Below are 63,136 nucleotides of genomic sequence, written 5' to 3' on the forward strand. Positions count from 1 at the left end.
CCACCCCACGTCCTCAACGCCCCTGCCCCAGGGCCGGGAAGGCCAGCAGCAGCAGCGAGCGCTGCGGGTGCCCGCGCTCCTCTCCTCCAGCGGCTGCTCGCCGGCGGAGTAACGGCACTTTCCTCCCTCTCTCTCAGAAGAGAAAGAGGCTGCTGCAAGTTGCAGTCCGCTGCAGTTAAAGAATTTGCTGGTGGTCAAAAATGAGAGCTGGGAAGAGAGCTCAGGCCCTTGGCTCTGGCGTTTCACCCTGTTCTGCCTCCCCCAGCCTTGCCATACTTAGATGCAAAATTATCAGCAGAAGAGTTTATAAAGCGCCAAAACAGTTTCTCTTACGTTGGCTAGACGATTTGTATAAATAGTGCCTCTTTAAAGAATCTCCTGCCAGCTCAACCCTCCCTTTTATCTCCCTGTGATTTATTTTATGCTATTTTTATGGGATTTTAAAACAATCTCTAATGAAGAGCAGAAGAGTCCTTGGCAGGGGTGGGTGCATGGCAGGCACCGAGCTCCGGCAGGATCCCGTGTTTGCTGCCACCTGCCAGGTGCCTGGTAACAGCCACGCAGAAAGGCTTTTAAAAAGAAATGGAGAGGTAATTTCCGCCCGTGTTACATGGGAGGTGAATGCTCAAAACCGCTGTCGCTTGACGGGTGATGTCTCTATATCGCTGTGCAACAAGTCGGAGAAGCACCTCTGGGAACAAAATATTCCAAAAAGCTGCATTTCCCAGGTGTGGCAAAGCCACTTGAAAGAGCAGAAGAAACCATCTCAGTCCTGTTCATTCTGCAAAATAAACAGGCTATCGCCATGCCAGGTAGGCTCAGATGAACAGGGAGAAATTCTGATTTACAGGAGACTGGGCAGGGACAGCCCTTGGCTGGGACGCGTGAGACGGCAGCGCTGCGATGGCACTGGCTGCGGGGGAACGGCCAGCCCGGTCCTTCGCTTTGCTAAATCGTCACTGCCGCGCAAGGGACCGACCGGGCTTTGCTCAGCTCTCTGCCACATCGGTACGGGGACCTGGGACGGCCACAAGCATCAGGGTATCTCGCCCCAGCTGCAGTTTTCCTCCCCTTCTGTCCTGGTTTCAGCTGGGACAGAGTTAATTTTCTTCCTAGTAGCAGGCACAGTGCTGTGGTTTGGATTTAGTAGGAGAAGAATGCTGATAACACGCTGATGGTTGAGTTGTTGCTCAGCACTGCTTACGCCAGTCAAGGACTTTTCAGCTTCCCCTGCTCTGCCAGGGGCACAAGAAGCTGGGAGGGGGCACAGCCAGGAGAGTTGATCCCAACTGCCCCAAGGGCTGTTCCATACCATACGGCGTCATGGGCAGTATAGAAACTGGGGGGGTTGGCCGGGGAGCAGCGATCGCTGCTGGGAACTGGCTGGGCATCGGTCGGCGGGTGGTGAGCAATTGCATTGGGCAGCACTTGCTTTGGATATTATTATTATTATTATTATTATTTTATTGTTACTATTATCATTACTATTTTACTTTATTTCAATTATTAAACTGTTCTTATCTCACCCCAGGAGTGTTTCTCTCTCCTCCGATTCTCTCCCCCATCCCACAGGGCAGGGGCAGTGAGCGACGGCTGCGTGGTGCTGAGCTGGGGCTGGGGCTGAACCCCGACACCTTCTGCCAGGTTTGTCGGAGCGTGCTGGGTGCCGGCGGAGCAGCTCTCCTGCAAACCTGCCCCACACAGAGAGCGAGGTGAAGCTCCTGCCACAGCAGCGAACGCTTCGGTGCCGGCGTCACCCAGGCTTTGCCAGGCCTGGGAGAGGTGCCAGCCGAGGAAGCAGGCAGGTTCAGGAGGATGCAGTGAGTGTTCACAGCCTCTCCGGCAGCGCAGGACCAGCACCGCGCACACGCGCCCTGCCTCACCAAACCCAGACCGAACACCAAACCTCCGTAGCCGGAGTCTGGGGGTGTCTAACGCAGGGGTAGGGGCTCTGCAGCAGCTCCCATGGTGTGTCCTCAGCTGCTGAGACCACATCGCAACGCAACAGCAAAGGCAGCGCTGCGCTTTCTGCCCGGCTTCTCCGGCATGACGTGACGTGGTGGGACAAGGACCAGCCCACTGCTGTGCGATGTGTCGCAGCGCCAAAAGTCATCTGGTGTTAATGGGGAATGGAGAGGGGGGCCAAGACTCTGGAACAGTTCTGGCTACTGCACAAATGGGGGTCAGCCGTTCGCAGCAGCCTGCAAATCCTTTTGGCCCGTAACTAAAGGGTCAGTGAAAAGAACACAGCATGACACAGTTCACTCATGGCCCCGGGAACTCTGAGAGAAAGGAACAGCCTTGAGCAGGGAGAGCTGGATAACCGGGGGAATCGCTGCTCCCACGGGCTGGGAAAGATCATTGCTGTGTGGTGAGCGGATTTGGCATCAAATGGGTCCCGTGCCAGTTGCTCTGCCCCACTGCGGCTTCACCCACTCCACAGCCATGCCCAAAGAAAACTGTAAAAAAACTCCAATTATAATGCAATTAATTTTGAAACACACAGAAATATCATTCATCCAAGCCCCTCTCCCTGCGTGCCTGCCCTGTCTGTACTTTAGGGCGTTCCAGGGGCTGACACCCAGGAGCTGTTTCAGAGCTGCAGCCGCTGCGTCCCCGCTGTCTGGTGGGCAAACCCACCGAGCCAGACTGGTTTGACAGCCCAGGCTCCCTCCTACACAGGCGCTGCGCTCCCTAACGAGCTGAGCAAGAAGAGCAAACAGATACACTCACTCCCAGGTTTCAGGAGGTTTAAAATCCGAAGCCACATAATCCAGCTGAACGAAACACAGGGAGCTCCCACACGGGGAGCATAAGTATCGTTCCAACTCTTGCTGTTTTCTGAGTCCAGGTTTCCCTTCTGGAGCAGCATCTCCCCCGGCCCAGGCGCATGGCAGTGAGAGCGGCTGGCCGTGCCCGCAGAGAGCAGTGGGGCAGCGGCTGCGGCGAGCACGCTCCTGGGGAAGGGATGCCATCCCCATACATGGAGACGGCTGCCATGGAAGAGCTTTACCGGCCCCTTGGACTTAAAAGGAGAGAAGCTCTTCCCACAGCGCGGCACAGGCTGGCAGCCTGCTCGGGAGATGTGCAAACCCGCTTGGCAGGAAACATCTCACGGCAGCCTCCCCGCTCACCCGGGGAGCGTTTGGGTGATGTTTGCTGCGATCGGCAGGTTGTCGGCGTGCCGCTCATCCCCACTGCGCTGCCCTGTGAAGCCCTGGGAGCGATGCTGTTGCTGCACTCCCACTCGCAGCGTCAAACGGCGGCGAGGAGGGACGGGCCGTCTCTGCAGGAGGTGCCCAGGTTGCCACGGATGCTCCTTGAGAAATCGGGCAAAGCCACAGTTTGCTGTCTCCCAGGAATTAAAAACCCAAGAGAACACCTGCGATGCAGGTTATCCCAGCATTGCCGTGGTCCTCATGGCATTAACGCTGTTTATCACCACCCTGACCTCTCCCACTGCCAGACCCCTGGCTAAAGCTGCCCCGGAGGGCTGCGGCCATGCGTGCCGTGGGCTACGCGTGCCGTGGGCTACGCGTGCCGGCGGCGCAGGGGTGCAGAGCAGCGATGCAGAGGGCCAGGGGTCAGCAGGAGCAGAGGCCGGGGGGCTCCCACGCTGCCGCGTGGCCGTCCACGGCTGGACACCGGCTGCCACGGGCATGGTGCATCTTGCAGCACCATCTGCTGTGCTAACCGAGTCCGGCGTTTTACACTCTCTAGCTTCACCACTCTGCTTTAAATAACATTCAGGACCAGCCAAGACTGAGACGATGCACTGCTGTTGCACTGGAGAGCAGTCAGCAGCAGACACACATTTATTTGCACCCTTTTCTGGCTTTTCAATACGCTGCGGGTGAGTCATCAGGAGAAATCCCCCGATTTCCAGCACAGTTCAAGCTCAGGGAATGGGATGTGGAAGGGAAGAAGAGCTTTCCAGACCTGTCCTCCACTGACAATTTGCTTTTGACAGTGGTTGAAATCATCTTTGGAACAAAATCTGGATTCTAAGGATGGTGAACTTTGTCTTTCAGCAAAGCTGTACGCGTGCTGGGGGCAGAGTTTTCTTCAGGTTTTCCCATCTGTGGGAAATACTGATGGCATTTTTTTAACATCACCGTTCCACCCTACCCAAGGGGGCAGGTGAAATGATGCCAAGTGGGAAGTTTCAGAAGGAAACCAAAAGGACCCTGCTCCTGTCCAGCACTTCCCAGCTCACAGCGCGCTCTGTCAACACCAGACTGACCCTTCGCTTTCCGTGGATGGGGAAACCGAGGCACAGAGCAGTGACATGACATTGGTCACCAACACCAGGCTCCAGGCTTTTATTCCAGCTCGGTATTCACCAGACCACAATCACTCTCTGTTAAACCAGATGTGACTCTGCTTCACATTCACCTCCTCTCTGCTTTGCTCTCATTTCCTTTCAAGGCAGGGAAGAGCCAGGACAGCACTCACCGCTCACCACCTCTTGGTTTATGAGCTGCTGCTTTTTTTTTCCTGTAAGCTAAACACTGAATTTTAAAGTCCCGGAAAATAAGCCCTCCTCCACACCTCCTGGCACAAGAGCAGGAGCTGCCGGAAAGTAAGGAAAGAGGACGGAGAGCGCGGTGTGTCGATGCCTCAAAGCGACGAGGCCCAGCTGCGGCCGGGGCGCACGGGCGCCGTGCGAGCACAGGCTCCGGGGGGCAGCCGGCAGCCCCGGGCGGGGTGTGCGGGCAGGGCTGCCTGCAAGGAGGCTGCCTTTTTCTCTTTACAGCCCTGCCAGAACAAAGGCGGCTCTTGCTGCTGTTGACTCACACGATAAGATCATTGTTGTGGGATTTTTTCTTTTTCCTGCATCTGTGTGTCACTTAGAAATAAAGTTTTTTCTAGAAAATCTCTTCTCCTCCCCTCCACCCGCAATGTGAAAAGGGAATCTGTGCTCAAAGCCACAGCTGAGATTGCAGATAGACCCTTCCCTTCCTGATCCTTATCTCACCAGGATGTAGGAGGATCCTTGGGGAATAGCTGGAAGCCTTTCGCTGGAGCCATCCAAGAAACTAGCAAGCTGACTACAGCCTTTAAACAGCAAATACATCAAGTGCTCGGGGACCAGCATCCGAAACGCTGTTTAACCCCACCGAGCTACGGCATCCCTGGACTCTGCCACATGGGAGCCGCCCCGGCAGCCCAACCTGCCCCGGGCTCCTCCTCCAGCCGCCTTCTCTGCCGAGCTCTGCGGGCACCGCCGCGTCAGCTAAATAACATGATCTAAAAATACACCTTTGAATCCTAATCTAAACCAAAGCCTTAAATTGCTGGCCCACAAACTTATTCCAGCGGCAACCGGCTCGCAGGCGGGTAGTTCTGTGTGGCAGCAAACCCATGGCTGAGTTTCTCTTGGGCTGCGGGCGCTCCAGGGCTGGAGCAGGGCACGGGGAGCCGGCTGGGTGCCACGCAGCAGGACTGGGAGCAAAAGGTAGCGGGAAACAACGAGGGGTCTGGTCCTTTCCTCCACCTCAGGCTGGGTCACAGCAGCACTTCTGGATGCCGCTCTGAGCTACCTCTGGGAGCTCCCACCGGCAACGCAGCTGCGGGGACAGACAGAGCCGCCCTGGGTGACCGGAGACGGCCATGGATCCATGGGTGCTGAAGCTCCCAGTGATAGCCATGAACCCAGGGGCTGACAAAGACCGTATCCTCCACCCCAGCATCCTCCTCCCACTTGTCTAGAGCAGACTGCCGAGATATCCGGCAGTCTCTGCCTTTGTGCGACGGCTGATGCCCACCTGACACCATGGAGGAACGGAAGATGCATCCTGGACCCCCGTGCAGCTGAGCCTGATCCTTCTTACTCACAGTCCCTCCTGCTGCCAGCTTTATCGGCCTGCACAAGGCAGCCTGCTTCAAATCGCAACTGGTTTTATGAAAAAATATTACCGTATGTGGCAGCAAAGGCATCCAAATGCTCCAGCCACACGGACGCAACTAGCAGGATTATACATTATGGCAGTATACATTTATACGTATACAGACGCGCACAGGCAGAGAGTATAGGCATCGGCAGAGGTAAGGGGAGGATTGTCAGCGCCGATGTACAGAGCTCTGCTGCCTGAGCTCAGCCATGTGTTTCTCTAAGCCTCTCAGCAGGAGCGCAATGCGTGCTTACGGGAGAGCAATTTGGTAGGGAAGTAAAGGAGGGAGCCCTTTGGTCAGGAGCTGGGGTTGGATGCTCGTAAGTACACAGTGAGAAGGGGAGGGCAGAGCTGGTTTCCACGCCAAAATGCTCCCTGATCCCATGCCCCGGCCCCATTTGGCTCCTCTGTGCAGGGAGTGTTTAATCACTTTGCAAGCCGTAAAAGCCTCCAGCCCGGTGTTTCCTGGCACTGGGGCTGAAGGAGGGTGGTGGGAGAGGAGCCAAGTGCCCACGGAAGGAGGATGCGGGGCTTGAGGAGGGACGCAGCACCCGCGGCCCCCCGGGCCGTCCCTGGGCTGGGGGCGAAGCCACGCTCACACAGGGCAGGGCCGGGCGGAAGGGTGCAGGCTCGTCCTCCTTTGGTGACAGAGGAGTCGCAGCAGCCCGGCAACCTGGTTCTTTCATATTTAGGCCAGGAAACAGATGCTGCCTAGCAGAGGAAGCATCTGAAGAAAATAAGTGCACCTCGTGCCTTCCCCGGCAGGAATCTGGTGGGAACAGGGGGTGCTGGGTGGGAACGCCCCAATTTGGCCCCAGTCGGGGCAGGTGCAGCTCAGCTGGGTCTGATGGCATCGCCCTCGGCTGCGTCAGTGGGGATGGGGGCTCAAAGGGCTTTTTTCCTTCAGGTCTTTTATTTCTCCTTAGAAGCACGGGGAGCCGGGGCGACGAGAGCACAGATCAGTCCTGTACCCGTTGGGCAGGCGATGGTCCCCTCCCCTCGCAGGAACAGCTGCAGCAGCCCCTTCTGCAGTCTGGCCTGGGGGTCAGGAAACGAGCTGACGAAGCATTTCTCACCTCACCTGCAGCCCAGGAAACGTGGGCTCGGTGCACCGTGCAGTCTGGGTACGAAGCGACACCCCTTCCCTCTGCTCAGCAGCAGGTTTCCAGCCCCAGGGCACAGTCCTACGCAGGCACATGGACACGGGTTTATTGAAGACAGGCGTTTTTCTGAACACTTCTCCGGTCCACAGCTGCTAAAAAGGACAGACAAAAAGAAACCCAACAGCCTGTTCCTGGGTAGGACCAGCACGTTGTGGGCGTCTTTAGACAGAGACAGTGGCCCCGTGGGAAGGCACCTGCCTTCTACAAAAAAGCTACAGGACGATCTAACGCTGTTAAATTTTATGGGCTGGTACAAACAAAACCTTGCGCAAAGGCTGTTCGTTTTCCTTCCGTTCCAAAGCACCCTTCCACAAGCGGGTGCTGCTGGCCCGTTGAGCTGGGTCAGGGTATTTTGGGACCGTGAAGCCCCCTCCTGCCAGCAGCCAGCCTCTGAGCCCCCCGCCCAGGCCTGGGTCCTCTCGACTGCGCTGCGCTGCTCCCTGCGCAACCAGCAACCTGGCAGCCGGGGCCCGGCTCCTCGTTACATCCTGTGGTACCTTAGCGCCTAGAGAGGTTTGTCCTGGGGCGGCACGCCAGAGCGCTTCTTCACAAAGAATGTAAATCTCATATAGAATCATCGAATCGTTGAGGTTGGAAAAGCCCTTTAAGATCATCCAGTCCAACCATTAACCTACACTACCAAGTCCACACTAAGCCAATCAAGGGTAGACCAGACTGAACCATGTCCCCAAGTGCCACCTCTGCCCGTTTTTTGAACACTTCCAGGGATGGGGACTCCCTCACCTCTCTGGGCAGCCTGTTCCAATGCTTGACCACCCTTTCCGTGAAGAAATTTTTCCTAATATCCAACCTAAACCTCCCCTGGCGCAGCCTGAGCCCATTTCCTCTTGTCCTATCGCTAACTACATAGGAGAAGATTTGAGAAGAGTTTCCTGAAATAGAGCTGAAAAGACAAAGCAAATACTCTTAAAGGAAGAGCCGAGGCAGAAGCAGTGCCAAAGGCCAACATCAGCCCCCGCGTCAGAGCCCACCACGCTGCGGGCTGTGGCCGGGAGCCCGGCGCTGGCTGTGGGGCTGGCCCAGCTCATCCCATCCCATCCTGGCCCAGCCCGGCTCATCCTGGCCCGGCTCATCCCATCCCATCCCATCCCATCCCATCCCATCCCATCCCATCCCATCCCGGCCCGGCTCATCCCCCGGCTGCGGAGCTCGGTGGGCAGCCCGGGGCAGGGCGCCGGGGCCCGGGGAAGCGGTGCCCCGGGAGGGTGAGGAAGACTCCGCTTCTTGTCCCTGCCGGGGCACCGGGCGAGCGGGACCGCGGGGAAGCGCTGCCACCTCCCGGCAGAGCCCCGGCGCCTCCGGCAGCGCCCGGCCCCGCTTTTGGGAACGGGGCAGAACACCCGTGCTTTTACGAACGGAGCAAAACACCCGTGCTTCTGGGAACGGGGCAAAGCACCCGTGCTTTTACGAACGGAGCAAAACACCCGTGCTTTTATGAACGGAGCAAAGCACCCGTGCTTTTTATTAACGGAGCAAAGCACCCGTGCTTCTGGGAACGGAGCAAAGCACCCGTGCTTTTACGAACGGAGCAAAACACCCGTGCTTCTGGGAACGGAGCAAAACACCCGTGCTTTTATGAACGGAGCAGAACACCCGTGCTTTTTATTAACAGAGCAAAACACCCCTAAGTGTGAGCAACACCAGGCTCTCCCCTGCACCCAGCGCTCCCCCGCCGAGCTACCCCTCTGTGCCAAACATCTCACACCTTTTGCATGGGAAACGCAAAGTTTCTCAGTTTTGGGAGCCAGCCAGGAACCTGAGCGTTGCACTGTCCAGAGCTTAACTAGCCGAACACAGACGTACACACACACAGTTGTTGCTCCAGAACGCGCCATCCGAGAAACGCGTCCTGGTGTCTGTGCCATCTTCACCCTGCTCCCGTTGCTCCCACGCTGTCCCAGGTGTTGCATCCAGCGTGGACAGAGGGAGGAGCAGGGCACAGCTCAGATGGTGCTCTCTCCCAGCTGCTCCGCTGTGTGCCCCATGCTAGAAATAACCGACTCCGACTTCTGGAGCAGGATGTAAGTCCTCAGAATGAAACTGTATGTTTCTTTGAACTTCTGTATTTTTAAGGCATAGACAACAGGGTTCATGGCTGAGTTGGCGTGAGACAGCAGGATGCCCAGGTACATCAGGGGCTGCGGGATGGCGCAGGAGGGGCAGAAGTACAAAATGCAGTTCAGGATGCCCAGAGGCAGCCAAGACACTGCAAACAAGAGGAGGATGAGGGCCAGATATTTGGCCATTTTGTATTCCTTCCCACAAACTGTTCCTCCTCCTGGAGGACTCACTGAGCTCAGGCTTAGTTTTATCCACATGATGTAGAAAATCTCAGTGTAGAGGGCACACATGATGAGCAAGGGAAGGAGAATCCAGGTGAAGAAGCTGAAATACACCACGTAATCCATTCTCATCACAGCCAGATAGTGACACTCGATGTAGCCAGCTGCAGAGCTGCCCGTGTGCCGGTTCCATCCCAGCATGGGGACCAGCCCCACCAGCATGGACACAAGCCAGCAGAGTCCCAGAATCACACAAATCCTTTTCTTTGTGATGGCTGCCTTGTACCTGGGTGGGCAGGAAGCATCAGCCATGTTAGACGCAGTTCTTCAGAAAAAAGAACTACAATATTCAGGAACTTGGGCTTTTAAGCACTCATTTCTGGTTGGCCTCAGTTGAGTTAAGCACAGTTCTGTGCAGTTGGTCCTTAGCAGCTTCTGACATTTAAAATGTATTTTGAAACTACAGGGGAACCTCCAAGTGGTCACCGATCCCTTTCAAATGAGAACCCACAGATGCCAGGTCAAAACCTTTCCTCAGAAATCCTGGTTCATTTTGACCTGCATCAGTGGAGCAGTATGGTTGTCTCCCAGGGGAAAACCTAAAGACCACCGCCTTATTCAGACTTCAAGCACATACACATTTATGAGCAACCCTTCCCTGACTCTCTGTAGCTTAAGGTTTTCAGGCATTGCTGAATTTCCAGGAGTGCCCAGACTGCTGGTGCTCCACTGCCTACACTTGGGGAACCTCTGCCTTTGTGCGAGTTTCTCTCGGAGAACTGACGATGCCCAGGAAGCCCTATGATGCTGCAAACAAGGGAGAAGGAAACTCTAAGGGAGGAGAGAAATGGGGAAAAGACGATGAGAAGGGACCTTTGCCCAGACTCACCTGGTCGGCAGCTTCACTCGCAGGTACCTGTCGACTGCGATGGCCAGGAGAGACAGGATCGAGGCATGAGAAAGGATCATCATCAGGCAGCACACGAGCAGGCAGGAGTAGAAATGGATGACGACTCCCAGGCTCACCATAACAGCCAGCGGCGTGACAAGGATCCCCATGGCAATGTCAGTGAGTGCCAGCGAAACGATGTAAAAGAAGGTGGTCTTCTGAAGAGCTGGGTTCAGCTTCACTGCCCAGATCACCAAAGCATTGCCCACCACTGCAAATATCCCAATAACAAACTCCATCGTGATATAGATCACATCCAGGCTGCCTAATGACATTTTGGACATCTGAGGCTGTTTACATCCAAAATTAAGAAATGCCGCACTGAATTCTTTTTTTTTCCCTCCAACAGCCAGGTCAGAAGGCAGCTTCCCCCCGATCTACCTTAAATTAAGTCCCTCATTCAGAATTTTGCACACTTTCTGATCTGCATACACAACTCACTCTTTGAAGATGAGCAGAGTAAATTGTCCATGAAGATCCATTTATCAGACCTTCTATAACGCACCCTGTAACAGCCGCCTTTCCGTCTCCTCAAGGTTTCAGCACATTTAGGTGTGTTTTTGTAGAAGAGTCAACTTTATATAGTGGCAGCATCATGGTATGAGCAAACCGCAGGGGCTACCTGTTGGATGTGGTAATTTTGCTAGTCTGCATTAGCCCCAAATGCACAACCTCCCCCCACGCTCTGTGCTGCCTAGCAGGGTGAATCAGCCACTGCACAGCTATAGTGCACTGCAGCGAGATGCTCCACCCTGAGCTTCTTTAAAGCCTGCTCAGTCTATACATGCAGCGCAGGTGAAGCATCAGAGAAGACAGGGCCAAGGCACCTTGAGTGACCTAGTCCCTTCCCCTGCCACAAAGGTGGCGTGCGGAGGGCAAATGTGAAGACACACAGCTGGATTTTGGATGAGCAAAAGGCGAACGGAGGGAGAAACGTTTCCTTTTGACTCTGTTACACAAGCTGCTCCCATAAGGTCCCATGCAGTACCAAGTTCTTGTTCTCAGGAGCTGCGTTTACAGCAGGCACAGGCAGCAGAGGAGGGTGGGCCCCGTTAAAGCCCCCATAACTCAGCGCTGCAGCAGCTCTCTCTACCAGACCCAGCTGGCTGCAGCCACAGGAGTAGATGACAGAAAAAGGAAGCTGGCAGCTGAGGTTGAGGGAGGAGAGGACACGGCAAGCGCAGGAAGTGGGGAGCACTCTTACCCACGCGTGACTCACAGCCAGGACACAGACATTTCCCCTGTCTGCTCAAAGCTGCACCGTGCCAGCTGCCCGCTCCTTCCCAGAGAAGTAACTCATTCAGCTTGCTAAAGCCTAGCGTACATCCCAGCTGTGACCCTGCACATGCCTCTCCTGGGATTTATCTCCTGCACCCACAGATATCCTGTGTCAGATTTGATTAGAAAACCAGCAAAGCCTAGCTCAGTTGCAGACTGGGACTGTCTATAGACAGCTCACCATTTTCCCAGCAGTAATTCTGCCAAAATGCCTTCCAGTCAGGGAGCAAGAAGCACTTACACCGATTTCTAGGAAGTGGAATTTGTCCAACTCTTTTAACAGCAGACAATAAAGAAGTCTCACTTATTTCTGGTTCTGTCTCCTCCCAGGGCTGATTTCACTTCTCCATCTGCAGTTTTGCCAGAAAGTTGGGTGGAAGAGACGGAGGACTCAGTGTCTGGGAAACCGAGTATTACCCATGTTTGTGCAAGGCTTCGTTACACTAATAGGGCTCCATCCACCTAATTGTTCGCTTGCTCTTTGCTCTCCTTCCTGGAGAGCGTGCATTTCTGTCTGCCGAAGAGCCAGGCTACCCTGCGACTCCCAGGCTGACATGAGCTCACAGGTTTGCGCCTCTTCTCAGTTTCATCTGAAACGGGAGCAGCTCCTCACTGCAGACCCACGACAAGGAGCAAGGCACCGCGCGCTGCCGGGCTCACCTGCAGCAAACAGATCGCACCTTTCACGCCCTCTCCCCGCTACTCCCCATCACCTCCCACACCTTTCCTCAGTCTGTCTTCCATAAACGAAGCATAGGAAAGTATGCCACTCTCTGACCATGGCTTGGCTGGTCGTCATACTGATTTCTAGCAGAAATGAGGGGCCTCGCTGAAAATGTCACCTGCATTATGAGCGTTCTTGTCAGACTAAGAAAGCTCCAAGTAAAGAGCGTTTTTTTGGCCACCTCGGGGCCTTAACTGAAATGGTATACCCTGAATTAAATCAAGTATATTTAATAAAAACCCCTTCTAGTGTCCCCTGAACAGTCTCATTTCCGATAGTGCTGCAGCATGATTATCTAGCCTGATAAGCAGACAGCTTTGCACAGTCAATTCTGGTTACAGTTCTCCCACTTATAAAACCGTGGCTTGGAAGAGGAAGCAAAGTATTTGTTTATAGCTTGCCAGTCAGCGGGCTCGTGGAAGCTTTTCCATTTTTTCCTTCAAGAAGGGATGCTGTGAGCTTCAGGAGATGTGTTCAGAGGCGGGAACGTTTCCTGGATGCTAAGGCACTCACAGCTCTGTGGAAGGGCAACAGCTGATTTGCTGCCTGAATGCTGAGGACGTGAAATACTGGAAGAGGTTTGCATGCCGGAGAGTCGCTGGAACAACTGAGCACCAGACACCGAGGACGAGTCCCACACACGGTCATCGACGCCCATGCTCCCTTCTGCAGCTCAAGCCAGGGTGGGAGCGACTCCAGCAACTCGCCATGCCAAACGAGAGCCTGGTGCTGAGCAGCCTGGATGGGATTTACATCGGTACCGAGTGCTTGGTTGCTTTGTTTGCCACCTTGGGTAACATCCTGGTCATCTGGGTGGTGAAGCTGAACTTGACGTTTCAGAACACGACTCTGTACTTCATCGTTTCCCTGGCACTGGCTGATATCGCGGTGGGGATCCTCGTCATGCCCCTGGCCGTCGTGGTGAGTCTGGGCATCAGCGTCCACTTCTACAGCTGCCTATTTATGTGCTGCCTGATGGTGGTTTTCACTAACGCTTCCATCCTCTCCCTCCTGGCCATCGCCATCGACAGGTACCTGCGAGTGAAGCTGCCAACCAGGTGAGCCCTGGACCACCACGGGCCCCTCTGCTCGCCCCGCTCCTGCCAGCTTTCCCCCACCCAGCCTCTGCCCCACGGGTGCCACCTCCTCTCTCCTCCTTAACTTGGCCCTTTTCTGACAAATATTTACTCTAAGCGCATGCTTGCGCATGGAGAAAATACCTGTGCCCAAAGCCCACCCGAGACAAGCTATCTAGCGCAGGGACCACCTCTGCAGTTAATAATGCAGCGTGGACAGAGCCCAGGGGTGTTCGTGCAGGGCTCCGTGCTATTCTGAACAGAATTTGGCCACAGGATGAGTCTGTGGTCAAACAGCCAAATTCTTCAGCTGTTCTGTTAATTGTGCAGGGTGCTGAGAGTACTATAGATATCTCTGGGTTTCTGAGGCTACTCTTTTAAATAAAATTCCTTTCAGAGTTTGCTGAAAATACAAAAGAAGTAACAGACTTATTAGGAGCTAACTTAAGAAGTCATTCACTTTTCATATTTGAATGGAAAAGTACACAAGCTAGAAATGCAAAGCATAACCTCAAGCATGAAAGAAGTCATATTTTTTATGGGAAAAGGACCTATAAAATTGAAGCGTGAAAGACCAGTTTGGTCCTATAAATGGCATAAACCAAATGTAAAGAGTAAGGTACACCCAAGAAGCTGAGAAATAAGATAGGACTGTTAATAGTAGAAAAGCAGTATCTAGGCAAGAGGAGCACTAAGATCATAGCGAAAGGAGAAACACAATAGCTGAAACCACCCAGTTACGAAGAGGGGAAGTTAAGCATCATTCTTCTTATGGGTGCTGCAAAGTAACTGTTACAAATGAAGAGTTAGGGCCTGTGTCAAAATAAGATTTGGTGTGTCCACCCCCCAAAAAAAGTTAATGCTCCATTTTGTGACAAGGAACCTGTCGTATTTGAACATGCAAGTTTTTGAAACCATCCTTAACTATTTCAAACACTTCTGTTTAACATGACCTGGGTTTTCTTCCCCAACAGATATAAAATAATCACTACAGAGAGAAGAGTGTGGTGGGCACTGGGTTTGTGCTGGTCTGTGTCCCTGCTGGTAGGATTAGTCCCCATGTTTGGATGGAACAAGAAAGAATCAAGCAGCTCTGACTTCCTCAGGTGTCAATTTGCCTCTGTGATGAGGATGGATTACATGGTATATTTTGGCTTCTTCACATGCACCCTTGTCCCTCTGCTCATCATGTGTGCTATGTACATTGAAATCTTTTACATCATCCGGAGAAAGCTAAGACAAGGTACAGCCAATGTGAGAGGGGCAGGAGTGTTTTATGGACAGGAGTTCAAGACAGCCAAATCTCTAGCACTTGTTCTCTTCCTGTTTGCAATATCCTGGTTGCCTCTGTGCATTATAAACTGCATTTCCTATTTTTATCCTGAGTGTGAGATCCCCCGTTATTTGATGTACTTGGCAATCCTGTTATCCCATGCCAATTCTGCTATGAACCCCATTGTCTATGCTTGCAAGATAAAGAAGTTCAAAACCACGTACCTTTTAATTTTAAGGACCTATATCCTGTGCAAAAAACCAGACCCAGTTCTTACAGAGCAAACAACAGACCAACAGTCATAAGTGAGGAGTGAATGTTGGCATGCCAGTATATACCAGACCGTTGACAAACACTTTGCTTTGTTAAGAAACTGATGGGAAAATGTGTGCTCTGTTTTGTCTACTCCTGCTCTCGCACAAACTGTTTTATGATAAGGGCCGGCTCCTCTCACTCAACCTGATGCACATTTGACATTAAGCCCAAAAGGATCATTTATGATCTTCCACATTATTGTACCCCACAGAATTCTGCTTGGTGGTCGCTGTACCAAGGCAAGCATCTTCATTTAACAGGACCTTCCAGTTTTTATTTATTGGCTTGAGCGTTATTTGGTAGACCAGCGACCCGAAGCACTGTTAACAAGGCAGACTTGTTGCTCCTAGTTCCCCAGCTTGGATCCATGGCCAGCTGGTTAAAACCAGTGCTTGTTCATGTCTAGTTTTAACTCAAGACTGAGAAGTCATTTTGTTATCATTTTGATTTCTCTTTCTGCCCAGCTATAGGCCCTTTGCTTACACACAGCCAGACTTGCCCCGACTGTTTTTTTTTTTGACAGTAGCACCTGTCCAATAAGACTATAGCATCTCCTGCGACACCTCCACCGCGGATGGCCTGCAACGTGAAACTACCCTCACCCGCTGCTGATGCTCCTGCTGCTGACCATCTCGGCTGAAAGGCCAGGAGCTGCACTGACTTTGGTGGCCCTCCTCTTCTTTGGGGGAGATCCTGTCAGCGCGAGACTTTCATTGCTTTTAAATCAAGACAGTGCTCACCCCAGAAGCATGCAAAATTGACCTCATAGGGCACCAGAACCGCCAAACACACTGAAGCCATTCATTAATGAGATATGCTGGGGACAGAGGAGCGTGCCAGGAAGAGATGACTGTCAAAAAATAAACTAATGATATCTTTAAGTTCTTCCCTTCTCCCCCAGCTAGTTACCAAGGATAGAACCGACTATCTCTAAACCAAAGATGCATTTTCCTAATTTGTTACTAAAACCTATTAATTTTGGGGATTCTTCCTGCACGGCGTATTCCCATGCTTAATTCTCCCTACAATCACAAACTGCTTTCCTAACACCTGATTTAAATGTAATTTGCTGCAAGTCTCCTCTGTAAACCTGAAGAACAGTTGCTCTTTTTGTAGCAACCTGTAACAGACCTGAAGACTACTCTAAAGGTGTATGTAAATATACCTTTATCTGTAGATGTCTTTGTATTAAATTGTTTCAAGATACAGAAGAGATACTTAAGAGAAATTTTGTCCACTGTTGTTTTTTTTTACATAAGGATTGGTTGGGTCCACTGAAAAATGGGATAAATGAATTCTTTGTTGTTGGCAATACAGCAGCTCGCAATCCAGGCATGTCCTCGCTGACTATTCTTACACCCTTTGTCTTCTCTATCAATTTAGACTAAATTTGAGTCTGGTCAGCTTGTGATGTGTCAGTGTTGTCACATTTTCATGAATAATAATAAAAATTGGATGGATTTTATATTAATTCAGCCTGCTCATCTCCCACGACAATCAAAAAAGCAGCCTGCGTGAAATCTCCACGCCATTTTAGTCAGTGTCCTGACTAGGACAGCACAGAAATTGCAGTACGTATTACACAACAGCACACACAGCCTGTTTTTAGGGAACATGGGCGAAGTTAAAAGTAGGTCACTAAAGGCCAGGCTCTTTTTTCACCACCTTTAAATAATAAAAGTGGTCTAGAAAAAGCAGAAAAGAGAGCACATCATTCTGTTAGTTATCTCAGAAAGCGTTGGCGTCTGCTCCTTTAGCTGAGATCAGACATCTCAATTTATTATCTGATGTAACCCTTGTCACAGGCCAAAGCTTGTCCCTGTTACACAGTTCAGCTCTATTAATAGACAGGCCAGAGAAGGAAGTCACTGCATAAGCACATCAGAATTTTGCTACATGATCTGTCATTATCGGTTGATAGAACTGATTGCTTTCAGCAGAAAAATAGGTCCCACCTAAAGAGCAGAAAATTATTCGTAAGAATGACGCACAGCAAACTGCCTATGCATTTCTGAGAAATTGAGAAAAGAGGGAGCAGCACCACACCAAATTCCTAGCAGGCTGCCTGACAAACTCCAAGAGAACGAGGCGTAAGGACAGGGAGAAAGAACAGAAACAGAGAGGACCGAGAGCAGCGGAAGCCGTCCTGCCTTCTGAAAGCAAGCTGCAAAGGAGAGCGGGCTCAGCAAGCTGGCTGACCCTGCTCAGCCCCCCGAGAGGGAACCCCAGGCAAGAGCTCACCTTTTAGCGACGGAACAAGGCGCTCGCACAGCTGGGCCCAGCCTCTCTGCAAAAGGCAGCCAGAGGAGCAGCTGCCCCGCTGCGGGAGAGGGCTCTTCAGCTGGCTTCTGCCGGCGGTGGTGCTGGTGGAAAGCCTTCGTGCAGGCGTAGTAGGGCCCTGGTTCTCACTTCCAGCAGTTACTCTGGGAATAGTTGTGGCTTTGGCCCCAGCCAGATATCAAACAGGCTGAATGCTGCTTAAACTAGATGTGAAGATGCGTGAAGGCACATGCCAGCAGTCCACGTGTAGACAAATATCACTCAGGGAGAGCAAAGGATTTAGCTCTCCTGTGAGAGCTGACTCATCGCTGGCCGAGGGAAATGCAGCCTGACAGTCGCATCAACATCATCGCCATAGCTCTAGTAATCCATCCTTTTAACATTGCAACCAGATGTCCATTCCAAAATGCCAGGGAATATCATAGGCCACTACTGTCCGTGCATCCTTCAAAGCACCATGTAACCCATGAGCCGTTTGCACCCACCCTCCCGGGGCCAGACAATTTGTGCTGGACTTTCCCATACCAGACAAATTCCTTGCACATTCCTGCTGTGAAAGCTTGTCTTTAGGGAGCCCGCAAGTGCAAACACCTCTAGCAGAAACCTACCGAAACACTGAAAATGGGAGAGCCAGAATAGCAAAACAGAGGACACAAATCCCTCCTCTATTCTGATTAGCAGATACAGTTGTCCCAAATTCCTCTGTCTATAAACCAAAGAGTTGGCTGCTGGCTACCATTAAAAGCTGTGTATGACTATACAGAGCTCTTGGCATGGGAAAGGGAGAGACAGGCGGATGCTCTGGGATGAGCCTGGGACTCATTAGCAGCCATGCAACAAACAGGTTCTCCGCCACCCTCCATCTCCAAAGGCTGTACCACACGGGGCTCTCTAGGTAAGCACGCAAAATTAGCGCACTGCGGTTGGCAACATTTCACAAAGTACAAGAAATGGTTGTATGAAAACCCCAACATCCTAGCTGGTCTCGGGGCAGTGAGTCACATTTTCTTGCACTTTTAAATGCAGGATCTAACAGTATCTAAAGCAAGAAGGCAGCATTCTTGTTGGTATGGTGAAGTAACATTTGTGCAAGCCAGATAAATTTTCAGACATTCTTATTTCTCAGTTGCTGTCAGGCAGCAGACTAACATTGCTATTAATTTTAAACAAAAAAATAATTGTGAACCAACTACAATCATCCCTCACGAACCTCTCAGCAGCTGCACATTTTGAGGAGTAATATGGTATTTTCTCTATTAAATCGCACTTGAAACTGCCATGACTGGGATGAGAGCAGATTCAGCAAAACAAAGACCGCAAGTTCTACTCCTAGCCCTGTAAAACAGTCAGCAGCCTTACCCACAACATCTCTCAAGCCAGACTCCAGAACGTAACAGTGTTTGTGCACCTGCTTTTCAGTGGTCCCCTGGACTTCCACCAGCTCTTGCAGTCACGAAGGCAGGACAACCCAAGGGAGCTGGCAGAGGCAGAGCCACTGCTCTGCTAACTGCTCGTTGGGAAGACATCAAACGCACCACATCTAAGCGGAGCTACATCCAGCGGCCCGCCTGCGGCTCCGTGCTGCCACCAGGCAGCGTGTCCAGCCTCGCTCGTCTGAAGCCTCTCAGACGTCCAGCTTGCTGTCTTCAGCTGCAGCGCACAGGAGGCTGCAGGAGCCGAGGCACTTGTCCTGCCTAAGAGATTCCTCTACAGAGGTGTTCACAACAGCACGCACGCGATCACCTGCATTCTCAGAAAAGGGAAGTACCTGCCGGAATCTGACACTCTCTGGTGACCAGAAACAAGGAGGCTTCTGAAGCCAGAGGGCGGAGGCAGCAGGAAACTTAGCTGCAGTTGAGCCTTGCAGGAGAAGCAGTGTACAACAGATGGACATCGCTGTCCTTCCTCGGACACCGGGCCTCCCAAACGTGGGCGCAGGAACATGCAGGGAAGCTTCTCTGTGGCTGCTGAAGCTGAGTCACTAGCAGCAACTTTATTCCCCAGTTTATGAAAAGGGGATGATTTTTAACTTTTTACAATGTATTTCAAACACTCTGGGTAGCAACACATGAATTAACATTTCCAGAAATTTTGACTGTTACACTGTGATTGAAGCAGACATTTGCATACAAACATTTCGTTATCATCACTTCAATAAGCAGAAAATAACTAATCAGAGCACCTGGCAATCAAAAAACAAGAAAAATGCTACAGTCAGTGACAGAAGAGGGAAACTTAAGGGCACAGACATGAATAGATGCAGAGTAACATTTCTGGTTTTCAGTTCTCTTTGGTAGTTCAAAGCAATAGTAAACACACAAATGGAAACTTTACAAATGCATTGTAAGGACTCACTGAGATTCCTACAGGTGAGGAAATATGGTATAAGAAGCAATTTGTCCACAACTGTTGGCAAGCAGTTTGGAATAGGAACCATTAGTTTCCCCCTTATAACTATAAAATGAGCTGATGTTACATACAGCAGCGCTGGCATTTCTCAGAGTGCTACAGGCCTTGATATAAAGTTCTGGTAGCATTTGATGTGCAGAAAGTGCAAGCATCTTCATTTCACTTCATTGTCACACACCCACTGGTGTCCGACTCCGCTGGAAGACCACACTGGTGTAGGCAACCTCATTCTGGGGATTTGAAAGAAGCCGCAAACATTAGAAAGCATGCAGGCATCACATCTGAGCACAAACTTCTGGTGTTTCATTTGTCCTCAACGCTACACACCACAAGCAGTCACGGTCTGTCCCTGCACATGGGAAATTAGTAAACGCTATGCTGGATCAGACCAGTTGTTAGTCTAGCTCAGGATCCTGGGTCAGCTCTGCATTGGGGCTTCCAAAGAACCAATATCATGAAGGAAAACTGCAGAAATGCTTGCGCTTTAAAAAGATTTTCCCCTAACCTGCCTAATTAGCCGTTTAATTTAGCCCCAGAAGCCTTGAAATATGTGGGGAATATGGCATTTGAGCCCTATGAAAACCGAGGAGGAGTATCTTTCCTCCTACTGTCCAGGTACCTCCTCAGGTAACTCCCTGCAACTACAAGCACGGGCTGAAGCCTTGGATGCACAAAAGAAAGCGCTTTTCCTTAGTCAAAGGAACTGTCAACGAACACTTGACTCTTGCAAGAGCAAACCCCTCTTCTCACCCCCCAAATTAATATTTACTATTCTATCAAGAATCTGAAGTCTCTGCATAAAGTATTAGAATAGTTGTGACCTTTACCTCGGTGTTCTTAGCAGATTCCTCGCTCACTGTCTGGGAGGGAACTTGCTCTTGTAAATTTTGGTGGGATCTCTTACACTCTAGGAAGGAGAGAGATACCGGTCTCAGCTGTCTCAGCTGTCTACTCCATCTGCTGTCTGCTAATTGGAGACAGCAGCACAAGAGAGGAGCAAGAGTGTGGTGACAGAGCGGCACCAGAGTGCATGGCTTCGATGGAGCTCGTAAACTCGGTCACAGACCTTCACTGCAAAGCGAGCAGTTCGGCAGCCCAGGCAGGAGGGTAGCCCAAGTCCCTGCCCACCTGCTGGAAGTGGCTACGATGAAAGCGACTGACGAGTTTGGCGAGAACGCTGTGTGGCCAGCATTAGGATGAAAAAAGACAAACCAAAGCAAACACAACCAAGAGAAACCACCACAACTTATCGGTGCTACAGTTACTTCTGTGAAAACAGCCCCTGGGATGAATCATGAGGAGTTACTGCCAGGAATGACCTGTTCATCAATACATTAATTATTCAAGGGAGACATAATTTGAGCCTTTCAAAGTAATCTCTGTAGAAGTTACTTTGAACACCTAGTGCTGCCAGATGCAGCCCAAAGAGCGTGGAAACTTCGCACCATCCATGTTTAGATGTGCAGCACAAGATGTTAAGCACTTCTCTGCCACCAGATCTGGATCGTCGTGCTGCCGTTACTCCCGCTACTGTGCCACTTACTTCTTATGAAGAGGTAGACAACTGCAAAAACCAGAACAGTTGACAGGATGCCAGAGATAAAGGCTAGCAACAGGTAGAGCATTTCATGGCTGTTGATAAACAGAAAACAGTGTCAGAATCCCTAGTTTTAACAGAGGTGTTAAGAATCAGTAGTGCTCAAATTCACCAAACTTCATGAAATGTAATACATCACTTATCCCAAGCTCCATGAGATTAAAAGGTGAGTATCTGCATTAAGCATCGCTATGAATTAAATATCTAGTGCACAGACTAGGAAATTCTAAGCAACCTTTTAAAATCTCAAGACGTAAAATGCATTACATGTAACTCCCCCCTTACAGGAGTCGTCTGCAGTCTCAGGGAACTCTGTGTTTCAAGTCAGAAAATAAAGGTAGAGCATTTACTTATCAATCCAGCATTTGACTTCTGGAGCTTTTAAGTTGGTCGCAGAGGTATATACAGTAGTAGTATGTACAGTAGTAGTATGTACAGTGACAGTAGTGGAAGTGGGTTGTGCTGTTGTAACTGGAACTGAATAGGAAAAAAAAAAATATCAAAAACTGGTTTTAAAACATGTTAATTTCTCCAGTAATATTACAAGCAACAAGAACTACATGGAGGCATGAGCCTATTCAAGTAAGTATTATCGTAAGTATAACATTTCTCTATCAGAGGGATGAAAGTAGAAACACCAGACAGAAAAATGTAGTTATTCATACTATTACTGTCCCACAGCAGCCTTTGGCAGCCATGCAGTTCTTTCCCAAACACATACATCTGCTGCTAAGCTACCCCTCCGGCAGCCCTTTTTGAGTCAGGACAGTATCAGCTTAGTCAAGAATACTGCATCTAAGAAAATTCCGTAAAGAAGAAAATACCTGTCTTTGATTTTGAGGAACCACCTCCCATTCTCTCCAAACACTAATGAACAGTAAGAGAAGCTAAAAAAAGGGGGGGGGGGAATAGTTATATTTATATACATGTAGATACACACACACGACAGCAAAACCAACCTGTCACCCTCTTCTAACTCACAGACTTCAGTTTTTCTCAATTTTCAGACATCTTACACAAGCTAGCACAAAGCCACAGCAGCAAACCCAGCAACTACTCAGCATGAATCCTACTTCTCAGTGTCTTGTTCCTCCACTTGCATGTTCGCTACTCTTATATGAACATGCTGCCTTCTTTTGAAAGGATTGAGTGTATTTAATAAAAAAGCACCCACAGCATTATTTCTGCAGCAGCTAGAACTGAGTGAACTGTATGAACATTTCCATAATCAGAAGCAGCTTTGAAAAAAAGCCTCTAAGTTTTTCTTTCTCAAGTTACGTTGACTTTTTCCACCCAAGCAGGAACGATAACTTTCTTCTCAAATTTGGTGGTGGAATCGTAAAGATAGGGAAATACCTACAAAATTCCTACCCTGGTGTTTCTCACTATATGGCTTGCAAACCGCACAGTGCGAACAACATGTATTGCCAACAACGACGCAAAAGTAAACATCCTGTTCTCCGTCGCCATCATCTTTTTCTACTGCATGCCCGTCATTGCCCACGTTCCAGGAGTCAAACAGTTAACACCTCCCAGTTTCCTACACAAAGTCTAAAAGCGCGTTGTGTTGGCAGTAATAAAAGTAAGGACAGCTCCATCTTACCTCGCACCATAGAACTGCTGCCCACCTGCTGGCAGAAAACTCCTGAAGCGTTTGCAGAGCAGTTTAACTGCTTGCTTTGCAAAACAGATCTCTGTCAAAATAGTTAAAGCTCAAGTGTCATTCAGATGTGGGTTACACAAATGTGGAAGTTGAGCAACTTCAGTTTTTTGTTATTCAAAAACCCAGGAAACTATGAAAAACACCTGCACTCTCAGGAACTGTTCATCTAAAAAAGTCAGTCAGCTTCAGCTTAAGTTAACTTACTTTTAAGTAAGGTTCTTACCTCTAAAGAACACCTTGTTTTGCTGAACTGTTGCACTGAAAAGTGAAGAAAACTGTGCTATTTTACTAACTCCACTAAAAATAAGCATTTCCCTACTGTAATACCAATCCATACAAAAGAGGCACGTAAGCACACCCTACTCTGCTTACTGATTTACTAAATAAATTACTTCTCAACACAGAAAGGACGAGATCACATACAGGTAACTGCTTTGGTCAGCTGGGACATTTGAGATAATCACAAAATCCTTCAGGGAAAAAGTTTCCTATAAAAAGAAAATGAACAGGCTTATACTGTGTATTATCATAATACACGTAAAACTGTTTTCCTTGTTACACAAGAGAAAAACCCAACTTTTTGTTTCTATGAAAATCCAGAAAAAAACCACCCTCTAGAATAAACTTACCCATTTCACCGTTTTAAACTTAATACTGGCGAGTTCAGTTGAAGCTATGTTTTTTGGTAGCTTTTGATACATTTCCTGCCAGCTACATCCTCTTTTACACAGGACAGGAAGACGCTTTTCATCACTATTTGAAGCTTTGTTATGAACGTGTTTTTTTCAGCTCATTTTTAAAACAAGGACATTCATTCAGGGTACCACCAAGCACTGGACTAGGCGAAGGGGAGCACTGGCCCTCATTTTGATTTTAGAACATGTTTACAATTACAGTAGGTATATATATAGGTCATCACCACACAGAATTCTAAACCAAAAATTGGTCACTGTATTGGCACAGAACTTCTCACTGGGAAGTTTGGCCTTATCTCCGGAAGCATTTGTGACCCAACAAGGAACCAAACAGAATCACACATGCTGTGGTTGCAAATCCCTAACTATCAATTAACTGTAGTAGTTTATGTGACCCATGTAGCTACTTCAAACACAAAAAAGAATTTACTGTTGCTACTGCTAGTGAAAGACAGCAGAGTGGCTGGTTTGGTTATTTGTTTAATGATACTTCAGAATGACACATTTTCCAACAGTAAGTAATGAGACGCATCAGTGGAATCAGATGTGGTTACACCGCTGCCTGTGCACTCTTTGATAACGCCTTCAGGTCCAAAATGCACTTCACAATACTCTCCTTCTGCTGCAAAAGAACAGAAAACAGCATTCAGAGGAAATGCTTTATGAAAAATATATTAAACAAGCCAAATCTGCATTCTAATGTATTTTAGATACTCCTTTCGGAACCCATAAAATGAGTTACAGATTAAAAGGGATACAGTTATAGTTCATGAAGTCAGAGATTCAAATCCAAACAGTGACCTGCATTAAAGCATTTGCATGCAGCGCTAGGAACACGTTTCCTTTCTTTGTTCTCAGCTTCATTCCTTAAAAGAAAGGACATCTAGAGCCCACCTGCAGATCTTAAGCTGCCATAGTCTTACACAGAGAATCCTGCAAGTGAGTTCCCTGACCTGTTAGCTATACATCTTATCACAAACTTAGCTCTACGCCGCAACAACAACCACCACACATGATTCTAGCTTAAATCACCAGCAACACAAGCATCTGGTACGTAGTAACTGGGCTTGTTAGCTCTTACTCAGCAGTAGGAACGCATTGCAGCCACGTTTGGAAGTCACCCAAAGATGACCTATCATCTTCTGGCTTGAGCGAGAATCACCGGACAGCAAATATTTGGACAGACTAAGATGTAAAGCAGATTAAAAAAAGCAAGTACCTGTTGAGGTGTGATGCTCTGAATGACATTTTTCTCCACCCACTGAATCATGTGATCTTGTTCTTTCTGACGCTTTAAATTCTGCATAGCCACTTGATAGTCCAGCCTTTTCTTTACTTCATTGTACACTGTCAGTAATCGTTCTCGATAATTGGCTTCCAGCAACATTACAATATTATTCTAGACACAGAAGATGAAATCAAGGGGTTAATGTTTGGCAAGAATACAAAACAGCAGCAGAACATGTTCTATTGCAAGTCACTGAATCAGGCGGTGGAACTGGCCCTGTCCGCAACAGAGGGGAAATGGTTTGTTACTTGTTCGCAATTTAAGAGGCACCTAGATTACGTGGCAGAGACTGCGGCAGAAGGGAACAGCAGAGCTGGAACTGCATACCCGCTTAGCGTCAAAGAGGTAACTGTGGCCTTCAGCCCGCCATTGCTCCTTCTTCTCCTGCTCAATGGTAGTCTCAAGATCTTTAATAGCCTCATTTTTCACAGCTAAAGCTTGAGCAATTTTCTCCTGAAAGAAGAAAGAAAAAATATGCTTCAGAATGAAAGTAAGATGCAAAGAAAACAAGTGATCTGTAATTAACTTCTGAAATTCTGCATTGAGATTTGAGAAATGTCTGCATAAACTGGATTGTGCCAAGGTTGAGGTTAAAGGATGGCAAGACAGAAGAATTAGGGTTCACAATCAATCACACTTTAAAAAAAAAAATCATTTGTGCTGGTATGAGGTGTTTTATTTTTGAAGACTTATCTAACAATACCAACGTAAGATCTAAACCATACCTTATTTAAGCAACATTAGACTCAGATTTTTATGACAACCTTTATGACAGTATTCTTTTAAATATTTAAGCAGGTAACTTAGAAGTTATTAACTACTACAAAGTCAGATTATGGTTTGTTACCTCATTAAGTTTGTCAGCAAAAGCTGCTACATCAGACCCATATTTTTTTATGCCATAAATGATGACTGACAATATGCAGGCAGCTGCAACTGTCTCGTGGTTAATTACATAGATTTCCTTAGAGAGAAAGTAAAGCAGGAGTCCAGTTCCCAACATGTAAGGCCCTAAAGAAAAAACAAAGCAACATTATTTGTACAAAGGATAAAGAGTGGAAGTAACCTGCACCTTGCATGGGACCTGCTGCTTCTGCTCATACAGAAACAGGCAAAAATCTCTGTTTAAAGGTTTTGACGGTCAGCAGGCAACTAAATCTCCCTCCAAGATCAAGCTCACAACATTCTTCTAGCCTTTATTTACAGCACAGGTGCCTAGCCTTAGAGCCAGGAAGTGCTGCACTGGCTCATTCTTCACAACCTCCTTCTGCATATGCAAAAAATAACCTTCCCTAATATTTTACCTTTTCAGCAGCCAGAAGGGGCAGACAGAACTAAATAAGCATAACACACATTTTTAAGAAAAAAATAAAAGTATATATTAACCTGTGACGCCTGTTTTAGGATAGAGAAACTGGAAAAACTCCTCAGGGATCAAACCATAACGGACTTCTCCTCCTTTCTCAGGCAGAGGTGGCAAAGGAGCCAAACGCTGCGGAGTTGTGTGCAGTGGTCTTGTGGTGTGCAATACACTGCAAATAACGAGAAAGTTTCCATTAAGCGTCTTAGAAAAACCCACTCTTAGAGGAGACTCCAGCACATGTCCCATTAAACAGGCAGGCATTCACCAGACACGCCTCCTTTGAGGAAATGGGTGGGACCAGATAACCTCCAGCGGTCCCTTCCGACCGTAACTACTTTATAAGCCCACAACGTTAACCAGAACAACAAGAACAAAACCTCGGAATAGCGTTATTTAAAACCAAGGACTGGCGGGTTTCCGAGGCGCTCCGAGGCCTCCGCAGGCAGCCCGTCGCTAGGAGGGGCGGCAGCCGGCCGGGCCGCCCCGCCCGCCGGAGGCCTCAGCGGAGGTCAAAGCCGCCAGCGCTGCCTGTCGAGGCCCCCGGGCCGCCCGCCCGCCGCGGGTACTCACCCCAGGGCGACGGGAGGCGGCAGGCTCCTCAGCGCGGCCGGGGCTGAGGGAAGAAGAGGGGCAGAGAGAGCGCGTCAGGACGGAGCTCAGCCGGGACAACCCCCCCGCCGCCCCCACCCCAGGGAGACGGCGCTTCCCCGCGTCTCACCGGCGCGGAGGACGAGGCGGGAGAGCATGGCGGGCAGGGCAGGGCAGCGCAGGCAGCGACAGGGCCCCTCCGTCCCGGTGACCGCCGGCCGCCTCCGCACCAAGATGGCGGCGGGCGAGCTCTCGCGAGAGGCGCGCGGCGGGAGCTCTCGCGAGAGGCGGCGGGGGCGGCGCGCGCGGCGCGGGAGCACGTGGGGGCGCCGCCGGCCCCGCTCCCGCCGCCGCCGCCGCCATGGAGGAGCCGCCGCCCGAGCAGCCCCCGCCGCCCCCGGCACCCCCGGCGGGCGAGGAGGCCGCGGCCGGCCCCGAGTGGAACATCCCGCCCAACGCGCCCGCCTGCATGGAGCGGCACCTGGAGGGCGCGCACTACCGCGCAGGTAGCGGGGCCGCCGGCCCGGGGGAGGGCAGCGGGCAGCGGGGGGGCCGGGCCGGGCCGCCCGGCCCCTCGGGGAGCGGCGGCGGGCGCTGACCGGGCCTCTGCCCTCGCCTCTCCCGCAGACGGGGCCTTGCTGCTGGGCGCCTCGGGGCTGAGCGGGCGCTGCTGGGCCGGCTCCCTCTGGGTCTTCGCCGACCCCCGCCGCGCTCCCAGCGAGGGCTTCTGCACCGCCGGCGTGCAGACCGAGGCGGGCGTCGCCGACCTGCGCTGGGTGGCTGACAGGGGCATCCTGGTGGCCTCCGACTCCGGTAAGTAACGGGGACGCCCCCCCCCCCGAGGTGGGTGCCCCCCCCCCCCCGAGGTGGGTGCCCCCCCCCCCCCGAGGTGGGTGCCCCCCCCCCCCGAGGTGGGTGCCCCCCCCCCTGAGGTGGGTGCCCCCCTCGCTTCCCCCCCAGGTGCCGTGGAGCTGTGGGAGCTGGACGAGAACGAAACCCTCATCGTCAACAAGTTCTGTAAATACGAGCACGATGACATCGTGATGACGGTGGCCGTCCTGGCCAGCAGCACCCAGGCTGTCAGCGGCGGCAGAGATTTCTGGTGAGTGGCCCCAGCCCGGCTGCCGCGCACTGGGGCCGGTGCCCGGTGCTGACTGCTCGCTCTTGTCCGCAGCGTGAAGGTCTGGGACCTCCCACAGCAAGCGGTGCTGCACTCCTACAGAGGTGAGTGCCACGCTGGCCCCGTCGCCCGGCTCCTCCCGGCCCCGTGCCGCTTGCTGCAGGCTGAGCTCGGGCCTGCAGCATCGCTGGTTATCTCCCGTCTGCCAAACCACGCCTGGGGCCGTGATCTGACGTTTGCCAGTGTGTGGAGTTTCTGGCACAGCCCTATTTCTTTGTCTGTTGTTCATTTCTCCCCACGAAACGAATGCCATAAGGCTTAGTTTGCCTCGCATCTTTAAGCGTATTTTAGAGTATTTCTTCTGTACTGAAATCTTCCCTCCACCTGCGTACGATCTCCTAACCTGTATTTGTTTTGCACAGCAGCTCAGTGGAGATGCGGATCTCTGGAGATGTGGTACTGTGATCTGTAGCCACAGCGGAGGCCGTACTTTGGCCCTCTCCCCCCTGGCCCCTTTGTCACTGTCCTCTCCTCTGGAGAGGCTTCCTCAAGCTTTTGCACGTCACAGGGACTTGACTGCAGTGGCTCTGGTTGGGTTTGGCAGCTCATCAGTTTGGTAGGAAGCAGTTGGCTATTGCTGAGTAGACGTTAACCCTGTATCTGGGCATAAATTATTCTTTATTATACTGCTGTGCCTTCAGCGGTCCTTGGGAATATGCGGGAAAGTTGGATACAATCTTTGAGGCTCTTTATCCTTTTGTGCTTTTGGTAGCTCACTCCGGTTCAGTGACATGTGTGGCTTCCTGTCCTGGTAAGGACACTGTGTTCCTGTCCTGTGCTGAGGTAAAGCTCGCTCTCTGTCTAAATCTACCTGATAAAAGTGATATTTTAGTTATTTATAGTTAAGTGCACTTACTGAGAAACCACCTATTGTGTTACAAGCTGCATACCTGTGTTATTTCAATGTTCCAGCCTGATAAGTTGCTGGTCAGCTTACCAAGCCGATTTCTACAGGTTTGTGTTAAAATGTGGGCGTTCCCAGCTCTGTCCTGGGGATGACTGAAGGAGCTACCTTGCAGTTAATGGCAGCATCATTTTAACACAACAGGAAGGTGGTGTGGGTTTGAATGTGGGTCAGTAGCCATTCTGCAGTGAATCTGAGTTTATGCCTACCCCCTGCCACAAAGAAATTGTAAAAACCTTCTCATTCCCTTTGGATTTATAGGACGGCAGAACTTTACTGTGGGACACCAGATGTCCCAAACCAGCTACTCGAATTGGTATGTTTCTGTATGCAGTCACTACTTGTGTATGAGTTTTTGTTGGAAGAAATAAATTATTTTATGCCTGACTTCACTATGTCTAACTTCAAATGTAGCAGTCTGACCATTTGGGCAGAAAAGCCTATTTATTAAAACCTAAGGAAGTCTAACACTATCACAGAAGTACAATAAGCTTTAAATATTTGTCTTAGTGCAGTAGCAGTGCTAACTGAGATAGCGTAGGAACATCTTTGCACCCTTTTCACACTCATCCCAATTTATTTACTCGCAGTTTGCAGTGCCTGTAATCACCTCCCTACCTCAGTCATGTGGCATCCACAGAAAAGTGACATCTTTGTTTTGGGTGAGAAGTGATCTTATTATTTGACTTTCACCAGACAAATCAAGGTCTTTCTTTTCACATGACAATTTTGCTAATAACCTCATTCTTCCTTCCTCTCTTAAAGGTGATGAAAATGGAACGGTTGCACTAGTAGACACAAAGAATCCTGATTCTGCCCTCAGCTCCACCGTGCATGCCCGAAGTATCACGGGGTTTGCGTTTTCCACACATAGGTACGGTCTGATATACTGGCATGGCATGTGTGATATGTACACTCGAAACCCTTATTTGTTTTTAGAGTAAAACCTATGAGAGTACTAGTTTTGGTCTTTTTATCAAGAAGATCGATAGCGAAGAATAGAGCAAATCAAACAATGCCTCACTTTTGACAAGAAGCGTGTGAGTGTATGTGAAGATGCTTTTGCAGTATTCAGAATTATTGACCCACGTACTCTGGGGATTTTTCTAATTACAGTCACCTCTGCTTGAAGAAGGATTACTTGCTTTCCGACACTAATAGAATATTCTTGCCTAGTGTGCTAGCAACCTGCCAAATGATGATAAAAAAATACTTGTAAGATTTGGTGTCTGTTAATTCACTGTACCTGGGTCAGGCTCACCAAGAAATGTGCTTTTCATAAGGCTGTCCCTAAGAAGCTTTCTTGTATTTGATTGTTTTAACCGTGGTCTCATCTCTGTCCTCTAGTTCACCCTTACTGGCTTCAATCAGTGAAGACTGTTCAGTAGCTGTTCTTGACTCAGACCTCTCAGAGGTGTAAGTACTAGATAGAACGTATTCACTACTGTAGCTGTTTGTCTTGTTGACTTCTCATTAAGCTAATTATTCGTATGCTGAGCGGAAGATGAAAATACTCCTTAAATAGGGGAGCGTCATCCTAACAAACTAGCACAAGCCCATAAAGTCTTAGTGACAATGCTTTACGGCTAATGGAGTGTTTGTGTTTTCCAGGTTCAGAAACCGTTCTCATCGAGACTTTGTAAAAGGCTTATCCTGGTCTCCTTCAGACAATGCCTTGCTCACTACAGTTGGATGGGATCATCAGGTTTTACATCACACTGTCCCCATACCAACTGGTGAAACTTCTGGAGTCAACTGTGTAAAAGAATAGTTTTATAAACTCATGGTCCAAATTCCTACCTGGCATTACTTTGATTCTGCTGAAGTCAAAGGTGTGTGTGAACTGGAGTGGGTATGGTCTGTTGTCTGCCTTGAAGCTTGTGATTAAGAAGGTTCCTGTAGTCATTTTTAATTAGGCATAAGTTAGTTACAAACCAAGCTTTAGCCTCTCCTCAGGAGTTGGCTTCACCTGTGATAAGACTTCAGTATTTTACCCAGAAAAAAATTGACTTCAGGCACAGAGGAGACTTGGAGAGACAGGGAATTAAGTATAATTTAAAAAAAAAAAAAAAATCAAAAAGACTTAATTCCTCCCTCAGTTTTCCAAACCATCCATGGAATTAATAGAAACATTTTTGGGGGAGGTTGAAAACACCTCGTTAGTTGGATGCGAGAGCCTCACCCTTGAGCAAAGCTCTTTGCTCTGTAAGTCCATTCTTCCAGCTGAATGGGAAGATGGGTTAGCATTTAAAGACTACGAGGGTTCCACTGTTGTCCTTAACGCAGCATGTGGTCTGCAGGGTTGGTCTTCACTCCCTACTAGTGCGGATCCTATGGTGAGCACTGTACGCGCTTCTGCTCCCTTGATGGGTAGCGGAATACCAGCGCTTGGTGTGAGGAGCCTTGGATGCTGTACTCTAAGGCTCCCAGCTGTAGCCCTGTAATTTAATTAAACACCTTCGTGATGGTGCATGACATGTGCTGAAATACTGGGACCTGTGGCGCTCACCCTTGGCTTGCAGTTGAGGCCGGCTCAAAGGGGCTGCTGCTGTAGCATGCTGAAAGCCAAGAGCAGGTAGCAATTGCTGCGCTGTTTGACACCGTGTTTCATCTCCTCTGTGCTGAAGACAACTTATTCAAAGATAAGACCTGTGAACAAAAGCTTATGTAAGGGAAAAACTGGACTAAAGACTTCAGTTTTCATTTGCTTGCTCCTATAAACAGATGCTGCTTAGTGATAAATGAGACTCCTTACGCACTTGTGATGAGTGACTTTTTGTGCTGGAGGCTGAGGGGACCAAGCATTCCCGTAATCCCCAAAACAGACTCCACATAATCCTTAGAGGTGTTTTTTGTAATATACCACATACTTTTCAAACTAAACTGTTTCCCTGGAACATATTTAACTGAAAAAAAAAAAAAAATCATTGCTCTGCATGCATTGCCACTGCTCCAGATGTGGCTTGGTCTGGCCTAATATTTCCTAGACAGAATAAAGCAGGTCCTGACTAATGAAACAACAAAAAAACTATTTAAATGAATGCTACTGCTGTTTCTTTAGCATGATAGCAACACTAAAATGTACACCACGTCCAGTGGGCTTATCCCTGCATAAACATAGGTTTTAGCTGATCCGAATTATGCAGAGCCCACAATTTTTAGGCAGACTAAGCTTTCCCAGGCTCTGTACTTTTCTCATACTCCTTTTAAGCCTCATTTGCTCCATTTTTAATTCCTGTGTCATATAGGTGTTTACAGAGCAAACCTCCTGAGCTAGAGCAGTGTATGACAAGAAAAAATTAGGAAAACTGACAAGTTTCCTCAAAAGTACCCCTCGAACAACCAAAAAAGTTACCTGTTACAGACCTCTGATGGCGTACTGAAAACTGAAACAGGTCTTGTGCTGTTTGTGAAAAAGTTGTCTTGGAAAAAGCAGAAGGCATTTTTTTTTTTTTAAATAAATCAGAGTTTTCATTTGTAACTGGGTATAAGTTTCACTGAGCCATTTCTGTAGTATTGAAGAGCCAGTTGAGACCATACACACAGTTAAAGCGAAGCTGTGATTTCAGTCCCTGAAATTAAAACTGCTCTTAAATAAATGTACACCGTATTACTGGTCAATGCTAGGGTACTACGATTCTTCAGCACTAGTGCAAGGCAGGCTGTAAGGCCTGCTTGTTTTCAGGAAGCTTTTCTTTCCAAAACTTGAAGTAGGGTTTCCATTGCACATAGCTAAAAAGAAAAGTTTCAAATGTCAAGTATTAAACCACATTAAGTTCCTCACATTGCCACCTTGTGAGCAACACACAACAGTCCATGGCAAAAAGCATAGTGGCAGAAGGTGAAGCCCAGATGGACAACAGGTCATTACTGATATATTAATTCTCTTCTACTGTTGCCGAAAGACTTTTAGTGTGTCAGCACAAAAAAAAAAAAAAAAAAAAAAAAAGCTTCAGCATCTGGGTGAAGGTTTCTGTTCTGCTGCCAGAGGAGGGCAGCAGCTGCCAGCTTGACGAGCAGCAAGGCAGCATCCCCCCCCCATGCACATTTCTTTAAAGAGCATCTATTTTTTCTTTTTTTTTTTTTTTAAGCCACTTACATTTGGGGTTTTTGCCATCATAAGAGAAGCACAGAAGAGTGATAGTTTAGCTAGGAGTCACTTGGTTAGTGTTAGCTTGGCTCCTAGTTGATGGCACCGTTGCTAGCGAGGCTGTAGTAAATAGTCACCGACGTGCAGGCAGCGTGGCAGAAGCACTAGCAATACCACATCAATGCTTGTTGACTTGGTAGCTACCTGCAAAGGAACTGGAGAATTCTCTGGGTTTTGTGGTATGCGCACACTGGCTGGACTACTTTACATGCTGTTCAGGTTTGGGGACACTTCTATAAACACGTTGCGGCTAGAGTAAAAGCTTCAAGACACACATTGCACACTTCCCTCCCGAAGAACCTGGTTCTGTAGCCAGAGCTGGATTAAAGAGATGAGAATGCAAATAAGTATAATTTCAAGGAGTGGAGAGAATAAGCCACTATGAAGACAAGCCTGCCTTTTATGTTGCTGCTTGCATTGCTCACACTGCATTCTCAATTTTAAGCGCAACATTCGAGTTGGGACTTGCAAATAAGTATGCAAGTTTCATTAATAATGAAAAGCTCAAAACCAAGAACTATTTATAGAAGCAGCACAGGTTGAACCACACAAGCTCCCCTGCCAGCCTGCCTAACCAGCTGGATGCGAGGGGTGTTTGCAGAGTGACGGGGCAGTTAGGGCTGGCTGCCCGTTCATTCCATGATTGAGCTCCTAAAAACACTTAAATTGCCGCAGGGTTTCTATCAACAACCGGTAAGTAGAAATTGGACCAAGCCCTAGGCAAGCTGAAATTCAGACTGTTGCTGAGGCCAGTTTGAGCTATGTCTTCCCATCCTTTTAATCTTACATGCAAAGATCTCGATCTTACAGCAGACGGACCGCTTAATACTAAATAAAGTCAGACCACACGTAATAAAACAATACGTCCAGACATATTTAATGCAAGAAGGTTGGTATTCAATGGCACTCATAAATAAGAGACTTTGTTCAACACTTTACAAGTAAAGCTATCAGTTATACTACGTTAGCAGGCACTTTTGAGGAAGAGGCAGCTGCAGGGGATAACTTAAGTTGTATCAAGACTTGAATGACCAAACTGCATCAGAGGGTTGAAGTGAGAATAATTCCATTGTCAGGCTTCGAGATCACTTTCAGCACCAAGACTGGGCTATAAGGTTGCTTTGCTCCATTACTACCCCTCAGTTCCTCTTCTATTGCTAAATTTATATAGTGAGACAGCTGGGGGGAAGGAGCAGAAACAGGAATCGGGAGAGTTTACCTATGTGCTGTCCTGGCAATGTTACCTGGCCAAGGAAGAGGGAGCTCTCCCCCATCCCTGCAGCCGAGAGGTCCTTGCTCTTCGTTCCGGGTTTAACTTGCTCCGCAAGCGCTTTGGCTGCCAACAGCTCTGACAGTGGGTCCTTTGTAACACAGTTCCCAATGGCCCCAGCGTAAATGTCTAGTTGTTACTGAAATACTAGAATTTTGCTTAATGCATTCAAAAGAAGCGGGGATAGCCCAAAGTGTTTAAAGAATAGAATAGTTCCACTGCTTAAAACATTCCTGCTAACCAGTTTTACAACTGTGAGCAGAGTCCTACCTGATTTAGTTACAGCTTAGTCCACTATGCATTCCCAGAACGGGTGTTCTTTGAATGAATAATGGCTATTTCATAGAACTGGCTTATGTTATCATGCTTCTAATATTTAATATAAACAAATACACATCTGCCAGGAACAAGACACTCCACACTACATAACACCATATTACAACTACATATGAATTGTGTGTCTGGGTGAACTAGTAAATGTGAAATTCAAAGCAAGTGCCACCATTGGAGTTTCACATTTTGCTCTAAAAAAAACCCCAAACCAAAAACCCACCAAACTTGTGCTGGGGATACGCTCAAATTTAGGAGAATTCTTGAGGGGGAAAACTGCACACACACCATTTCTGGGCAAAGTCAATGTTGAAGGCTGAAGTCTCCCAACAAGCCTTTAAATTTAAAACTGCTTTTGCAAATTAATTTGCAGTTATAACTTATTATTTTGAAAAAAACAGTATCGGGAAGAAAAAACAATTAGGTTGCAATATTATCAGAGAGGTTTCTTTGTTTTGTTTCAAGTTGAACTGGTGAAACTTCATCCAATACTAAAACATGACCCTGAAGCCACTCCAGCAGGATCATGGCTTTACTTCCATAGATGAGTAAGAATCCCCAAGATGCTCCTCACATGGAGAAACTTCCATGGTTTAAGAGGGGGGACACACACGACTATTCTACATGACACTGGCATACTTCAATACACAGATAGTTACTCCATAGTCACTTTTCTCCATAAACATTTTTTTAAAAACCAACACCCAGATATTTAGAACGTGTTATTTCAATACTGGCTGGGGTGAGCATGTCTGGAAATCTTCCAGGTCCCTGTGACTTACTGGCATAAAAATGCCATTTGAATTAGCTATTAGACCGGTTATGGTATTTGCGTTTTCATTTTATTCACAGCAAAGTAAAGTTCAGAATACTTTGAAGCTGCTGCAATATTTGAAGCAGCTGTTAAATTATTAGGTAAAGTTGGAAATAACATAAAACATAGAACATCAACGACATGACATTAGTATCAAGATAACTTTTGAAAATTCCACTGTGAAGGAAAATTTATCACTGAATTTTCAGTTGAATTGTAGAGCAAAATCTGCTTACGTGCACACATACACGTGTGTGTGCGACGCAGGATAAGCTGGAGTGGAACTAATGATATTGTATAGTACTGAAAATTGAAAGTGCTTTCCATAGAAGTAGACTAATGTCTCAAAGTGCTTTTAGTTTGACAGTGATTAGAAAACATTCTCTACAAGTTTTTACACCTATCTTACAGTGATTTTCAGCAAGTTTACCTATGAGGAAGATCATGTATTCCTAATTTCAGGAAGTTGGCTATTCCAAACTTTGGTCAGCTATTGTGAGACTGTATTGCTCGCTCTGTAGTACAGAATACCCTCGAGGAAAGCACCACCAGCACAGCACCTCGGTGAGTCGCTGACACCCACCAGCTGATAAAGGAAAAGAAGGGTTGCCCAATGTCTGAAGTCTCCAAAGTGCTTTACGGCCATCCACCCAGGCCTCACAGCCTCCTTCCATGAGGAATAATTACCAACCGAAACATTTACGGTGACCAAAAGGCACAGGAAAGCGAGGGCCCCTGCTCCCAAAGCTGCTGCCCGCCCCCGCAGTTGCTCCCTGGAGAAGGGGGCTCGGACCTTCGCGGCAGAGCTGCCCCCGGCTCGGCGGGACGGGCACCGAAAGCCAGGAGCTGTTTTTAAGGCATAATCGATTTGCTCAAGGCTGTTGAAGGAGGTGGGGACAGAATTGCTTAGGAACGAGACATCCTAAGCTCTATTTCTCTCCCACTGGCCTCACATTTTTATTCCCCTACATTTAGCTATACACTGCCTTGCTCCCATTATGCACATCTCCCAGTTGGTTTCTCCCTACTCCCAAGCATGCTGGATTTAAACCAATTTAAAAAAAACAAACCGCAAACAATCTGTCCAGTGGTGATGCTCTTTAAAGAGAACTAAGGATGCTTTTTGGCTTTCTTAGAAGACCTATCAGGCTGCAATTCTGAAAATAATATGGGGGGTGGGACCAGGAGAAGGAAAACCATGTTAGCTCACGTAACAAGACAGCAGCCTGTCCTCTCGCAGTAACTACTCTCCGTGACAGTCTTTTGAGAAGAGTTCAAGTCCCAGGTGCACTCCCCGCCTTCGCCATCAGCAGTTTCAAGCAGTGCATTTGCTAGCCGGGTTGGGACCGTCCCTGGTGCCCGCGGAGGAGGAGACCACCAACCCAGGCACCTTCTCACCCCTTCCCAGCCGAAGGCGGCGGAGCAGCCCTGCGGACAAGCCTATCGGTGCCCGCTCTGGTAGGCGTAGGAGATGGGCTGCCGTGCCCCGGGCCTGACCGTGAAGGTGTTGCTGGGTCTGCCAAACTGCGAGCTGCCGTGGGCAGGTCTGGAGGGAAAACAGAGCGGAAAGTCACTGAAAGCCAAGGAAACCCTTTGGTTTTATTCAATATTGCAATTTCTTTTTTTTTCCTAGTGGAACAGGGCACATTGCGTCGCCTCACATCTCCATTCAGCAAGGTGGGGAGAGGGCGATGGGCACCAGCGTTATGGCTGGGACCGGAGAGGAGCCGTGCCACAGCCACAGCCCCCAGACCAAGGCGACGGGAGGAGACCCCAACCGGGAGCAAGCACAGCCAGGCGTCCGGCAGCACCGCACGAGCCACGGGGCAACAACTTCTCTGCACTGCTCTGGGGCAAGCCCAGGGTCCAGCCCTCCTCTCCTTCAAATCAACGGGACACAGAAGCCAGGGAAGGGGTCAGCTCGGGGGGCACATACCTGCTGGCTGCCACCACGCTGGTGGGCGAGAAATCCCCATTCTGCCCCTTGTACTTGGCGTCGGCCCCGGCGCTGCCGTACGGCGCGGCTTTCCCAGCAGCATCGATGGACGTCCGCCTGCCCTGCACGCTCGTGGGGCCGTTCCTGTGGGCAGAGCTGAGGCGGCGGACCCCCTCCCCGGCTGCGGAGCTGTACCCCCCGGAGCCGTACGAGGCAAGGGTGCCCGTGGCCCGGGGGGCTGCGGCTGCCCGGGGGTAGGAGCTGTCGGGCTCAGAGACGTACAGGCGCTTCTTGATCAGCGGGCGGGGGTTCGGGCAGCCGCCGAAGTAACCGGCGGAGCTGCTGTAGTCTCGGTACTGGGGCGTGAAGTCGCCATTCCTCCTGCTCTTCTCCGAGGGCAGCGGGGCTGGCAGCTCACGGCCGCCCCCGTAGCTGCGGCCGTAGCCGGGCCACCTGAAGTATCGCGGTGCCTCCGAGCCCTGGCTGCAGTCGGGGAAGCTGGGGCACTTGCGGTTCTCCTCCCGACTGGGGAGGGGCCCCTCGGCCTCGTCCACCTCGTTGCTGAACTCGGGGGGCGGGGGGATAATCCCGTAGTCCAGCGCCATCTCCCCGTTCTCCTCCTCCCTGGGCATGCCATGGCAGGGCGGGCTGGGCTGCTTCGGCTCCCTGGACTCGAGGAGACCCCGCAGCAGGCTGGAGGCGGTGGCCCGCTGGTGCCCGGGGAGGCTCGGGGGCTGCGCCTCGCCCACCGCCCGTGCATCCCGGCCCTGCTCCGAGGAGCTGGAGAAGGACAGAGCTTTGCTCCGTCCTGACCCTGCCATACCCGCCCCGGGTGGCCGGGGCACCACAGTGAAGGAGCAGGGCTTGGACTCGTGGCGGTAGAAGCTGGTGGAGGTGGTGTCCGACGAGGCGCTGCCGAGTTTGAGGAGCGGCTTGGCCCGCGGCACAGCTCCCACCTCACCACCCTGCCGGCCTCGCTGGGCGCGCTGCCGGGCTGCCAGCAGCAGCGCCATGGGGGAGCCCCGCTCCACCCGCTCGCCCGTCACGGGGTGGATCAGCACCTCCTCTTGCCCCGCTCCCGAGGCGCCCGGCGGGCTCCTGGCCAAGCTCGTGGGGCAGGGCGGTTCAGCCGAGCTCGAGGCGCAGGGCGGTTGGGCCGAGCTGGCCCCAGCCCGGTGCACTTTGTACTGGAAGATGGCCGCGTTGGGCTGTGTTGCTGGGCTCTGCGGGGGAGAAATGGGGGGCGAGGGGGAGGTGGAAGCAGGGGGCTCCTCCGCCGGTCCCCGAGGTGGCTCTGGGGGGCTCACGCTGCCGTTGAGAGACCCGGGAGCAGGGGTCAAGTTCTCTGTGGCCTTGCTAGCGGCGGGAGCGGGATGGTCCTCGTGCCCCGTCTCATCCTTCTCCACTGCAGCCGCTGGTGCTGGGAGCGGGCTTGGGACCGGTTTTGGCAGCACCAAGTCACCCGGGTCAGTGGGGCTCTTCCTCGGGTCAGGGGGGCTCTCCCTCGGGTCAGGGGGGCTCTTCCTCATATGTGGGGTGCTGCTGCCATCCTCGGTGCCCTGCTTCTGGCTGCTGAGCCCCAGGGCAGGTTTCCCTTCTTTCTTCAGGGACAGCACAGCCTCCAGCTCGTTCCTGATCTTCATCACGCTGCGGGTCTGCGTGGCAGGGCTGCTCGCCGGAGCGGGGAGCGCCGTGCTGGGAGAGCCCCCCTTGGCACTGGGGGGGCTGCTGGGCACCTCTTTCTTCTCACTCTCCCCTCCCACGGGTAGCCACGCATCCTTCCCGGCAGGTCCGGCGAGTTGGGGCCCGTTGAGACCGGGCGCGCGGCTGCCGGCACAGTCGGCACTGCCATCCGCAGGCCGGGGAGCAGCCAGCTTCTCTGGCGGCCTCTCCTCCCTCCGCGGGGAGCGCAGGAGGGCCGAGAGCTCGTGCCGCAGCCTGCTCAGGTTGCTGGCGTCCCTCCAGTCCTCCTCGCAGGTCGGGTAGTCCGGAGGGGGGAGGTCCAGGTCGTTTGCAGAAAGAGATTCGGATTTTGGAGGAGAGTCTCTCTCGGCTGTTTTCGGCTGGGGAACCTTCTCCATCTCGGAGCCTGGCAGCGGGGACCGGCAACCGGCAGGATTCGTCCCTTGGCCGAGCCCTGGACCCGGCTTGGGGCTCAGCGGTGGGGGGGTCGGCACAGCCGGCTTCGCGACAGCTTGTCTCAGCGGGGAATTTCTTTGCTCGGCTTCTCCTCCTGTGTGAGCCTTGGCCATGGGTCTTATGGTGAAGCAGGGCGGGAGGGGAGGCCGGGCGTGAGGCTGCTTGGGGAAGGGCTCCGGCCGGACAGGCTGGCTCTCCTGCATGGGGATGGAGGAGGACCGGGCTGGAGCCGGCGGGGGCACCTTGAAGGACCTGGGGAAGGTGAGGTGGGGCTCGGGGCAGTGCTTGGGCTGCAGGCTCTCCTTCGGGCCAGGGGCAGCCGGCACCCCAGCCTCGGCAGGGCAGAGCGGCCCCTCGGCATCCGCCTGCCTCGTGTTCAGCACCGTCTCGGACTTCCACTTGGAGATGCCGGTGGTGAAAGGTGCCGGGGCCCGGCTGAGCGGCGAGGCACCCGGCGGGGCTGGTGGGATGAAGTCTGGAGGCGCCGGCGTGCCAGGGGACAGCAGGGCAGAAGCTGGAGGTGGCGGAGGTGCCATGGCAGGAGGTGGCGGCACCATCTCAGGTGGTGGCGGTGGTGGCGGCAGCATTTCAGGTGGTGGAGGGACCGGCGAGGCTGGAGGCGATGGTGCAGGTGCCAGTGCCACTGGAGGGGGCGGTGGGGGTACCGACGGCGGTGGAGGGATGTCTTCATCCAGGTCATCCCCCTCGAGAGCCTGTGGGCGCAGGTCCCCCACTGAGCTGTACATTCGGTAGTTCCCATTGAGCTGGGAGCCCGAGCCTGCAAGGAAGAGCGAGAGCACAGCGGTGTGAGCACCTTCTCAGTCAGCACCACAACGGCTAGCATCGCCCCGGCCGCCCGGCCTCCTAGGAAGCCAGTTTATTTTCCTCAGCAGCTGTCTAAAGCTTGCTAAACGGTAACAGCCACTATGTGTCACCTCTTAGAAATGAATTCATTTTCAATGACTTCAAAAAATAATTAACAGTAGACTCTATTTTAGCATGAAAAATCTCGTGATCAGGCTGTCTGCTCCAGAGCTTGATACACACACGCTTCGTTCCCCGAGGGCACGGTACTGCTGAGCGCTCAGCACCAGTCAAGGACTCAGCACAGAAGATCCCTTACCAAGAGCTGCTTTCTCCTCAAAGTCGTCTGGCACCGACGGTGTTGGCACAGCCACCCCATGGGATTCTTGGGCATTCTGCAAGAGTTAGGAACACAGAGCTGTTAGTTTTGCGCCCAGGGTATCGGAGCAAAGCGCTGACAAGTAGGCCCTAGCCTGTAGAGCTGGTAATTTGTCTATGCAAACACGGGCCCGATGGGATCCAGGGCCATTTCCGAGACATGGAGGTCCCTGCGGTAGCTGCTGTTGACAGGGTTTAAGGGGACGAGTGAAGTGATCGAGGCTGCACAAGCCATGGACACAATCGCCCTGTGCTAGGCAGGTGCAGAGGGGCTGGAGGGGAGCACGGCTATTTCACATCCAAGCTCGGGGCTCCCCAGCCCAAGATCGGCAGCCCTGGTTTCTCACGATTCACGTACCAAGCAAATTTAATAGCTCCTACTGGTTTTGTGGGTATTGCTCTCCAGCAAGCACTGCCAGCCCGTGCTGCAGTCACGTACGCACCGCGCTGAAGTCACAGACGGACCTTCAGCTTTTTGGGAAACTGGCACCAGCATATCTGAACAGTCTGGGGAAAACTGCTACCTGCGTGGTTTGTGTTTCACTCTCAATTACTCCCTTCATATTCATGCTGAAAACTCAGCAGTGCATTTAGCTGGTATGGGACCATGCAATTTATCAGCCTACACATTCGCGAGGATGCTTACAGCTAGGGCACTTTGGATAATTACAGCCACCCACCGTGAGATATTCACGGCACACTGACTCAGCTGGAGTGCTGACCAGGGCTCCTGCCTCATACACCCGCCAGAAGCAGAAAGGCTCTCCTTTCCTCCAGTGACTCACTGCTAAGATCGCTCTGCAGAGGGACTGCAGTTGCTCCTGAAAGGTACACTGGTGCACCCACGGCCGAAACACAGACTGGTGCTGAATCAGGCTGCCAGCACAGACATACGCGACTGAAGCAGCGAATTGGGCTTTCGCATCCCAGCCTTGGGAGAGACCCATAGCAAGGAAATGACGCTCCATGAGCAGCAGGAGCTCACAGACCCATGGGCAGTGGTCGGGGACATACTGCCCCGTTCCCAGGCTCCCGGGTCCACCCTGGCGCAATCCTACCCACCCCAGGCAGCTGCTGCATTAGCTGTTAACAGCCCCTTGTGCAAAGGAAAGGTTACCCTGCCATCACTGTTATCCTGCCATCGCTCCTTATCCTGCCATCGCTCAGCACCTCTGCTCAGCGCAGTGGTTTTCTGTGTACAAAAGCCTAGATAACGATTAAGCCCCTGCCCTTTGCCTTTCACTGGCATTATCACTATTTTTACAAGAGATTGCTGTAGCATTCCAAAGTCTCCTTGATCAAAGGTCAAGCTGGGTTTACGCAGCCAGCCCCATCCAGGGCGCAGATGGCACATTAGCACTGCGCGCTGCCCTGGGTGTGGGGGGTTCAGGAGCTGCTGGGGCAGGGCTGACTAACAGCGACAGCCCGGGCTCCTTCCAAAGAGCTTTGGAATCCCCCAGCTTTTGACAAAATAATAAGAAAGCACACACGCTTTGCTTGCAAAGTCCATCACCCTGCAGATGACCAAAGATCCTCTATAACCACAAGGGAATGAGCCAGTTATTGGTGAGCCAGGAGAGAGGGAGCGGGAATTCACCTTCCTGGGATTGCACAACTGATCAGACAACTTGGTGCTGAGGGAGAAGCCAAGGTCTGCTAAGGCATTAGGACAGATCTGTTTGTGGCAAAACATCAGACTAGGTGAGCCTTACAGCCTCATGGGAGACCTCTTTACTGGTCCCAAAGATACGGTACCATGCAGAGGAAAGACCCTTAACCTCAGCTGAAAGCCAGAGGGGAGACAAAGGCTGATAGAGGCACTTCAAGAGCCAATAATGACATTGTCCAGAGCAATGAGATACCAAAAACCACAAAGAAAACAACCCAGCAGTTCCCATTTGCCATGGAAATTCACTGCTGCCAGTCTCCAGAGCACACTGAGGATACCTGCTCATTTACAGGGAAACAAAGATGTCTGGGCACTGAATTAAAAGCAACATAGGCATCACATGTTTGGACAGGAATAGAAAGGGAATGGCAGTCGGAAGAGATCTATGCAAAGCTGGAGGAAACAGAGTCCACATTTCATAAACGAGCAGTAATTTCGGACATGTCATTTCAACAGGTCCTAAAAACTGGGCAAGCCCGTTTCACACCAAAAATTTCTGTCGCAGTTGCTAACGCTCAGCATCTTTCTCAAAAAACCACCCATCCTCACGTCACCAGCTGGCTTCTAAAATGGAAAGCATCTCCAGTATGCTGCCAGTCTCCAGAGATGACTAGAAAGATTGTTTCCCTCTCCTGTGTTTGCCAGGGGAGTGCCCAGCCCAGCAACCTCCAGCTGATTCAGAGCGGGCTGCTGCGCTGGGGGTGGTGCGCCAGGAACCTGCATTTCCAGTTTGTGGTACCTGCAGCAGATTTATGTGTGCCCAGGATCCCGCTGAGGGGAGCTTTCACTGTAACCACCAGGAATCGCTTTTCAGCGCTGGAACAGAGTTAGAGACCCCTGTCCCCAGGGAAGGGGAGCCTGTCCTCATGGTCCCCAGCTCCCCCGGTCTCTCAGGAGCCCACGTTTCCCACCCATTAAATGAACCAGGTTTGAGGCTGCCCGTTACAAAAAACGCACCAAAATACAGCTGCTTAGCATCCTGGGAGCTCAGAGAGGCCAAGGATTTCTCCAAATATGAAGAGCTACCCCCAAACCCCTTGTTTTGAAGCAGAGCTAGGGAAGTTTGGTGGTTAACTAAAGGAATTTATTCCCCTGGGATGCCAAAGCTCTGCCCACACCTGCAGGGCCTGGGAAGCCGGGTGGGCAGGGGGACGTGGCGGTACCCGAGAGGCAGGCAGTGCAGCCCCCTCTCCTGCTATCCCTGCTGCAACTGGGCTCGCTGCGCAGCACGGCCAAGGGCCAGGCGGCGCGGGGGGAAGGAAGCTGCTCCGTGCCGGGAGAGCTGCCAGGAGCACGGGCACACGAAGCCCGGCGGGCCCGGCTGCCGGGCAGGGTGTGTGCGTCCTCCTGACTCACAGCTACGCAGGCAGCTGCTTCTCAGCCTCTCCCCCGGGAGCAGAGCAGGTGGGTGGAAGGAAAGGGTTAAGGCGGGAGCTGCAGAACAGCCCAGTGCAAATATGTATGCGGCAGCAGAAGTGTCTGTGCCAAATCAACTCATAATCAAACCCAATCAAAATAATGCAAATATCCGACACAGACCGGTCCTTAAAAAGCATTGCTTATTCCTAGTAATTTCTTCAGTTAAACCTGTTGCTCTTGGGAGAGAAGCACCGTGAGGAGACCCTCACAGGGGCAACTGAGGGGAAAAAAGCGCCAGGGCCAGCTGTGCCTCTGCAGGCAGCAGGAAAGCACCACGGCTGGGTGACAGCCCTTAATACTTATCCCAGGGACATTTGTGCTGTTTATTCTTCTACCACATACACTTCCACTAGTAAAGCATTTGAAAGCTCTAAAAAGATGCAAAAGGCCAGCCGCGCTCTAAAAACCTGGTGATATGGGGTGCCAGCTATGGTCACCCGCCCAAGCCTGTGCTACAGGAGAGGAGTTTCTCAGGCACCAGTCCCACAGTTCCTCGACTCGGAGCCCAGGCGGGGTTTTTCACCTGTTGTGATCTTTTGGAAGGCATCGCAGACGGCACAACCCCTTTGTGGAACCTGTGTAACCCCATAACTTCCTAATTGCGCTCTCAAATAGATATATAAACACCCTCCGCCACCAGTTGTCCTCCAAATGACACCTGCACAACCCCAGGAACTCCTAATTGCACCCAGGTGACAGCAGACCAGCCCATTCTCTGCTGGAGGTGGTGGCTGCTCTAAAGGACAAGGATGTACGAGGAAAACATCCCTTGCTCTCAGAGAGGATTTCCTCGTCAAGACCAAGGGCTTTTAAGTGTTTCACTGTCTTGAGCGGCCTTCAGTGACCTGCGTGTATCACTTCAGATTTAGCTATTGCCATCTCCAAACCATCTCTTTAGCTATTGCCATCTCCAAACCATCTCTGAGCAGTCACGCTGCACTCTTCAGGAGGCAAGACCTTCGGAAAGGCGCATTACGTGGGGGAGGAAAGCTTGCTCAGCACACACAGCATCGGAGCACGGAGGCCAGCAATGACCATGCGCAGCTTCTGGAGGCAGCAGGGGGTCCCAGCTGGGTTAAAGCCACCTCTGGCTCCAGCGGTGCTGGCATTTGCTGCTTCAGCCCCTGCAGTGGTAGCTCTGCAGGGAGCGGTTTCCCTCATACAGAGACTGGAAAAATCAGCCTCTGCACAGACGCCTGCTGCATCGCCTCCTCGTTCCTCTGCTGTAAACAGGGCACAGCTTTGCTACTGCTCTCTCTCCAGCAACATGCCTGATCCAGAGAGATACTGCCAGTAGTGGTTAGATAAAATGCAGTGCAAGCCAGATCTATTATCTACATGCTCAGCAATTTTTTTTTTTTTAATTGAAAATACAAGTCTGATGATGCTTACATCTCTCGCCTGAGTATCCTGCCTATGTCCAACAGAAGCCTTGAACTCAGATCACCTGCTAATCCCTCGTACCCAGCTTTATTACAGAGTGGGTTTGCTTTTCATTTGTTTTCTTCCCTCAGGCAGAGGATGAGAGAGCAGCCAGCCCAGCTGGTTCTGGGCACCAGTTACACACGCTGCCGTAACGAATCCCAGCGGCGAGCCGGATACTCACAAGGGGTAAGAAAGTCAGCAGCGGCCGGACTCTCGGACGAGGTTTAAGCGTTGCTGTGCCAGAGTCGGTCACCGTCCCAAAGCGATTGTCACCATAGTACACTTCAATCACATCACCTGAGGGGAAGAGAAGACTGTCAGCAGCAGCACTGCATTCGAGGCAACAGGAAAAACAACACTGGACACCACTTAATTTTAAAAAGCGCTGTGAAGAATTTGCTGTATCGGCTCCCAGGAATGAGCAAAACCCGTCAGATTCAGAGGAGTATCTGGGCCTTTTGGAGCTCAGCTGAGATGGGAGGAGAAAGGTCCCAGGTGAGCGGGACCCCCGGGCAGGCGCTGGCAGCCCTGGCACACACCTGCAAGGTGCAGAGACCCTTCCCAGCGCTCCAGATGCTGGAGGTTAAAGAGCACAGATGTCAAGTCTATTCCGAAAGGCTTATTTCTAATAGTAGCTCACTGCAATTTACCTCAGGAGGGTCAAAAGTTAGCACAAGCACTCAATTCACTCCCCACCCACATTTAGGGAAGGAAAATGCTTCGGGAGCACCTGGGTCAGCTCTTTACAGTGCCGTGAGGCTCCAACCCCAGGAGAGCAGGAGGTGGGTCCAGGGCAGGTGCCCGCAGAGGTGACACAAAGCAGCTCATAAGCACGGACAGGATCTGACCCTGGCCGACCCATCAGTGCTGGGGGAGCGGGGAGGCAGCAGCAGAGTCTGACCACCAACCACACCAACCGGGGAGAGAGCTCCTGCCCTCCCTCGCCAGCCGACCGCTCTGCGGGCAGAGCAGTTGCATCAAAGCGCAGAGTTAATTACAGGTTCTTTGCTCAGCCCTGTCACGACAAGAGGTCCCTGTCACTTATGCAGCGGAGAGGGACAGCGGAGCCGTCCCTGGCTGCCCGCTGCCGGCAGCGCCTTCCCTGGGGACTCCCGCTGGCTGGTGCCCAGCAGGACCAGGGCGAGCGGAGGGGAACGCCTCGCCGCACCGCTCGGACACGGCAATGGAAAGAGGACACGCGGGGGCTTCCCAAGGAGGTTTTTTCCCCCTCCATGTTTTGCTGCCAGCGGCTGAGGGCAGCGGGAGGGAGGTGCCACAGCTGCTCTCCCTGCTGTGGATGGCCACCAGCAGCGCCCGCAGCATCCCTCTGCGTGCTGCTGGAGCCGTTTGCTTCTGCCCCTGATGCAACTGGCACTGGGGGACAAATCGGGCTTGCCACAACACTTTCACACTTCAGCCTGCCTTATGGAGAAATGCTCTGAATGTCTTCCCACGAAATACCACTATGAATGGAGATGCCACGGCAGAAAGGCCGTCACAGAGCCCTCCTGGTGTTACGAGCAGCAGAAGCCATCAGGTACTCCTGGTTCCCAGCCCTGCGCTCTTACCTTGAACCACACCTTTTGGGCTGGTTTATTTCTGACAGTGAATAAAGCTCATAAAATTAGTTTAATTACATTCTTTGTGTCTGATTAACAGCATGAATTAACAAGCAGAAGCACTGAAGCACGTAAACCCCACCTTGGCTGGAAGGAGATACACAAATAATTCGTAGCCAAGGAGACCAACATTAAAGAAAATACAAGGGTTTGAGGAAGGAGGGGGAAAAGCGAGCAAAATGGCTGTGATCAGAGAGAAAACTCTGCAGGACTGTTTCCACCTAACAGATTTTGACAGTGGTTTCAGTAAGAAAGACACAAACAACCTCCCCCTCCACGCCAAAACACAAACACCAACAAGTAAATAGCTTCTCTCTCCTCCCCCCCCCCCCCCCCCCCCCAAAAAAAAGTTTGGAAGCGGTCCTCAAACCTGACCCCATGCTAAAGTGTGAAGCACAGAAAGAGTTTCTGTCAAGCGTTGTACAGCAGTTAAGAGCCAAGGAGCAGAAAGGTGAAGGTTGTGTAAGCTCCGCGCACAGGCAAAGGGGCTGGGCTGCATTTCCAAGCCTCCGAAACCTGCGGGCAGCGCTCGCTGGAGCAGGACTGCCTGCCCGAGGAGCCCGCTGCACCCCGGCTCCCCGACTGAGACTGTGCAAGCAACCGGCCGCTGCCACGGCCCCAGCCAGCGTCTCCGCTCCCTCTCGAGCATCCCTGCTCCGGCACAGCCCCTGGCTGGCCCGAGGCACAGCCTGTGCCCTCCGTACACTTCTGGACCCAGCTCGCGCAGGTGGAACCAGCGCCCAGGGTGCCCAACCCAGCAGAGACGGCCGCGGCACGTAGTGGTGGCTGTCACTAAGCCTCTGCCCTCCTTGGACGGGCAGAGAGCAGGCAAGAAGCTCCCAAGGAAACAGAGCTTTACACTGAGTTTAGTGGGGAAAAAAAAAAAAAGAGGAGGGCAAATGCTGGTGTGTGTATTCCCACAGAAGAAAAGCACTTGCCAGGAACACCTGGAATGAAGAACCTGACCACGCCAGGGGCTGGGCATGAGCCACCACAGCCTCTGCTGAAGTTACGGGTTTGGAGGCAGATGAATTCCACATAACCTTGAGACATGCCACTGAGTCCAGCAAGCATGTAAGCTTTTCCTTTCTCCCACCCACTACACCACAAGTTACCCTGGGATACACCCAGGAGTATCCATCATCCTACCACTGTCCTTACGGTCAGTCACGGCTTCCTTTCCCTTATCCCAAACTTCTGCCACTACAAGGGATTCTTTACAAAAAGGACATTTTCTTCAGCTTTCAAAATACTAATCAGCCTGCACTTCAGTTAGTGTGGCCTTACCAACAGTTTAACACTTCCCTGCCTGTGAGGGGCCCAGGCGCAAAGGAGGAGCTGCTGGAGTCCCAAGGACGGCAGAGATGCCGGCAAATTATTATTATTTTTGCCTGACCCCTTGGGTGACCCCACACTCAGTGAGTAAGCAGCAAGAATAAGGCCAACGCAACATCAGAGTTTGGATTCAGACAGCTTTGTGGAACAGCGATAGAGTAGTTCAGAGACTTGAAACGACAACAGTTTTATATTAAACAAGAGACTAGGCAAACTCAGTGAGAAACTCGATTAAAGATCACAAGGTCTTTGATCCTAGATTACTAAGCATTGCTAACCTGAATGCATTTAATTAAAGTAAAATGAAGTGCTTGTAGTTGTGTTTTCTTTGCTAGATAAACAGGACTTGCCTGCTAAGAGCCTGTCACCAGTAAGACCTGTGCTCTGCCGGCTTCGTTTCCTGGAAGGAGGGACCAGGAAACGCGCTGTTGGAGGCTGTCAGAGGCAGCTGGTCCCAACTACGCTTTGGCCACTTTTTGACATTCCACCTGTTCTGGAGATGTTTGTGTCCTCTCAGTCATGGGAAATAAAATAAGCAACCTGCAACACAGGTGATGGAACTTCTTCCTACTTCGGGGTTGCGTCACCTGCAGTGGGCGTAGCAGGTTTGACGCTGGGGTATCCACAGCTCACAGCGAGGAGGCGGCATCAGTCACCGTATTCAGGAATCTCTGAGTCAGTGACATCCAAACCTACACCCATTCCACATTGCTTAACCTGTGTTTACTTTGTATGAAAAACTAAGGTGGGGATTAGCAGAAGCAGTGGACTCCTTTTGGCAGCAGCGATGGCGTGAAGCTATGCAGCAAATATTCAAGAAACGGGGCCAGGGACGGGGCTTCACAGGGTAAGACCATGGCACTGTGGAAGTCAGGATAAGATAAAATCGGCCCCTTGGACGGCTCAGCTGTGAGCATGCCATTCCTCACGACGAGCCCACACCTCAGCACACCTTACTCCAAACATGGTCACTCAGCTTCTGTGTGTTACGCTACCCTACACAAATTAAAATAGTGATATGCATGCCAAGGATGCTAAGGAGTGATTCAACAGCCTTTATTTACGCTCAGATTTCAAGGACTCCTGGCTTTTACTTTGCAAGCTGATCCACGCAGCAGTTCCCCACACCTGAAAGGAACGCCTTTGCACTGCAATTGCAGCCACGGAAATCAGGCTTGTAATAAGCAGACACAGCGACTTTTTTTTTTAAATCCAAACCACATCAGAGGGCGGCTTGAATCCTCCTCAAACTTAAGACAGTTAGAAATCAGCAATTTTCCTTTTGTGTTTTAAGAGTCGCGTAAAACTCTCCGTCACGTTTTCATTTTATCTCAGTTTCACCAGCTCGGCCTTCAGGGTGTAACCACCTCGCAATAGCTTTAATGGACACCGCTTCACGTCGCGCAGCTCACCGAGCGGCGCTTCCACTTTTAAGCTTGGAAGCGTTTATTGGAATCTTCCAGCCACCAAACTTCATCCACAAGCTGCTATCTTTTATCTACCTGGCTCCACTACTATTAATTTGGCTCCCTCCTACATCAGCCTGCGGGGCACGGTATTGCAATTAAAACCACAAAGAAATACAAATAAATCCCGAGGAATACGCAACCCTCGGCTCCCCCCCCTCGCACCCAAGTCCTTCAAGAAACAGGTTTACAGGCAGAGCCCTGCAGCCCGGCGCGGAGCGGATGGAACGCGGCGTGGGGAAGAGCTGCTGGGCGCACCGAGCTGCTGGGCGCACCGAGCTGCTGGGCGCACCGAGCTGCTGGGCGCACCGAGCTGCTGGGCGCACCGAGCAGGAGCTCAGCCGGGGGCCGGGCGGGGGCCGAGCGCGGGACCCCGCGGGGGCAGCCAGGGGGTCTCGCAGGGCCGGCGGGGACCCCCGAGCGCTCCCCGGCTTCGCGCCGGCGCTGCCGCCCGGAGCTGCCCGAGCAGGCGGGGCAGCAGCCGCCGCCGCTCCCCGGCCCCTTCCCCGGCGGCACCGGCCCGCTCCCCGCCCGCCACCGCGCCTGGCTCGCCCCGGGCACCCCCCGAGCCCCGAGCCCCGGGGAGGAGCCGGGCAGATACCGACCGGTGCCGCCCGCGCTGTCCGAGGTCACCTCCTGCGCGAAGATCCAGGGCGGGTTGGTGGCGAAGAGGGACGCGGCGGCGGGGCTGGCGTGGCGCTTGCCGAAGAGGCGGCTGAAGGTGCCCTGCACCGAGTGATGCTTCTTCATCCTGGCCAGCCTGCGCCGCCGCGCTCCCACCGGGCAGCCCCGCCGCGGCGGGCGGGCGCGGGGCCGGGGCCGGGGCCACAGCGGCGCGGGGCGGGGGCGGGCCGGGCCCACCTTCGGCCCCTCCTTCCTCCCCTCCTTCCTCCTCCCCGCCTCCCGCCCAGGTGCCGCCCGCCGCAGCGGGAGCCGCCGGCCGCGCCCCGCCGGCCCCGGGGTTCCGCCCGCCCCCGGGGAACCCCCCCGCCCCCGCCCCGCGGGGTGCCAGGGGCCGGAGGGGCCGGGGCTGAGCCGCCGTCCCAGCCCGGGGGGCTCCTCGGGGTCCCCTCCCGGCGGGAGCGGGGCTGGGGCCGGGGCCAGCGCCTTCTGCTGCGGGGACGTGGGTGCCGAGGGCCGACGTCCGAGCCTCTCGAAAATCCCCGGCACGGCACAAGCTGTCAGCCCCCCCAAGCTGGTCCACAAGCTACCAGCCCCCCCAGGCTGGTCCACAAGCTATCAGCCCCCCCAGGCTGGTCCACAAGCTATCAGCACCCCCCCCCAAGCTGGTCCACAAGCTGTCAGCCCCCCCAAGCTGGTCCACAAGCTATCAGCAGCCCCCCCCAAGCTGGTCCACAAGCTATCAGCCCCCCCCAGGCTGGTCCACAAGCTATCAGCCCCCCCAGGCTGGTCCACAAGCTACCAGCCCCCCCCCAAGCTGGTCCACAAGCTGTCAGCCCCCCCCAAGCTGGTCCACAAGCTATCAGCCCCCCCCCAAGCTGGTCCACAAACTATCAGCACCCCCCCCCCCCAAGCTGGTCCACAAGCTGTCAGCCCCCCCAAGCTGGTCCACAAACTATCAGCACCCCCCCCCCCAAGCTGGTCCACAAGCTGTCAGCCCCCCCAAGCTGGTCCACAAGCTATCAGCCCCCCCAAGCTGGTCCACAAGCTATCAGCAGCCCCCCCCCAAGCTGGTCCACAAGCTATCAGCCCCCCCCCAAGCTGGTCCACAAGCTGTCAGCCCCCCCAAGCTGGTCCACAAGCTATCAGCAGCCCCCCCCCAAGCTGGTCCACAAGCTATCAGCCCCCCCCCAAGCTGGTCCACAAGCTGTCAGCCCCCCCAAGCTGGTCCACAAGCTGTCAGCCCCCCCCAGGCTGGTCCACAAGCTATCAGCAGCCCCCCCCAAGCTGGTCCACAAGCTATCAGCCCCCCCAAGCTGGTCCACAAGCTGTCAGCCCCCCAGGCTGGTCCACAAGCTATCAGCAGCCCCCCCCCCCAAGCTGGTCCACAAGCTATCAGGGCTCCCCGAGACTCTCTGCGTCCCCGCTTCCGCAGAGCGCTGGGGCTCGAGGTCCCTGCCTGGGATCTGCAGGTGTCCTTGCAGTGCAAGGAAACGTCACCCCAAGTCTGGGGAAGCCGAACTGCAATCCTGTCCCTCTGCTGCGTGTGTGCTGGAAAGCAAGTTAGCGCTGAGTTGTTAGCGCTGAGTTTTTAGGAGGTGTCTTACCAAGCGGCAAAGCCCCCCTCCCACGCGTGCGGCCCCCCGCGCAGATCCCCGCTGGCTCCGGCAGGATGGTGCATGGCCAGAAACATCGCCCTGCCCAACGCCACCCGGGTTTGGGGGTTTTTGATACAAAAGCTTAAAGACAGTGGGACCTGACCCCAAATCGTGTCTTTTTTCAGGTACAAAAACAAGTGTCTAGCAATGCCAACAATTGTATGTGTCATACAAGTAAAAACTGAGTGTTAATGAGTAACATTGGTTATTAATAAATGCTGGAATTTCTGGAGAACTTTCAACCCAAAATAGCTGTCAAAACATTAACTCTGAAACACAGCTTCAGGCTAAGCTCATCCATTCTTATATCTATCTATTTCCACCACATTTGGAGAGTCAAAACGATACAATTTCTTTTTTCAGTGATAAATACCACTTTTTTAATCACTTTGAAATCACGCGTTGCGCAACCTTTTCTTGCTGCAAAGTACAAATTAAGGCAACACATTAAATCACCCGGGAACAATGAAAAATGAGTACTGTTATGGTATTTCAAAAGGAAAATCTAATCAATCATCAGCCAGCACTTAAATAACGTGAATTAACATGAATGGCAAACAGGGGAATAGAAAAGGAGAGTTAAGATGTCATACTACACGGATTCAATACTGTGGTTGTAATATAGGGGTTATAATTATTTAGGACAGTTTTCAGAGAACTTCGCCCGGTCTGCAGTCGTGCAGCTCCATCCGGCTGGCCAGACGCCTTTCCCCGGCCGGGAGCGGGCTCCGTGGGCAGCCTGCGCCCAGCTCCCGCTGCCGCTCCCGAGATCCGCTCCAGGAGCAGCGGGTGATGCCGAAGGGACGGCTCTGTGCCATGCACAAGGCCTGCAATTAGTGGGACTTGCACCCTTTCCACAGTTATCTTAACTGCTGTTTGTGTGAGACAGGGAAAGGAAACGATCCTGCAAATCCTGCAAACATTCGCACGAGCGTGACTCCTGCACGCCCTGAGCTCGCTGCGCAGGGAACACACCGCAGGGACATGCAGTCGTGTTTTAGCTGAGATCATAGTAAAAGGGATAATCCTGCCTGCAGATAAGAGCGGTAATAGGATGGAAACTGCGAAACAACATTCCTCCTGAGAGAGCGGTGCTGGAGCCAGCTCTGTGCAGAAGCCCATCTAGCTGAGCCCCCGGCATTTAAAGAAAATTCACCGGCACCTCTCGAAAGCAGAAACCAGATGAAGTGAGGGACCCACTCACTACTGGAAAGACAAAGGACACGATACCTTTGCGGGATAGGCAAGGCTCGTGCTCGCTGGTATTCCCAGTCTTTGAACAAATTGAACAGGATAAACAGAGACAGTCAAGGAAAAGGGGAAGGAGAAGAGGAACTATTTTAAGAAGAGAAGCCAATAAAATCCTGTGGAATGAGAAAGCCTGGGCTCCTGCACGCAGGCGTCCCACAAAATGTCATTACACTGAAGAGACTTCAAAGGGGCCGCACGGCCGCTGCGATGCTCTGCGGGAACGGGAAAGTGTGATTCAGCTCCCAAGGTTTTCCTCCGGCCCTGGGGCAGGGGCAGGGGGGACTCGGAGCAGCAGCCGTGAGATCCGGGGCCGGTGAGCAGTACCTGTGCCATCCCACCGACGGTGGGCTCGCCTCACCCTGGGCGGTGAGCGTAGTAAAACATATTCCTCACAACATGAAAGGGTGTGTGTTTTGAAGTGAGTTTATTATCCCAGCGAACACAAGCTGCTAAACAATTCTGCAAGAGCTCATGTGCACACTCCCATTTATTTGTTTCAGATGAAGAATATTTGTTCTTTACCTCCCACTTCCCAGTAAAGCACGGACTTCCCCCCAGAAGACCAGAAAAAGCTCAGGACTAGCAAGAAGAGCGTGCTAGGTGAGGTGCTGGGCGGGCTGACTTCTGCGAAGTGCAAACTTGAAAGATGCAGAAAAGGTGCCCAGTTTGGTGGCACGGCTCTGTTTTTAAGGGAGGGCGACTGCCCCTCGCCATGATGCCCTGAGCGACAGAGGCCACGCAGCTGCAGGGGCAGGTGGGCCGGGCGCAAAGCATGGGAAAGCACTTGGAAGACCGCCAGCAGATTTTATGGCACAGAAACAGCCATGTGAGCGCTGCTCTGATGTAACACACCGCAGTGTGAGGCTGCCTTTGATCCTAATACAGGTAAACACCCCAGAACAATCTGCCTTTGCATCAGCATGAGGAGCTGCTCCCCGCAGATGCAGATCTTTCCCTGCCACGCTCGCAGGTGTGCAAAGTGCTTGTGCAGAGCAGCTCCCCAGCCGGACCCGAAGGAGGGAGGCAGGGACGGGAGGAGAAGCCCTCGTGCGTGGCTGCAGAGCAGCAAACTGCACCTGTGCAAAGAGAAGCAGCTCGTGTCTGTAGCGGGGAGCGGGTCCGCGCTGCCAAGGCCACATTTCGGTGCCGGTGGCAGGGCCAGCAGAGCAGCCCGCGGTGCTCCGGCTGGACCGGCAGCAGCGTGGTTCCCATCAGGTGCGACTCTTCCCCTGCCGCGGCAGGCCAGGAGAAACAGCACCCTCCCGATTTCCACGGCTGAGCCCCTGTGCTCCTCCGCACCCTCTGCCCGAGAGCCCTGCTCAGCCCGGACACCCCCGTGACAGCCACCACCCTGGTGACACCCCCGCGGTCACAATGGCCTGGACGGCCCTGACAGCCGGCATTGCCCACCCCGGCGGCGCTGCCGCCAGCCTCCACCCAGAACGGCCCCGCATGCGGGGGTCCCCGACGGAGAGATGGCCTCGCAGGTGGGAGCCCTGGGCTCACGGTTTGGCAGGCGGGACTCCCGCTCACCGTGTCCCCTTCCTGCGGGCAGGGGCTGGAAGACCCTTGCCCTGACGGTGGCCGGGACAGAAGGGTCCTGGTGGTGTCGGTCGGTACGGTGCATCGTCCCTCCCCGGCTGCGCAAATCCCGGCTGCACCGCCGTCAGCTGGCTTTGCCCCCGTGGCCGCCGAGAGCTCAGAGCCAACCGCACGTGAGAGTCTGGGGCGGCTCCGTGGGGCCAGCGAGGAGCTGCAGGAGGGGGGACTCCCTGCCGCAGAGCGAGGGGGCCGGCAGCGGCGCAGGGGCAGCACGGGCAGTGCTGGCAGCCGGGCAGGGCTCCGGCAGCCGCCCAGGGCAACGCTGCTGGGGCGGACGTCTGAACCCTTCGTGCTTTCTCGATGACTGAAGTCAGTCTTCTCCCTGTGACCCCACCTGTGAGGATCCTCTCTGAGAGACAACAGACAATTTGGGAGGGATTAGGGATCTCTAAATGTATGACTGGGTGCAGCAGGATTATGTGGGACTCTTAATTCAGGCACAGAGCTGTGGCAGTGCCATAAATAGCGCTGCAGACATCGAGCTGGTGCTTCCCCTCCAAGACAGCGATCACATAAGCAGGTGCACTCACCCGGGCATGAAGGATGTTCCTGCCAAGCTTTAGATGCCCCAGAGGATGAGCAGGAACCCCCAGGGCAGAACGAACCCCATCGCAAGAGCAAAGCCCCAAGCTCAGCACTCCCTGGCACGGCATCCTGCCTGTCACTGGAAATGACTGTCAGCCCTCCATCGCCGCGCGCACGCGAGGCTTGCACATCTCCAAAGCATCTACGTGATTTAGCAGTTGGGTTTTCAGAGTAACTACGGCCTCACCTCCACACCCCAAATGCACTGCTTTAATACCATTAATGCCTCCCTGCTGGGTGGATGCAGTTGCAGCAGCAGTCGTGTGCATACTTGTCTTCCAAAGCGAGAAAGGCCATGAGCTATAATCATGCATGTATTGAATATAATAATTTCTGAACAAATCTAAGTGTGTTCAGAGCAGGGATACACAAACCACACTGAAATGGCTGTAGCGGTACAAAATCTGCTCTTCAGGAGTCAAAATACCATTATTTTATCCCCTGTGGAAAGAATGGACTGACGTTTCCTTGCGGCAGCAACTGCTGAAATAACACTTGTCCTGAGCTCCAGCAACGGAGCCTTTCAAGCATCTGGCAGGTGGCTGTACTGGGGCAACGAGTGACAAAAAGAGGTGGTGAACCTGTAAGGGATCTGGTCATTTCCCCCAAAGGCTTTGAGGAGATTTCTAAGCAATTTGCAGGTGTCCCCCTCCTAATAGGTTTAGGAGCCAGTGTTCAGAGCCAGCTACAGGAAACAGAAATAGAGCACCGAGTAAGCCAGGCCATCATGGAAACTAGGAAACCTCTTTACAAGGTTAAAAATAAAGCCAGGCAGCAAAGCGCTTATTTAGGACGCCCAGGAGTAAGTCGGATAATTGCTGGGGGAGAGCCAGTTTCCATTAGCACAGAGGTGTCATCAATGAAAACAAGATAACTGAGTCACGGTTAAATAACAGCAGCAGAAATACTTTCGCAGTCAAGCACAGCCTCAGAGCAGCCATGGGTGACAACTCAGCCCCACGCTGTGTCTTGGGGCACACATCCACACCACCTCCTCTGCAAAGGGTTCGTGCAAACGCACGAGCAAAACAGGCTGTTTCCACAGCCCTTGGTCCCTGCACCCTGCATTCGGGCGATGGCACTGACTTTGCTCCAGGACTTCAGAAACTGGAAAGAAAGGAAGAGCTTGCCTCACAAGAGTCAACAACCCTGGTTTTCCCTTCACATTTCTGGGGGGAAAAAATCCACTCTGAGTTATGGCAAAGAGCAATTCGCGTGGCAGTACCAGGTGCAGGGTGGTGTCCGGTACCTGCAGAGGGACCAGGACCCTGCTGAGCTGATGGCCCAGGCTGTGTCTGTGAAGGACAGCGTCACGTTTCTGTCAGCACTGATAAGGGCCCATTCATTGCGTCTTGTGGGTCAAACCGGGCTGAACTATTTCCATGCTGGTTTGCCATGGCGGTGGGTTGGTGAAGACTTCGCAAGGAGCACGTATCGCTATCATTTATAGCTATTATAATTGAGGCCTTGATCTGGGACCAGGGCTCCACTGTGCCAAACACAGGAGGAAAACGTAGTATCCCGAGTGATGAAAGGGTGAGCCAGGTCAGACTGACAGCGGGACCATCAGAAACTGGGTAGCACTTTGTATTCACTCTGCACCGTTACAAATAACCAGCTGAAATGCAAGTCAAGAGAGAATCAAGTCCTTCGAGTCTCGTCATGTGCATTCCCTCAGTACGCTTTATTTTCACTAAGACGCTTCCCTATTTCCAGTACATTGTTTGATATTAAACTCACTTTCTCTTTAAGTAACACCACCTTAGATTTTTAGCTAAAGCAATGTAAATACCTGGCTTCTCAGCATTTATACTGCCCGTTGACTGCCCTTGCAGCAAGTGTAAGCAGGCTGGCACTCCCTAAGCTCTCCTGGTTTGTTTAACTCGCTGCTTTTTGGTCACCAGCACACAACTCTTGCATCGGGGCCTTAAGCACTGATGAGGATGGCAAAGTGTGGGGGCAATTGCAATGCATTTATCTGGCTCTTTTGCTCCACAGGTGACTAAAACACCAGAAGCCCCTGGCGAAGACCGCAAGAGCCCAAAGGGAACGGAGGAGACCAAAGCGATGCAGGAGGTCTCTCACACGCCACCCATCCCAACGAGCCAGCAGTCTCCAGCATGTCACCACAGGGACCAGCCTTTGGCCGCTCACCTCACTCCTTTTGTTGCCCATTTTGGGGGCCGTCAGCCCGACTCCTTCAGGTTTCTCTTCTACAAACCAAGTTGCTCCAACTCGTACAGCCCCTTCTACACTGCGCAGAAGCCAACCTGCGGGTACCGCTTCCACCGCGACACCGATCACACCAGGAAGGTGATGGACGTCCCGAGTGCAAACATTGTGAAATGGAGACCCATCCTGGGCCCAAAGCCGTAGTCAAGAGCAATAAAACCCAAGCAATGAAACCAGCAACAGGAGTGGCTTCAGCTTCCCGTCGAGTGTCTGAGTTATGACCAGCAGTGAACACGTGAGCCAAGGAATGGGTGGTGAGGCTGTGTCACTGCTCCCCAGAAAATCACTCAGTGTGGATTTTGCTCTAAAAACCCTGTCCAACTTGTCTTGTCATTTATAGCCAACTGCTTACACGGAGGCACTGGGTGTCAGCAGTGCACGGCACTGCACGAACAGCCACCCAGCCAGGCTCGTCTGCACAAGCCTGGCCTTAGCACACGCTGCAAAACCTGGGAAGGACTTAACAGCTTCTTCAGCTGAGCCTAAATTCTGCTCCTTCTTTGAAAGGACATCTTCTTTCCCTAGGCTTTCCTAGACACAGGCAAAGTATTGTTCTTAGTGAATGGAAAAGCACCTTTCATTTGTGGCACTCGGAAATGCGATAGTAGTTGGAGCTGAATTCAGGAGGCACGTCCCTGCAGCTCTTCTCCAAAAGGCAGCACAAAACAGTTCAGCTTTTGCATTGCCCGTTCTGGAGAACTGGATGCACTGCTAGCAAGTACTTCTTGAAACAGTTGGCGAGCCTGTACTCACATTTAATACGCAACCTTTCTGCTATTAATGAACGCCTCAATATTGCAACCCCTCTCTGTGCTTCAGGACGGGCTATCCCAGCCGTGTCCCCTTTGGTGGGGGGGTCAGAGCCCAGGGCACCCACTGAAGGCTCACCTTGCTCACAGGTGCTGTGCGCAGCGGGCACCTGCGCCTGCTGCTGCTGGCGAGTGCAGGATTAGCACATCCAATTAGCATTCCTCAGTCTAATTCCTTTTTCATAACTGTTTTACGCTTGTGTAATGCCACCTGCTTTAGCAGAGTTATTCCTAATTTGCTTCAGTGCAGAAGCAATACCGAGCTCTGAAACACATAAAAGTTGGGCTCTCTGTCTTAAAGTTATCAGATATAAAAAAGTTAGTGCTGTAGGACAGGCTCTCTGCGGGTAGAGATGCAGAAGTCACATCCATTTCATTACTACTGGAGGATCTGGTCCATGCTACTTTCTGAGGATTTACTTTTTTATCTCCCAGTCCTTCTCTGAATGCTGTGCGTCAAAGTAAAAACAACATTGGTTTTGGTCATATTTACATGCAGAATTTTTCATGGTAACTCATCATAAATGCAAATCGAAGCTGTATTCAACTCCACTGGCGTCAGCCGAGTTCTGGTAACGCAGCGGCCAGGACGCGCTCCCGGGACGTGCTGCGTGCGGGGGGTTCTGTGGAGGAAATGCTCAACTGGCAGGACCAGAGAGGCTGAACACGGGCGCCCAGCAGCTGGCAGCTTCCCCAGGAGACATTCACAGCAGCTGGTGTCTGCATGTAAAGCACTTAAAGCTTTCATTCAAAGCAGTTGTGTTTCTCTGTTTGTCTCAGCACACCAAATTTACCCTCATATAGCGTCTCTTGTAGGAGCTGAAATGGCACTTCCCCCTCCCGGAATTTCAGGCTGAAATTGCCAGCCCCATCTGGAAATCCTCCAGGCAGAGTAAGGCTAAGGGAGACCAAAAAGACAGTGACAGCACAGAGACTTCCGAGTGGCTCTCTCTTTTTCTTCCTACTCTGATTTTGGTGCAAAAGTCATTGCTCATGTCACCCCCCACAAAATCATAAATGAAGTGGATTAGCAGATTACACCATCACGGAGAAAATTCCACCCTCATAATCTCCTGCTGGGCCTGTAATCTGCAAGACTTTCCCATTTTACCTCCTTTCTATTTTAACTCTGAACTCTTAATGCCTCCAGGAGCCCATCACCCTACTGAGCCTCATTGGCTGGGGAGGGATTTGCTGGGTACTTAAATGTCACCTTCTTGTCCAAAGAGGGTTTTGTGCTTTTGAGTTTCCCTGGGGAGAGGTGCCTTTTGCACCCATCACCACCGACACTGAATCGGTACAGCCTGCACACAAGGCAGTTTGTTTTTTCCTGATTTGGACTTTAAAGGCAAGAAGCAGAATTTAAAAGAAAGCCCTCAAATTCCAGAAAACATCCATTTTGGGCTGCAAAGTGACCAGCACTTGATGTGGAGATGGGGAACATGGATGGGAAAGCCGTGGAGGAGCTGAACTCTACCGAGTGCCACCAGTGGTATAAGAAGTTCATGACGGAGTGTCCTTCTGGCCAGCTCACCCTCTATGAGTTCAAACAGTTTTTTGGCTTGAAAAACCTGAGTCTGGCAGCGAACAAATACGTTGAGCAAATGTTTGAGACGTTTGACTTTAATAAGGTAAATATTGTCCTTCCTGCTCAGCCTGCTGCAGGGATCGGCTGAGCCCTGCTCCCCGTGTGGGATTGCATGTGGTGTATTTGGGTGTCTGCAATATAGATGTGTGTCTGAGTAGGTATGGTCTGATTCTCTATGGCCTCATGAATTGTAAAATCAGTTATGTAGGGTGAAAAATGTCAGCAAAAACTCCTTACCTGCTGACTGCTCCGGGAGAAAATAACTTCTCCCAGAACTGATATTTCCCTTTTAGTTTTAAATTGTTAAATTAGCGGGGTTTTATCTGGTAGTCTGTGATCCCTTTAAAATGAAGTGCCCTTTAATCCTTAACTAGCGAATGTTGTGACAGTAAGGAACAAGCAAGCGGCGTGAGAACAAGCGCTGCATTCATGCAGAAACAGCGAGCTCCCGAGCCATGCAGCGTGGCATGAGCTACGGTTTACAGAACAGATCGCGTTTGTTTCTCTATTGTTTTAAATTATAAATGGATTACAGTTTCATTGCTTTTATTGCATGTGCTCCATCCTATGCGATAAGGAGCTTGGGCCCTTTTGTTCCCTGCAGAGAGGCTTTGCACCTCGGGCTGCCGCGGTGCTGGACCCCGGAGCGGGGCAGTGCCGGAGCGCCTGCGCGCGCTGGGGAGCGCGGTCGCCCCAGCTGAGCAGCAGTGCCGCAGGAGCGGGTGGATGCTGGTGTCTCAGAGCAGCCACCACCCTCCTTTACTTGCAAATGATTTGAAATTGCACCTCACGTGAGATGAGGAATGTATTTTATGGCAACCCGAAGGGCTTAGTGGGCTTAATCCCACTGAAGGTAATACAGTTCAGGATCTAAATCCTTTAGGTATTTTGTTTGTGCCTTGGCCTTTACCTTGCTCACTGCCCCGTGTTTGAACGCATGCCTGAAAAGGGAACTGATGCACAGGAAATCCTGCTGGGAATGGGGCTCAATAGCTATTTATACCTAATCTGGCTCTTGCAGCAGTGGGATAAAGCAGATGATCTCTTCCTGAACCTGCCCTGTGGTGTGGTGGCTTTGTTCATTGACAAAACCCCGTTTTATTCCCTCCCAAGGACTTTCCATGGTTTACAATACGTACCATTTTCCTTCAAAGTGCTCTGTATCTCAATGGTACGTGCCATTGAAATGCTCTGCGGCGGGCGCTACGTGTTTAGCAAACTTCTAGAAGCTGTGAATGTCACGGGGCGGTGTCTGGAAGCAGGGTGGCGGCACGTGGGCTCACCCCAGCCCAGCTTTGCGTTGGCACCATAACCCGGCCGGAGAGCCGTCTGCGGGCCCAGCTGAACGTCTCCAGCGTGAGCTGGCGGCAGGCAAACACCTACGAGCAAAGTCAAAGATAAAACTGTTTGTGCTTTTGACGTGAACAAATGTGAAGCAGATACACAAGCGGCACAGGGACAGAGCAGCGCCTTCCCGGCCCGAGGTGTCAGCAACATGCTGGGGTAATTCCTGAGTTCGTTCCTCTCCTGGAGGTTTGCATGCGAGATCCCTTTGCAGCAGAAAAGAGCTATAGGTGTGTGCAGCTAACGTTAGGTAATCCATCAGTGTTCATCTCCGCAAGCCTGCTCCTCTTTGACCTCTGAATTACCACTGCTTTGCATAAGGAGATTCCTTCGGCAGAGGCTAGCTTTCGAGGCTTTGCTAGTCCCCAGGCCAGGCACACACGCCGAGTTGGTTCGTTACCGACACGTAACAGCTCTGCACAGATCCACACGGAGCCCTCGCTGGACGGCGCAGCGGCTTTAACCGGTGGGCGCGCGGGGGACCCGCACCCGGCGCCTCTGCTGCGCTCCCCAAGCCCCTGCTCTCAAGGTGGTGGCCACACACGGAAGTCTTCCAGCGGGGACTTCCAAAAGTGACCAGGAAAATCACTGCCTGACTTTTCGCTTTTAATCTCATCCAGCGCCTAACTTTCTTTTTTAGGATGGCTACATAGATTTTATGGAGTATGTGGCAGCTCTGAGTCTGGTCCTGAAAGGGAAGGTGGATCAGAAGCTGCGATGGTATTTCAAGCTCTACGACGTGGACGGGAACGGCTGCATTGACCGGGGAGAATTGCTGAACATCATCAAAGTGAGTGGGCTCAGCTTTTTCCGTTTCTTTCACAGACGATGCTTATTAAACGCAGGTAGACAGAAAGGCTGTAACAGGAACATTCCAACCCGAAAGACAACTCCCTGGTAAATGAGTAGGCACTGGCCAGACCTGCTGCTTGTCCTCTGCCAGGCCTCCCGCCAGGCTGGCCGCCCTGGCCGGACCTGTCTCGAACACCCCACGCCCCCCACGGCACCTGCACGCTCCGACACGCAGCAACCCCGCGTCTTCTCATCGCGGGTTGTTTAACCGCGTCCGCTGAAACCCAGGCCGAGATAAGCACTTGAATTTAATCTAAGGATTTTCAGAGGTGAACGGCTCCTGGCTTATCCCAGCATGCCCACTTAATCTTTTAATGCATTGATTGCCTTTTTAAGTGATTTTAATCTCCAGTTTTTTAGAAAGGACTTATTCCTTTCAGAACCTAACTGCCTGCAAAAAAGTTTGGCTTCTCACGTCCGGTCACTTACGCACAGGTACCAGCGGATACACAGATCTGCACAACGCTCGGTAATTGTCCCCTGTGCCCTTCTTTCCCCCCAGGCTATTCGAGCTATCAACCGGTGCAACGAAACGATGACAGCCGAGGAATTCACTAACATGGTGTTTGACAAAATTGATATAAACGGAGACGGTGAGGAACTTTCCTATGCAATGTCAAACACTGCTCCCGCTTCCCTCTCACCCACAGTTCACTCTGCCAGAGCAATTCCAGATGTTGGATGTCCCAAAACACCAGGACACAGGGAGGGCTGGCAGAGAGCGGCTCTCTGTGAAGGTTTAGCTCCCCGTCCCCTCCGCGGGCTGCAGCTGGCCCGAGGGGACACCGCAAACTGCCCCTCTTCATACCGACAGCGTGGGGGTCTGCGTGGGGTTTAGCCGTGATGGGGTTTGGGGCGTACAACACACAGCCCCGGGTCCTCAGGCAGGCCCCGTTTT

General features: G+C 51.9%; 7 protein-coding genes across 7 annotated transcripts in view; 3 read left to right on the forward strand and 4 right to left on the reverse strand.

The window, feature by feature from the left end:
• Positions 1 to 9,021: 9,021 nt before the first annotated feature.
• On the reverse strand, positions 9,022 to 10,584 carry LOC104027875 (adenosine receptor A3). Its single transcript, XM_009478743.2, has 2 exons — positions 10,250 to 10,584; positions 9,022 to 9,646 (listed from the first exon to the last, which is right to left on the reverse strand). The coding sequence occupies exons 1-2, from the start codon at positions 10,582 to 10,584 to the stop codon at positions 9,022 to 9,024; spliced, it is 960 nt and encodes a 319-aa protein (XP_009477018.2).
• Positions 10,585 to 13,019: 2,435 nt separating this feature from the next.
• On the forward strand, positions 13,020 to 14,965 carry LOC104026087 (adenosine receptor A3). Its single transcript, XM_009478745.2, has 2 exons — positions 13,020 to 13,369; positions 14,362 to 14,965. Exons 1-2 carry the CDS (start codon positions 13,020 to 13,022, stop codon positions 14,963 to 14,965), a joined length of 954 nt encoding a protein of 317 aa, XP_009477020.1.
• Positions 14,966 to 19,372: 4,407 nt separating this feature from the next.
• C17H1orf162 (chromosome 17 C1orf162 homolog) lies at positions 19,373 to 22,947 on the reverse strand. The gene is made up of 6 exons (XM_075722244.1): positions 22,865 to 22,947; positions 22,086 to 22,148; positions 21,612 to 21,738; positions 21,208 to 21,296; positions 20,492 to 20,571; positions 19,373 to 19,894 (listed from the first exon to the last, which is right to left on the reverse strand). The coding sequence occupies exons 2-6, from the start codon at positions 22,114 to 22,116 to the stop codon at positions 19,835 to 19,837; spliced, it is 387 nt and encodes a 128-aa protein (XP_075578359.1). The 5' UTR covers positions 22,117 to 22,148; positions 22,865 to 22,947; the 3' UTR covers positions 19,373 to 19,834.
• Positions 22,948 to 24,083: 1,136 nt separating this feature from the next.
• Positions 24,084 to 27,019, reverse strand: ATP5PB (ATP synthase peripheral stalk-membrane subunit b). Its single transcript, XM_075722245.1, has 7 exons — positions 26,989 to 27,019; positions 26,841 to 26,883; positions 26,294 to 26,439; positions 25,755 to 25,918; positions 25,235 to 25,360; positions 24,839 to 25,018; positions 24,084 to 24,241 (listed from the first exon to the last, which is right to left on the reverse strand). The coding sequence occupies exons 1-7, from the start codon at positions 27,014 to 27,016 to the stop codon at positions 24,170 to 24,172; spliced, it is 759 nt and encodes a 252-aa protein (XP_075578360.1). The 5' UTR covers positions 27,017 to 27,019; the 3' UTR covers positions 24,084 to 24,169.
• Positions 27,020 to 27,219: 200 nt separating this feature from the next.
• On the forward strand, positions 27,220 to 30,732 carry WDR77 (WD repeat domain 77). Its single transcript, XM_075722459.1, has 10 exons — positions 27,220 to 27,364; positions 27,486 to 27,671; positions 27,819 to 27,960; positions 28,033 to 28,082; positions 28,751 to 28,821; positions 29,204 to 29,258; positions 29,533 to 29,604; positions 29,708 to 29,816; positions 30,290 to 30,358; positions 30,554 to 30,732. Exons 1-10 carry the CDS (start codon positions 27,220 to 27,222, stop codon positions 30,711 to 30,713), a joined length of 1,059 nt encoding a protein of 352 aa, XP_075578574.1. The 3' UTR covers positions 30,714 to 30,732.
• Positions 30,733 to 36,946: 6,214 nt separating this feature from the next.
• Positions 36,947 to 50,446, reverse strand: C17H6orf132 (chromosome 17 C6orf132 homolog). The gene is made up of 5 exons (XM_075722531.1): positions 50,302 to 50,446; positions 45,458 to 45,573; positions 40,705 to 40,780; positions 37,443 to 40,359; positions 36,947 to 37,052 (listed from the first exon to the last, which is right to left on the reverse strand). Exons 1-5 carry the CDS (start codon positions 50,444 to 50,446, stop codon positions 36,947 to 36,949), a joined length of 3,360 nt encoding a protein of 1,119 aa, XP_075578646.1.
• A 9,441-nt stretch (positions 50,447 to 59,887) lies between these two features.
• GUCA1A (guanylate cyclase activator 1A) overlaps positions 59,888 to 63,136 on the forward strand; it is a 3,509-nt gene continuing 260 nt past the window's right edge. The window contains exons 1-3 of the mRNA XM_009491610.2: positions 59,888 to 60,085; positions 62,027 to 62,176; positions 62,741 to 62,831. Of these exons, the coding sequence (XP_009489885.2) occupies positions 59,888 to 60,085; positions 62,027 to 62,176; positions 62,741 to 62,831 (439 nt within the window). The remainder of the gene's footprint in view (positions 60,086 to 62,026; positions 62,177 to 62,740; positions 62,832 to 63,136) is intronic.

This window comes from Pelecanus crispus, chromosome 17, assembly GCF_030463565.1.
Source record: "Pelecanus crispus isolate bPelCri1 chromosome 17, bPelCri1.pri, whole genome shotgun sequence".
Taxonomy (NCBI): domain Eukaryota; kingdom Metazoa; phylum Chordata; class Aves; order Pelecaniformes; family Pelecanidae; genus Pelecanus; species Pelecanus crispus.

Coding starts and splice junctions, on each gene's coding strand:
- LOC104027875 (XM_009478743.2), bottom strand. CDS start 10,584: ATGTCATTAGGCAGCCTGGATGTGATCTATATCACGATGGAGTTTGTT. Junction 9,647..10,249: donor CGAGTGAAGCTGCCGACCAG/GTGAGTCTGGGC, acceptor CTGCCCACCCAG/GTACAAGGCAGCCATCACAA.
- C17H6orf132 (XM_075722531.1), bottom strand. CDS start 50,446: ATGAAGAAGCATCACTCGGTGCAGGGCACCTTCAGCCGCCTCTTCGGC. Junction 40,360..40,704: donor TGAGGAGAAAGCAGCTCTTG/GTAAGGGATCTT, acceptor TCTTCCTTGCAG/GCTCGGGCTCCCAGCTCAAT. Junction 37,053..37,442: donor AGCGTGGTGGCAGCCAGCAG/GTATGTGCCCCC, acceptor TTTTCCCTCCAG/ACCTGCCCACGGCAGCTCGC.
- LOC104026087 (XM_009478745.2), top strand. CDS start 13,020: ATGCCAAACGAGAGCCTGGTGCTGAGCAGCCTGGATGGGATTTACATC. Junction 13,370..14,361: donor CGAGTGAAGCTGCCAACCAG/GTGAGCCCTGGA, acceptor CTTCCCCAACAG/ATATAAAATAATCACTACAG.
- WDR77 (XM_075722459.1), top strand. CDS start 27,220: ATGGAGGAGCCGCCGCCCGAGCAGCCCCCGCCGCCCCCGGCACCCCCG. Junction 27,365..27,485: donor GGGCGCGCACTACCGCGCAG/GTAGCGGGGCCG, acceptor CCTCTCCCGCAG/ACGGGGCCTTGCTGCTGGGC. Junction 27,672..27,818: donor CCTGGTGGCCTCCGACTCCG/GTAAGTAACGGG, acceptor CTTCCCCCCCAG/GTGCCGTGGAGCTGTGGGAG.
- C17H1orf162 (XM_075722244.1), bottom strand. CDS start 22,116: ATGGGAGGTGGTTCCTCAAAATCAAAGACAG. Junction 21,739..22,085: donor TTCCTCAAAATCAAAGACAG/GTATTTTCTTCT, acceptor TTTCCTATTCAG/TTCCAGTTACAACAGCACAA. Junction 19,895..20,491: donor AATCTGCTAAGAACACCGAG/GTAAAGGTCACA, acceptor TCAAATCCCCAG/AATGAGGTTGCCTACACCAG.
- ATP5PB (XM_075722245.1), bottom strand. CDS start 27,016: ATGCTCTCCCGCCTCGTCCTCCGCGCCG. Junction 26,440..26,840: donor CCGCCTCCCGTCGCCCTGGG/GTGAGTACCCGC, acceptor CGTTATTTGCAG/TGTATTGCACACCACAAGAC. Junction 25,019..25,234: donor ACCTCTTTGACGCTAAGCGG/GTATGCAGTTCC, acceptor TTCTGTGTCTAG/AATAATATTGTAATGTTGCT.